This window comes from Trifolium pratense, linkage group LG5, assembly GCF_020283565.1.
Source record: "Trifolium pratense cultivar HEN17-A07 linkage group LG5, ARS_RC_1.1, whole genome shotgun sequence".
Taxonomy (NCBI): domain Eukaryota; kingdom Viridiplantae; phylum Streptophyta; class Magnoliopsida; order Fabales; family Fabaceae; genus Trifolium; species Trifolium pratense.
The window spans coordinates 16,383,974-16,456,062 of record NC_060063.1 but is presented as its reverse complement, the minus strand read 5'-3'; the positions used below and the strand labels follow the sequence as shown (position 1 = coordinate 16,456,062).

Genomic DNA, 72,089 nt, shown 5'->3' with positions numbered 1-72,089 from the left:
TGATTTGCCATTTATTTACCGGAGCCCAAGCTTTGGTGAGCTTCTCGCGAATTTCATGTAAGCGCAAAGGTTTATCTCCCTTGGCCATGATCAAACGGCCATGGAGATTGTTCTTGCATCTATCCAAACCCGCTTTGTAAGAATCCTCTGGTATTTTAATAGATAACCTCTTTCCTTTTAAGCACGGTTTAGGAAAGTTACCTACCGGAACGTCGCAAACATTCTGTAGAGCTTGAGCAAACGATTTCCGTTGAGGCGAAAGAGCGGGAGCGGGCAAAGTAGTGTCATTGGGTCGACCAGAGGACACATTGGCAGCAAGAATTGACCAAGGAAGATCCCTGGAACGATGATAGATGCTGGCAGCCATTAAAAGACAGTCAGGAGTCACACCCTGTTACAAGCGTGAAGAGAAATTGACCAATCTTTGCAAAGCTCAATCCAGGAGAACCTAGAGAGCCTTGACGCAATTGATTCTCTAACACAATTACAGAACAGAAAATCCCAATTGCACAATAGCAGAACCACAAAAGCCAACACAATACAGAACAGAAAATCCCAATTTCACAGTAGCAGAACCGCAAAAACCAGAAAACGAAGCTACCAGAACACCAACAGGAATCGTGGTCGGAGAACCTGTTACGGCGAACTCGATTCCTCTTGTTAAGACCTCGCGATACCTGTTACGGTGATACGGCAGGGCAACGCGATTCCTTGCTCGCGATAACGCTGTCTTTCAGCCGTTCAGAACACCAACTGGAACGATCGTGGAGGCTGGACGGAATAAAATCAGCGCGGCTTAGATGAGAAGCGGCGGCAGAGACCTCAAAAGAAAATCGTAATCATAATTGATGAAGTAGAGATTCTATCAAGCCACTACTAAGTTTGCAAGTTTTTCAGCAATTGTGCATTAAGGTGCAAAGATCATCATATCAAGTATGAAAACGAGAATTTCCAAAAATTTCACCAATCCTACAGCTATATTGCTCTAGTTCTAAAACATGTAACTACTCATAACAATTGCATGCATGCTAAATTTATTTTTTATTTTATTATTACTATTTTTTTTTAATTGACAATAAAATAAAATAAATAAATGTCCCCCCCACACTTAAAACAGACATTGTCCGCAATGTATAACAATAAGCATAAAGAAAAGGAAGGAACACACCCGAGGGCTAAGGTGTAGCTTTCATGTCTGGTGGTTTTGGAGGAGGTCGTTCCACACTACGAATACACGTAACAGGAAGAAGCAAGTGGCAAGTGGACTTGCCCTTTAGTAAAAAATCTGGTGGCTTAGGAGGAATAGCCAATGTATATGGTGGACCTGCAATAACAAAAGCACGGGAATCACAAAATCCACAGTTAACTGGTGAGTTGGATAAAATAGGTGGAAGAGATGCATAAATAGTGAAGAACAACTGCATGTTGCGTGGCTTAATCAGAGGTTCCATCAACAATTTTTCCGCTATGGGCAATGGTTGCTTGCGGCTAACATCCACACTTGTAGTGTCAAATTCAATTGTTATTGAATTCTTTTGAATTTCTGCATAAGTGGTTGTCGGCATCAAAATTTCTTCACTTACAATGGCTGCATTGATCTCACAACAAACATTATAAACATCACATTTAGAAGCAAAAATTTCAAAAGACTTATCGACTTCAAGCGAAGTATATAATTCATCTATAACAGATTCGAAGGAATTTTGTGGTGTGATCTCTTCCATGCATTCACTTGAATTTATGTTGCTTATTTTGTGTTCATCAACAGAAACAAGTATTGTTTCAATGGGCTCACCTGGAGTTTCATCAACACTTGTATCACATTGCATTACCTCTAAGAGTGCAGCAGGTTGTACATCATCATGCAACATCTTCTTCTCTTGAATTAGATGGGCATTGGAGACTATTTGCTCAACTTGGACTGCTAAACTTTGAAGAGAGGATTGCATCCATTCATCCATTTGCTTATTATGTTCAGCCATCTGCTTTATCAATTCTTCCAAACTAGGTTGTGGCTCAACCACCAATGAATCAATTTGCTGAAACTGTGGATATGACCAAATAGGCTGCTCAGCAAGATATGAATTTTGTTCTTGATAGTATTGTCCTTGAAAATTACCTACAAATTGCGTCTCACCACAAAAAGTATCTAAAAATGTAGGACAATCATCACTAATATGAAAATTCGAAGAACAAATAGTACGCATCACAGTTGGAATATAATTTTGATAGCAAGATTGTTGTTTTCTTGCATCCAAGCAATTTATGATATAAGCCAACTGGTCCGATGAATCTCCCATTTTTTATTGTTTTTTTTTTGTCTAAATAAAATGAAGAGAAAAATAAAAAACGAATCAAACAAATCTAAAAAAAAAATTTAAAATAACACCTAAAATCTCTAAAAATCAAACAAATCTAAATATAATTTTTTGGGATTTTTTTAAATGTATGGAAAATTCAAAAAAAATAAAACGTGGTCTAAACGAAGGAATTTCGCAATTTCAGCCTCAATTTTCGTATCAAAGATACGAAAGTTTTGTTCCTTGATTTTTTTCGGATTTGTGGACCAAATTTCGGATCAATCTGAGATATCAACCGAAAATTAATTATTTTTCAGCTTCACCGCAAAATTCAACGTCAGAACCTGAAACACAACAAAAACTCACAAAACAAAAAGTGTTAGTAACGTTAGTTAGTTCTAAATTTTACTAATCCTAATCAGAGGTCCCCGGCAACGGCGCCAATTTAATCACCGTCGTTTCGTGATCAAAATAATTTTAAAATAAAAAGTAGTACAAGGTAGTTAACCTTGGTCGTTTCCCAAAGACTCACAATCAGTTTAACAATATTAGACACAATTCAAAAGCTATAAAATCTGGGGTTTTTGTTTGCGGAAGCAATAACAGAGATTACGAATTTAATTAATATAAAAGCAATCAATCCATTGGTTTTAGGCAACTTTGTTTATCATCTATCACAGGTTCTTATATGAATATTCATACAGTTTATGCTTCGGCTGATTATAGAACTAATTTAACAAGCGAAAATCAGTTTTATAACGAATTCGTTGATTAAGCACCAGCGTGTTCGATTAACTATGGCGATGATCAAGCGTCACCAATAACACAGTTAAAATCATAACAATAATTCGGCAGCCCTATTTTGCAAGCGAAAATAGTGTAACAATTTTCTAAGCGTGAATTAATTTGAACAAGCGTGAATTAATTTGAATAGTCTCAATGGTATGAACATGAAACAAAATAATTAAGCATCAATTGCATCAACTCATACACAAAAGAGAGACACGAAAATTGATATATGATAAGCATAAACATAACGATTTGCTATTAAAACCGAACCTCAAGATTCGAGAACAAAGTTCCTTACACCAATGGATCAATAGAAGTTTAGTTCTCCATGGAAGATGACGGCTTAGGTTCTGACTTCGTGAAGGATGGATTCCCCTCTGACCTAGGTCAGGTTTTCGTTTTAATACAGCAAGCAAAATGGGCCATAAAACAATTGGGCCGAAAAACATAAAGTTGTGCTGAAATTAAATTCGTCTGGAACATAGATGCAATTATTTGACACACTTGCGCTCCGAACTGGGTTCTGGCCTTAACATGAAAGTTGTAGCTCTTTCTCTTGTCTTTCCAACGCATATTCGCACACATCAATCCGATACTCGTAGCTCAAGTTATGACCTGCATACTGAGAAGGATCAATATGTCATTAAATACGAAAATTGGTCAAATAAATTCATTAAGGCTCAATTGTGACCCAAAACTTAGAAACATAATAAAAACTCGATATTATTGTAGAAAGACTACTAATATGCTAAATTATAATACTAGAAAATATGTGCCAAAATGCACTGATCAACTAGGAAGAATGAAAAGATTTAGTTTACGCATCGCAGAGTTTAAGAGAAAGAAAGAAGACGAAAAACGCGAAGAAGATGAGAAAAATAAAGAAGACAACAAGAAACCACAAGAAGCGGAGATTATAGTCATCTCATCAGATTCTGAAGCTGAAGAGAATGAAGATGATGCTGACTATGTTGAGTTTTTGGCTAGCTATGTTCCAGAAGAGGAACAAGAAGAAGAAGAACAAGAGCAAAACCCGGATCCCATAGAAATTTCATCAGATGATGCTGAGGAGAAATCAGAGATTTCTTCTGAGTTTTATCCATCTGATTAGGATTAGGTTGTCTTTTTCTTTTTCTTTTTACCAATGTACTCAACATTGTTAGATCATTAATAAAAATTTTCGTTTAAAAGCATCTCGTGTTCTTATGTTCTTATTTATCAAAGAAAATTAGTAAAAAAATAACAAACCACATAACAAGAAAACAGAACAGCTTAAAATAAAATTGTTCAGAAGATAACAAGAAAACAAAAACATCTTAAAACAAGTGCAGAGAATCCTAGGGTTTCTTAAGGAAAGCTAAGAGTTGGTCAAATTTGTTATTCAGCGATCCCACATTGGAAACTAAACCATCCACTTTGGTTTCCAATGTTTGGTGAGCAGCTCTTTGCCTTTCCAAACCTTCCTGCTGTTCCCTCAGGGCTTCTTGAAAGATCTGCAACTGATCAACAACCACAGGAGCTTGATCTTCAACCAAAGGCACTTGATGTTCAACAACGGGTTCCTTGCCTTTATCAGAGGGTTCACCTTCCTCTTGATACTCAATCATCAGGACATCATCCTGGTTCAGTACATTCAGTACATCCTCTTCTGTGGCATCCTCTTGATGTAGCTCATTTGCCAACTGGGCAACTCTAGCAGCAGCTTCTTCTAGACGTTCCTTCTCAACCCTGTGAGCTTCAAGACTCTGAAAAAGCTTGGAATCAATCCAGCAAACCTTGAAAGCAGATAAATGCTGTTCAGCAGCAGCAAGGGCTTCAAGTTGGCACGCTCAGATGCTTCATGATTGAAAGACGTTAACCTCTTCAACTCAGCCCTAGCCAGACTGTCCTTCATGAAGCTTATAACATCCAGATCCCTCTTACCAACAACAGCCTTAATCTCTTCAGCAGCATCATCCAAAGCATTGCAAATCCTTGCCTTAATGCTTGACACTTCTAGGTCCACATCAGAAGGACAAACTAAGAACCTGTCCTTTATCTTAGATAATCTAAGTAAGTCATCATGAAACTGAGTGGATAGATTACTAAAAGGGTTAGATGATGAGGGTGAAGGATTGGGAATGGTAGAGAGATTAGGTGTTTCAGTAGCAGGGTTGTCAGTAATAACAACTTCTGCCTCTAAGGGCTTGGGAGCACAAGTGTGAATACGCTCAGGAGAAGCATGTTCAGCACTTGGGTTAGGATTGGGTTCAGGGGTTGTTTCAGATGATGAGATGTCAGAGGTTGATTCAGGATAAATGTGTTCAGGAGATGGTTCAGGAGATTTGTGTGGAGAGGGTTGTTTTGTGGGAGAGATTGGTTCAGTGATTGGAATATGTGATGTGGGTTCAGATGATGGAATGGTAGGTGTTTCTTTTTGCGATTGAGGTTGAGGTTGAGGTGATTTAGGTTTAGGGGGTGATGAAGATTTCTGGGTGAAGGTTTGATTATTCAGAGGGTCTGGACTAAGATGTTTCTCTAGTTCAGACAAAGGGTTATCAGAGGTTGGAATAATTGAAGGTTCAGGAAGAATAGTCCTAAGAGGTTTAGTATAACCTATCCCAATTTCAGTTTCATTAAAGACAAACTTAGAAGACTTACCTTTACTTTTAGGAACAGGAACAGGTCTTCTACGAAGTCTTTCAGCCAGTGTCTCTTCATCAGATTCAGTCTCATCTTCAGATTCAGATTCCTCAGATGAACTGTCAACTTCAACAACTATAGGCTCTTTGGGAGCTCCTTCAGCAGCCTTGGTTGCAGTTTCTTCATGCTTCTTCTTAGTTCTCTTTTCAGCATCAGCTTGCTCAACCTTAATCCTCTTCTGAGCCAAAAGATCTGGCTTAGGTTGATCAGCTTGAGCAACAGCCTTTCTCTTAGGTCTCCTTGTAGGATTATACAAATTTGCAGGAGCAGGAGGAACCATACTTCTATCAACAACGAATCCTTCTTTTCTGAGCTCTTCCAAATAGTCCTGAATGATGTGCTCAGCATCAGCTTCTGAAATAACTGGATATCCATCCACATACAGACGATCTTCAAGTTTAGCAGATAGCTCGTGTGGAGGTGCAACAGGCTTAGATGCAATAAGACGCATCTTAGTAAGAAAACTAGCATGTAGAATTTCAGGTGTGAACTTCTTCTCCACAAGTTCTGGGTGAAATTTCTTTAAGTTCTGAACAATATGACCTTGATGCAGAAGATCTGACAACAACCTAGGATAAACTATAGTAGTTTTCCTCTGAGATTTACTTGCAAAAACGGCTTCACAAATCCTTTCAAAGAAGTAATCTCCAAGATTTACCTTCTTTCCTGTCAGAAGGAAATACAGCAGATGACGATGAGTCCAGGAGATTGTATCAGTCCCACCAACTCTTGGACTGATAGTTGCTAAGATGATTTTGAAGAGAACTCTACACTCATCAGTCAATCCCTTTACTTTCCCTTTCAAGGAGAAGTCTGTGCAGATGAGATGCAGAAGATCATCTCTGTATCTTGTATCCTTTTCAAAAACATCTAACTCTATCCCAGAGTTAGGCAGACCAAGAAGAGCATTGAAATGAATGGGCGAGAGACTCATATTCATTCCACAGATGTTAGACCTAATCTGTACACCTGTATATTCCAGCAAACCCATTTCCTTCCTAGTTTTACCCTTCAGACTAGGATTCCTTTCTATTGCAGCAAGCTCTTCCTTCTTAGCTTCATGCTTATCAAACACCTTTGCTTTCATCCAGAATTTCTTGAACAAATCTGGGTAGATAGGACCGTTAAGCATGTCGAAGTACTTATCCCAACCTTGAGTGATAAAGTACGACTTAACGTTGAAACCATTAGCTTTTAAGCCGTCGAAATCCACTATCTTCTCTGACAGAAACGTGAGTTCAGATTCTGGGAATTCCATCTCGTTCCCAACAATCTGAAGGTTCTTGAATAAAAATGGTGGAATCTTAGTTGACGAAGAAGATGAAGGTCCAGCCATTGTTGGAGATTAGGGTAGGGTTTGGAAACTAACGAGAGAGAAAGAAAGTTTGTTGGAGGTTTAGAGAGAAAAATAAAGTGTAGGTTGTGAGAGTGAATAGTGAGCAAGTGTATTGTGTAAGTTTATTTAAATGAGTACAGGTAACACAAAAATAGCAAATTTGGGAAGTTACGCTAATTGACAGAAAGTTGAATACCAAAAATCATCATTAACCACCCACTACCTGACACACGTAGACCACGTGCAGAAATTTACTCGGTAACTGCTATTTTTAATGGACAACTGTTCAGCAGTGAATACTAAACGTTTCCCACTTAAATAGTTCAGAGCCTCTGAGATATTTAAAATTCTCTATCAGAGTTAGGTACTTCAGAGCTTGTGTTTCAGATGATCTGAATCATAAGTTCTGATATACATAACCTCTTACACTTTAAAAGCCCAAAAAAAATTTTCATTCAGAGATTGAAAACATGTTCAGATGTTTCTTTATAAAATCAAATCTTTCAACAGGTAAAGCTTTAGTAAATATATCAGCCCATTGATTTTCAGTATCAACAAACTTAATATCTATAATGCCTTTCTGAACATAATCTCTGATAAAATGGTGTTTAATTTCAATATGTTTTGCTCTAGAGTGTAGGATAGGATTTTTAGATAAATGAATGGCTGCAGTATTGTCACAATATAAAGGAATATTGTTACTGCTTACCTGATAATCTTCTAACTGATATTTTAACCAGAGTAGTTGTGTACAACACTTAGCTGCTGAAATGTATTCTGCTTCTGCTGTAGACAAAGCTATAGTAGTTTGTCTCTTACTAGCCCAGGAGATAAGGTTTTCACCAACAAATTGACAATTGCCACTTGTGGATTTTCTTTCAATTTTATCTCCAGCATAGTCAGCATCACAGAATCCATTTAGCACATAATCATTGGATTTCTTATAGAGAAGTCCAAGATTAGTTGTTCCTTTCAGATACCTAAAGATTCTCTTTACAGCAGTAAGATGAGACTCTCTAGGATCTGACTGGAATCTTGCACATAAGCATACACTGAATAAAATATCTGGTCTAGAGGCTGTCAGATAGAGTAAGGAACCAATCATACCTCGGTAGACCTTTTGATCTACTTTTCCTTCATCATCTGACTTGCTCATGTTGGTAGTTGAATGCATAGGAGTGTTCATTATCTTGCAGTCATCTAGATTGAACTTCTTCAGAAGTTCCTTGGTATATTTTGATTGATGAACATAAGTTCCTTCCTTCTTCTGATTGATTTGAATTCCAAGAAAGAATTTCAATTCTCCCATCATGCTCATTTCAAATTCATCCTGCATTATCTTAGAAAAATTCTTGCACAAAGAAGCATTAGTTGAACCAAAGATAATATCATCAACATAAATTTGAATGATTAAAATGTCTTCTTTGGTTGTTTTTCTAAAGAGTGTGCAGTCAACCTTCCCTTTCTCAAAACCCTTTTCAAGAAGAAAATTACTGAGTCTATCATACCAAGCTCTTGGAGCTTGTTTCAGACCATACAGTGATTTCTTCAACTTAAAAACATGTTCAGGGTTTGAGACATCTTCAAAACCAGGAGGTTGCTTAACATACACTTCTTCAGAAATAAAACCATTTAAGAAGGCACTTTTAACATCCATCTGATACAAGGTTATTCCATGATTAACAGCATAGGATAGAAGTAACCTGATTGCTTCAAGTCTAGCAACTGGTGCAAAGGTTTCAGTATAGTCAATCCCCTCTTGTTGACTATAACCCTGTGCAACCAATCTAGCCTTGTTTCTTACCACTTCACCTTGTTCATTCAGCTTGTTTCTGAATACCCATTTTGTTCCAATAATGTTCTTGTGTGAAGGTTTGGGCACTAGAGTCCATACATCATTCCTTTGAAATTGATTCAGCTCTTCTTGCATTGCTACAATCCAAGCATCATCCTTCAGAGCTTCATCAATCTTTGAAGGTTCCATCATTGAGATAAGACCAACTAAAGATTCCTCATTTCTCAGTTGAGATCTTGTCTTTCTTGGACTATCCTTGTTGCCTAAGATCAGTTCCTCTGGATGTGATGATTTGTATTTGAAGGTATTTCTTGGGGGCTCATCATCTTCAGACACATCAACATCAGGTTCAGCAGTTGCTTCAGCTCTTTGTTGTTCAGAGTCTGTAGGAACTGTTATGTTCAGAGGTTCTTCAGAGAATGGATGTTCTGAGTAGTTTGGAATATCTGAATATTGATCCTCTGATACCTGAAATCTAGACAAACCTTCCACAAGCTCTGACACTTGGTCAGGCTCTTTGTCATCAAATTTGACATGCATACTTTCTTCCACAGTGTGTGTTTCAGAAATATACAGTCTGTATGCTTTTGAGCGTTCAGAGTATCCTATAAAGATACCCTTATAACCTCTAGCATCAAATTTCTTTAGATGGACTTTGTTGTTTAAGATATAACATGTACATCCAAACTGATGAAAATAAGAAATGTCAGGTTTTCTTCCTTTGAACAATTCATAAGCAGTTTTGTTCAATTTAGATCTGATATAGATTCTATTTTGAACATAACATGCTGTGTTTACAGCTTCTGCCCATAAAAATTTTGCTACATTAGTTTCATGCATCATGGTTCTGGCCATTTCTTGCAGAGTTCTATTCTTCCTTTCTACAACCCCATTTTGTTGAGGAGTTCTAGGAGAAGAGAATTCATGCAGAATGCCATATTTTTCACAAAAGTTTTCAAAAGGTTCATTTTCAAATTCTCCACCATGATCACTTCTAACTTTTAAAATAGTGTAGCCTTTTTCATTTTGAATTTGTTTGCAGAAGATGCTAAACTCATCATAAGCTTCATCTTTTGTTCTTAAGAATTTTACCCAAGTCCATCTACTGTAATCATCAACAATTACTAATCCATACTTCTTTCCATTGATAGATGATGATAAATTTCGCAAGTGCACGAAAATCACGCAGTAATAAAATATCGATCCACAGGGATTGTGTGATCAAACTAGTCGAATCGTGTTCATAGACATTATACAGAAAATACACATAAATTGGGGGTATGTTGAGTAATGAATTGCTAGAAAATGTGCTTTGATAAATTGGAAAAGCGAGGTAGAATCATCGGAATCATCTAGTCTATAGCTAACCGCATGCAACCTACAATGTCACAAGATCTACTCAAGTGTTCACAACTAGATCGACAAATTAGTGAATCGCAATCTCTTGTCAAAATCCACTCTATTCGTTGTCGATACTCCCCCGATCTCTCGGGCGGAAGCTACCTACAACGAATGATGTTAACGCGCGTCAATCGTTCGCTACACTCTATGCCTCAATCTCTCGACCGGAGACACTCGAGTGCTCAATACAATTCAGTTCAGACATTAAATCAATACTCTCGCACGTGACTTAACTCAAAATCATTATAACACTAATGAAGGATTATAAAGCATTAGAAACAGACTTGAATTGAATGAACACTATAAAGAGAGTATGATCTTACACAATTGCAGGTTACATTCAATGAACTACATCCTAAATTATCCTAGATCCTACCTCCAAGGAGTTTAGCTCCTCATCGTTCTTCGTACGCTTCCTCGCTTCATCGCCATGGCTTGTGGATCCATGCTCTCGATGTGCTTGGAGCTCTCCGCTGGAGTGTTGAATCACGATCTTCAAGTTCCAAAACCAGAATGTAGTGAAAAGTTGCAGAATTTTCCAACCCGAAAACAGAATTATGCAGAAAATATATATACAGAAGGCAACCACGCCGCGCGCCAGATCTACCACGCCGCGCGTGGTTGCAAATCCATCAACTACGCCGCGCGTAGTAACAGAATCACGCGGCGCGTGATCAAGTCAGAGAGCAATCTTCATCTTCATCAAGACTTCACGCCGCGCGTGGTAAGGCATCACGCGGCGCGTGATCAGAGTCACAATCTTGGCTCTCTGTGAGCTCCATCACGCGGCGCGTGATGGGCTACGCCCCCAGCGTAGTAAAAATCATTCAAATCCTGCAGTTTTTCCTGTTTTCTTGCAAAACAAGTAATCAAGCTAATGGTTAGATTTCTCTTATATTTATTGCTAAAAACCTACTAAAATGCATCTAATGTTGCTAAAATAGGCATGGATTAGAGAGTGTGACGATTTGTCATCACAACCCCAAACTTAAACCTTTCCTTGTCCTCAAGGAAACAACTTTTACCTCAAGCTTTCGTGTCAAGACCTTGGCATTTTCCTTAAAATCACTCGAATCATACATACGTGAGACTCACCTGATGATCAATGATCCACCTGCAAACAATGCTCAATTGCACAACCGTTACCGCAAGACATTTTCAAGTAGTTCACACTTTACGACCAAAGCTCTATGATTTCATCACACTACTCACATGCACTCTTCAGTTTGGGTAATTCACTCAAATCAACACATCAATGCAAGTCAACAATAATTTTGCAAGTAGTCTAAGAATTCATTCGGTTCACTTTGTGCACACACATTAGAGGTCTTTTAGGGTTATAACGTGGCTTGGCTAGGGTGGATGGTGACATTTTGGGATAAGTAGTAGAAAAACTTGGAGTTAGATCCCCCTATGGTCAAAAATATCATAAACCAAAACCCCTTTGAAATATAGTGGACTAGAGAACTTTTTCAATCATCAAACAAAGTTTTGCAATTCTTTGAATTTCAAGGATATCACTTCTTTTTGTACTTCTTTTCTATTTTTCTTTCACATACATCTCTTTTTTTTTCATTTTTTTTTTCTTTGCAAATTTTTGAAATTTTCTCAACTTTATGAAATTTTCTCAATTGTTCAAATCAAAACTTTTTGTAAGTTCTCTAGTACCCTCACCCCAAACTTTATTTGTTGCTAATTCCAAAGAGCAACCCCAAACTTAGTAGTGAGCAATGCGCATCAACCACTAATTAGGTGCCTAACCTCCAAGAAAGTCATTCCTTTTTTCATCAAAAATTTCTTAAGGTTTTGCAAAAAATAACATTTTCTTTCAGCTCAAATTGGTTAAGCAAAGGATAATTATAAGTAAGGGTGGATAGAAAGGCTCAAAGGTACCAAGGAACATGCCTCGTGTGTGCTACAACAGTACCAATCAAATACAAAGACGACAAGCAAAATCGAGAGACAATACATGAGTGGATATCACACATAGAAGAAAAATGAGTGTTTGGCTCAATACCTCTCGGTTGGGTCGAATCAAAGAACCGGTCAAAAAGTGTGCGTTCCCTTCCTTTGCCTCTTGATCACATGAGTGCAACAAGCTATTGTACTGCAAGTTTCACATATCACACACGGAGAAAATCAAGTAATTGATACTCAAGTAACTAGAAAGAACATGCCAAAATATTGAAACAAACTCTAGAAATAAAAACCATTCCACAATCAAACAAGACAACGTTCAAATTCAAAGTTTAAAATAGTACAATCCAGCCAAATCCAAGCAACATCAAATTATTATTACAAAAAGTAGCATAAGAGTGAAAGGGAAGAAAGGACCGTAAACTCATGGGTTGCCTCCCATGAAGCGCTTCTTTCTCGTCATTAGCTTGACGCTTCATCATCACAAGTTAGGGAGGATACTTCAACTTTGATTCAACCCGGCTCCTCTTGTTCTCTTCATTCAAAGGAGCAATATTAATATCAAATAGTAATGATTTCACGCTTCCCGACTCACTCTTGAGACCTTCCCATTTGGCCTTCAAATTGGTTCTTTCCTTCTTACTAGACCGTGATGGAGATTTCTTAGATCTTTTCTTCACCGAAGCTTTCCATGTTGAAGTGGAAGACTTTTGAGGATTAACAACCGGATTGAGCTCTTCTTCTTTGGCCACCTTGTGCAAACAATAGATAGGAACCACACCATCCAAGTCCCATCCTAGGTCGTCATGCACTTTCTCCGCTTCTTTTAACAAGTCATTCTCTTCTAGTGGAGTGAGCAAATCACTTATGATCATGGGTTTCCTAGAGTCGCCACCCAAAAACACATATTTCCATTTAGGAGGAAGTTCTTTCAATTCCGGTGGCTTTTTTATCGCCTTTGGCTCTTTCTCCTCTTCTAGGGGGTTATCCAAGTTTTGAAGAAATATTTCAATCTCATGATCCCACTCTTCTTCTTTCTCATCTTTTACCACTTCCTCTAGCACTTCCACTTTGAAACATTCGGATACCACTCCACAAACTTCAAGGTCTTGGTTCTTGACCCTCTTCATCCTAGGATAAGGCATTCTAGCATATGGTGAAGGAACTTGACACTTGGGATCCTTCACAAGAGGTTTCTTGCCTTTCTTGGCACTAGACTCATTCTCCACTCTCTTTTCAACTTCACCCTCATAAGCTTTTTCTTCCTTATTTTTTTCTTCTTTCTTATTTTCTTTTCTATCTTCAACTACACCATTTTTACTCTCATCCTTCTTAGGATTCTCCACTACTTCCGGTGATGAAACTTCTATATTCCTCAAATTAATGGAATTACAACTTTCATTACGAGGATCCGTGGTGTTTCCACAAAAACCACTTTGAGTTTGTAGAGAAGAGACTTGCCTTACTAGTTGACCCATTTGGTTTTCGAGATGTTTGATGGAGGCTTCATGACGTTCGCTTGACACCTCTTGGTTTGCCTTCATCACCTCAAAATTGCTTTGAGTCATCTTCATGGCCAAGATAAGAGTATCTTCAAAAGATTCAAGGTGATCTTCAAAATGTTGATCTTGAGGAAATGCTTGATTCGGATTAGCTCCATAAGAACAATTCATGTGATTCTTCACTCCAAGATTGAAGGTGTTGACATGAGGATTATTTTGAAAGGTTGCTTGCACCATACATTGAGCTTCTAGTTGTTTGGTAATGATTTGTAGAAACACATTATTGAACTTGCAACTAGTTAAGAGTGCCTCTTGATTGTATGATTCAAACATGTCTTCCTTCCGCTTTACGATTTGCTCGTGCTGCTTTCTCAATTTCAGAATCGAATTCCAGCTTAATTGGACCTGTTCTCCACATGCACAAGGAAGCACACAAGTAGAACGTTCCGGTAGAAAAATAAAAAACAGAAAAATAAGGAAAACACAGAAAATATGAACACTATCGCCTTGTCGAATCAATCACAATCCCCGGCAACGGCGCCAAAAACTTGATGATAAATTTCGCAAGTGCACGAAAATCACGCAGTAATAAAATATCGATCCACAGGGATTGTGTGATCAAACTAGTCGAATCGTGTTCATAGACATTATACAGAAAATACACATAAATTGGGGGTATGTTGAGTAATGAATTGCTAGAAAATGTGCTTTGATAAATTGGAAAAGCGAGGTAGAATCATCGGAATCATCTAGTCTATAGCTAACCGCATGCAACCTACAATGTCACAAGATCTACTCAAGTGTTCACAACTAGATCGACAAATTAGTGAATCGCAATCTCTTGTCAAAATCCACTCTATTCGTTGTCGATACTCCCCCGATCTCTCGGGCGGAAGCTACCTACAACGAATGATGTTAACGCGCGTCAATCGTTCGCTACACTCTATGCCTCAATCTCTCGACCGGAGACACTCGAGTGCTCAATACAATTCAGTTCAGACATTAAATCAATACTCTCGCACGTGACTTAACTCAAAATCATTATAACACTAATGAAGGATTATAAAGCATTAGAAACAGACTTGAATTGAATGAACACTATAAAGAGAGTATGATCTTACACAATTGCAGGTTACATTCAATGAACTACATCCTAAATTATCCTAGATCCTACCTCCAAGGAGTTTAGCTCCTCATCGTTCTTCGTACGCTTCCTCGCTTCATCGCCATGGCTTGTGGATCCATGCTCTCGATGTGCTTGGAGCTCTCCGCTGGAGTGTTGAATCACGATCTTCAAGTTCCAAAACCAGAATGTAGTGAAAAGTTGCAGAATTTTCCAACCCGAAAACAGAATTATGCAGAAAATATATATACAGAAGGCAACCACGCCGCGCGCCAGATCTACCACGCCGCGCGTGGTTGCAAATCCATCAACTACGCCGCGCGTAGTAACAGAATCACGCGGCGCGTGATCAAGTCAGAGAGCAATCTTCATCTTCATCAAGACTTCACGCCGCGCGTGGTAAGGCATCACGCGGCGCGTGATCAGAGTCACAATCTTGGCTCTCTGTGAGCTCCATCACGCGGCGCGTGATGGGCTACGCCCCCAGCGTAGTAAAAATCATTCAAATCCTGCAGTTTTTCCTGTTTTCTTGCAAAACAAGTAATCAAGCTAATGGTTAGATTTCTCTTATATTTATTGCTAAAAACCTACTAAAATGCATCTAATGTTGCTAAAATAGGCATGTATTAGAGAGTGTGACGATTTGTCATCAATAGAGGCAGTGTGAACTGGCCCAAAAAGATCAATGTGAAGAAGTTCCAATGGTCTTGAGGTAGAAACAATGTTTTTAGGTTTAAAAGAAGATTTTGTAATTTTTCCTTTTTGACAAGAACCACAAAGTGTGTTTGAGTGATATTTGATTTTTGGTAAACCTCTGACAAGGTCAAGCTTGCTAAGCTTAGAGATCAATCTCCAGTTAGCATGGCCTAACCTCTTATGCCAGATCCATTTTTCTTCACTCAAAGTCAAAAGACACATCACTTTTTGTTCATTCAAATCAGAAAGATTAATTTTATAAACATTGTTCTTTCTAAGACCTTTGAATATAATGGAATTATCTGATTGTTTGGTTACAGTACATGATTCCTTATTAAAAATGACTACATAACCATTGTCGCAAAATTGACTTATGCTCAATAGATTATGCTTAAGTCCATCAACTAACCAAACATCATTAATAGATAGAGAAGAATTACCTACTGTACCTGTACCTATTATCTTTCCTTTTTGATTACCTCCAAAGCCAACAGATCCTCCTTCTTTCATAGTCAGCTTAGAAAATAGTTGTTTGTCACCAGTCATATGCCTTGAACATCCACTATCCAGATACCATGAATGATTCATGATACTTCTTTGAGTGGCAGGCTGTATGAGAAACAACTTTAATCATTGCGATAGAACTCTTCATCAAGGTTAATGATAAAGTCATCCCAGTATTCTTTCTCTTCATTTTTCAAGTTCTGATTGTTAACTTGAGAACTTGTCAACCATGTGTCTAGGACATAAGCCCTTCTTCCTTTGCATAGGACTTGTTTCCATACTTCAGGTAAGACATATCCTTTCCTAGTTGGTAAATCTGAATGATACATTATTTCAGCTTTTGGTACCCATCTTTTGGGTCCACGCTTGTTAGTCCACACATGCTTACTATGTTGTCTAGTGTTAGAGAAAGATCTTGGTTTGGAGTAATAACCTTTTTGAAATCTTTTCTTTGTTTGAAATCTGTTATTATTCCAAGATTTGGATTGTTTATGATTCCAGGGTTTGTATTTATCATCAATCCCATGTTCTGATTGATTATATCTACTGACTCTAGAATCATAAATAATCTGAGTCTTGTACTTCATCTGAGATTTGGAGTTTGAATTTTTTCTTTTAAAAACTTCTGATGTTTTAGATTGACTAGCTTCAGGTACTGAAGTTCCTTTGAATCCAGAATTTGAAGTCTCAGATGTTGAAGCTTTCAGAACTTCTGAACTAATGTTCTCAGGTTCTGAACAACTTCTATCTTCTGAACTTTTCTTTCCAGATCCTGAGGAACTAGGTTCCTCTGAGCTGTCAGCTTCTAAATCACTCAGATCATCATTGTCATTTTCAACAATACCAGAATTCTTTCCCTCTTCACTTGGTGGAACAACATAATAAACCCAAGATTTTCCAACCTTTTTGGCAAAGGTCTTCAGCTTTGAATATGTTCTACCATATTCATAGCCAAGTCCTTCTCCTCTATGTCTCAAAACATTATAAATTCTATTAGCAGCTTTGCTCTTCCCAAGGTTGAGATGCAAAACTGTTGAAGAGCTATTTCCTGCTCATCAATAGGTTTGTGACAAACAGCACAACCCTTTTCAAAGTCATTTACTCTATTCAGAGTTTCTTGATAAAGACCTTGAAAATGTTCTGTTTGTTCAGTCAGAGTGTTAAGCTTTTCTTGTAAAACTTTTTGTTTGCTTAACACTCTGAGATGTTTCTCAATGACCTTGTTAAGTGCAGTTATAAGTTGAGATTTAGAGCAGTCAGAAAATACCTCATCAGTTACTTCTGAATCTGATTCTGATTCATCGTCTGAGTCTGCATCTGAGTCAGTTGAAGCCATCAGGGCTAGATTTGCCTCTTCTTCTTCCTCAACTTCTTCCTCAGATGATAGCTCTTCAAAAGTAGCCATCAGACTCTTTTTCAATTTGCTCTTGAATTGTTGCTTCTTTGAGCTGTATCTTTTGCTTTTGTCTTTAGCAGACATTTCTGGACAATCAGCAATAAAGTGTCCTGGCTTCTTACAGTTGAAGCAGTTCTTCTGATCATCCTTTTTGCTGACAAAATTTCTGGAGCTGTTACCTCTGAAATTTCTTTTGTTAAATCTGTTCCATTGCTGAAACTTGGTGAATAAAGCAAACTCATCCTCATTCATCTCATCCTCTTGACCATCAGCAGAAGATTCTTCCTCAATATCAAGAAGCTGAGTCTTAAGAGCCTTAGAAGTAGTCCTAGTTGACTGTAAAGCCACTGACTTGGACTTCTTCTTAGTTTCTGAGTCAGCATCCAGAACCATCTCATGGCTTCTGAGATTGCTTATCAGAGCTTCAAGACTCAGAGTCTTGAGATTTTGAGCTTCCTCTATTGCAGTGACCTTGGGTCTCCAAGCAATAGGAAGACTTCTCAGAATCTTCTGAACATGGTCATAGGTGGAATAACTTCTCTTAAGAGCTTTAAGACCAGATACAAGGATTTGAAACCTTGTAAACATAGTCTCAATGTTTTCATCTTGTTGCATAGTGAATAGTTCATATTGCCTTATCAAAAGACTAGCTTTAGCCTCTTGAACCTTTTCATTACCATCATAGGTAGCACACATAGAATCAAAAATAGATTTAGCAGTAGACTTGTTCTCTATTCTGACATAATCTTCATGTCTAATCGCACCAACAACAATGTCCTTTACTCTATGATGCTTAGTGTAGGTTTTTAAGTTAGCTGGTGTGAGTAACTTTCTATGCTCAATGGACAACCTTCCATGTTCATTTAAGTTTTCAAAAGTTACTCCCAGCTCAACCAAATCCCACAACTCATGATCAATAGCAGTAATATTGCTATACAGTCTTTCCTTCCACCACTCAAATAATGATGCATCACCATTGAATATAGGGGCTTTTCTATTGCCACTATGTTCATGTGATTCATTACTTAAGTAGTCATAACCAAAGACATTTCTAGAACCACCACCAGCACCACTGGCCTCACCGACTTCACCGGTTGTTCTAGTGCTACTATCGTCTCCTCCAGACATAGTGTTCTCACAAGATCTTTACTGTCTCACTGTTAAGTGAAAGTAACAGACCAGAGCTCTAGATACCAATTGAAGGTGTGAAAACACAAGAAGGGGGGGGGGGGTTGAATTGTGTTTTAGCTAAGTTAAAACTTTTTCAAGTTCTTAACTCAACTAAGTTAGCAGCGGATAAATAACACAAATAATAACAAGATAGAGAGAGAGAGAGATCACACACAGGCAATTTATACTGGTTCCTCTCACAAAACGAGAGTAGTCCAGTCCCCTTGCACTTCCAAGGGATTTCACTATAATCACACAAGATTACACCTGCTCAAGCACACAAGCAAGAGACTTCTCAACAATGCTCAAGCACACAAGCTTAAGACTTCACACTTAAGCACACAAGCTTAAGTTTCCTCAAGAAATAGTAAAGTATATAAAAATATACAAATGCTCTTAGATGAACCTAACGAGAGCAAATACAAATAGTACAGAGTATTTGACTAAAGTGCAAAAACACTTGATAAGAGGTTCAGAGCTTGTATACACAGAATTCAGAGTTTGTTCAGCACACGTTCAATCCTTGATAATTGTATTTCTATTGCAGCTGATCCTTCTAGTATATATATCACCAGAAAAGAGTCGTTGCAAAAAGAACCGTTGGAGTTGATAATCTTTTGTCTTCAAGCAGTCTGTCTTGATGCAGTTTGTTTGTATCTAAAACTGAGTAAGAGTTTCAGACACTTTGACTACTGCAGAGTGGACTTTCCTTATTCAGCTAACAAAACTGAGAACCCACGTTCTCAAGAGAGTACAGACAAACTGAGGGTAGCTGAACTGATCAGGCTTGAAGGGTCCTTTTCTTCATTGGTAGACGAGTTGACTTGCAAAGGGAATCTTTACAGATTTCAAGAAGATCTTCAGACTTTGATGAAGCTTGTAGTCAGTCAAGAAGTTCTGAAGACTTCATCCTCTGAATGTTGTAACTTCTGAAGTCCAACATCTTCTGAGCGCTTGTGAACTTCTGAATTCACATCCTCTGAGCTTCACTCAGAGCTTATCTGATGCTTATATCTGCACACTTAAAATAAATTTTTAGTCCTTCCAATTGTTTATTAATACTTTGTTATCATCAAAACCTTTATAGATTTAGGGGCTAACATTTTTAAATCAATTTTGTTCCAACAGATAGTTCCTACAGACTCTGAACATCAAAGAAATGAAGCAGCTGCTGAACCTGCTGTTGATGAACCCCCTAGAAACACTTTCAAATACAAATCATCACATCCAGAGGAACTGATCTTAGGCAATAAGGATAGTCCAAGGAAGACAAGATCTCAACTGAGAAATGAGGAATCTTTAGTTGGTCTTATCTCAATGATGGAACCTTCAAAGGTTGATGAAGCTCTGAAAGATGATGCTTGGATAGTAGCAATGCAAGAAGAGCTAAATCAATTTCAAAGGAATGATGTATGGACTCTAGTGCCTAAACCTTCACACAAGAACATTATTGGAACAAAATGGGTATTCAGAAACAAGCTGAATGAACAAGGTGAAGTGGTAAGAAACAAGGCTAGATTGGTTGCACAAGGATATAGTCAGCAAGAGGGGATTGACTATACTGCAACCTTTGCACCAGTTGCTAGACTTGAGGCTATTAGGTTACTTCTATCTTATGCTGTTAATCATGGAATAACTTTGTATCAGATGGATGTTAAAAGTGCCTTCTTAAATGGTTTTATTTCTGAAGAAGTGTATGTTAAGCAACCTCCTGGTTTTGAAGATGTCTCAAACCCAGAACATGTTTTCAGATTGAAGAAATCACTGTATGGTCTGAAACAAGCTCCAAGAGCTTGGTATGATAGACTCAGTAATTTCCTTCTTGAAAAGGGTTTTGAGAAAGGGAAGGTTGACTGCACACTCTTTAGAAAAACAACCAAAGAAGATATTTTGATCATTCAAATTTATGTTGATGATATTATTTTTGGTTCAACTAATGCTTCCTTGTGCAAGAATTTCTCTAAGATAATGCAGGATGAATTTGAAATGAGCATGATGGGAGAACTGAAGTTCTTTCTTGGAATACAAATCAATCAGAAGAAGGAAGGAACTTATGTTCATCAATCAAAATATACCAAAGAACTTCTGAAGAAGTTCAACCTAGATGATTGCAAGATAATGAACACTCCTATGCATTCAACTACCATCATGAGCAAGACAGAAGATGAAGGAAAAGTAGATCAAAAGGTCTACAGAGGTATGATTGGTTCCTTACTCTATTTGACAACCTCTAGGCCAGATATTTTATTCAGTGTTTGCTTATGTGCAAGATTCCAGTCAGATCCTAGAGAATCTCATCTTACTGCTGTAAAGAGAATCTTTAGGTATCTGAAAGGAATAACTAATCTTGGACTTCTCTATAAGAAATCCAATGATTATGTGCTAAATGGATTCTGTGATGCTGACTATGCCGAAGATAAAATTGAAAGAAAATCCACAAGTGGCAATTGTCAATTTGTTGGTGAAAACCTTATCTCCTGGGCTAGTAAAAGACAAACTACTATAGCCTTGTCTACAGCAGAAGCAGAATACATTTCAGCAGCTAAGTGTTGCACACAACTACTCTGGTTAAAATATCAGCTAGAAGATTATAAGGTAAGCAGTCACAATATTCCTTTATATTGTGATAACACTGCAGCCATTCATTTATCTAAAAATCCTATCCTACACTCAAGAGCCAAACATATTGAAATTAAACACCATTTTATCAGAGATTATGTTCAGAGAGGCATTATAGATATTAAGTTTGTTGATACTGAAAATCAATGGGCTGACATATTTACTAAAGCACTACCTGTTGAAAGATTTGATTTTATAAAGAAACATCTGAACATGTTTTCAATCTCTGAATGAAAATTTTTTTGGCAATTAAAGTGTAAGAGGTTATGTATGTCAGAACTTATGATTCAGAACATCTGAAACACAAACTCTGAAATACTTAACTCTGATAGATTTTTTAAAAAACTCAGAGGCTCTGAACTATTTAAGTCGAAAACGTTTAGTATTCGCTGCTGAACAGTTGTCCATTAAAATAGCAGTTACCAAGTAAACTTCTGCACGTGGTCTACGTGTGTCAGGTAGTGGGTGGTTAATGATGACTTTTAGTATTCAAACTTTTGTCAATAAGCGTAACTTCCCAAATTTGCCATTTTTGTGTTAACTGTACGCATTTAAATAAACTTACACAATACACTTGCACACTTTTCACTTTCACAATCTACACTTTCTTTTCTCTCTAAACCTCCAACAAAAATCTTCTTTCTCTCTCTTTAGTTCCTACCCTTACCTAAACTCCATCATGGCTGGTTCTTCTTCTTCTTCAACAAAGATCCCTCCGTTCATGTTCAAACATCTTCAGATTGTTGGGAACGAGATGGAATTCCCAGAATCTCAACTAACGTTACTTCCTGAGAAGATGGTCGACTTTGATAGTCTGAAGGATAATGGGTTTGATGTGAAGCCGTATTTCTCTGCTCAGGGTTGGGATAAGTACTTCGACATGTTGAATGGTCCTATCTACCCAGATCTTTTGAAGAAATTCTGGATGAAAGCAAGAGTCTTTTCTAAGTATGAAGCTAAGCAAGAAGAACTTGCAGCAATTGAAAGAGATCCTAGTCTGAAAGGAAAAACTAGGAAGGAGATGGGTTTATTGGAGTTCACCGGTACCCAGATTAGGTCTAACATCTGTGGTATCAATCTCACTTTCTCTCCAATTCACTTTAATGCCTTGCTGGGTTTGAATAACTCTAGGTTAGTACTGGATGATTTTGAGAAGGATACAAGATTCAGAGAAGAACTTTTGCACAGGATGTGCATTGATATGAAGCTGAAGGGAAAGGTTAAAGGTCTGACAGAAGAATGTAGGGTTCTTTTCAAGATTATTTTATCAACTATCAGTCCAAGAGTTGGTGGTACTGATACTATCTCCTGGCCCCATCGCCATCTGATATACTTCCTTCTGACTGAGAGGAAAGTCAATCTGGGTAAATATTTCTTTGAGAGGATTTGTGAAGCCATCTTCTTGAGCAAGTCTCAGTGGAAAACAACCATTGTTTATCCTAGACTGCTTTCAGATCTTCTCTTCCAAGGTCACATCATTCAGAATCTGAAGAAGTTCTACCCAGAACTTGTGACTCAGAAGTTCTCTCCAGAAGTTCTGAATGCAAGCTTTCTGACAAAGATGCATCTCATCAACACCAAGCTGGTTCAACCTAAACAAGAGTTTAAAGTTAGTCTTGAAGACAGGCTGTATGTGAATGGTTATCCCATTATTTCTGAACTAGATGCTGAAGAAGTTATTCAAGATTATCTGAAGGTTCTTCAAGGTGAAGGTTATACTGTTGATAGGAGTATGGTTCCAAAGGCTCCAGTAAACATGTATAGACCTAAGAGGAAACTCAAGCGAAAAGCTGACACTCAGGATGAACAAATCAAACCAGATCTTCTTGCTCAGAAGAAAGTTAAGGTGGAGAAAACTCTTGATGAGCAAAGAACTAAGAAAAAGCATAAAGCTGCTGCTGGTAAATCTGCTGAAGCATCGTCCAAAATGCCAATTAATCTTGATGAGGAGGAGAGTGATTCAGATGAGACTCAATCTGATGACGAAACTGAATCTGATGAAGAAACTCTTGGTGCCAGGCTGCGTAAGAGACAAGTTCCTGATCCTAAAGGTAAGACTCCTAAGTATGTTTTTAATGAAGCTGAAATAGGAGTAGGTTACACTAAACCTCTTAATACTATTTTGCCTGAATCTGAACCCATTAACATTTCCTCTGACCATTCAGAAGAACATATTTCTTCTGAAAATCCTCTTTCTGAACTTGAAAAACATCTTAGCCCAGACCCTCTAAATAATCAACCTTTTACTCATGAAACCAACAAATCTTCATCACCTCCTAAATCAAAATCACCTCAACCCCAACCACAAAAAGAATCACCTGACATTCCATCATCTGAACCCCAACCAGATATTCCTACTACTGAACAAAACTCTCCCACAAAACAACCCTCTCCTAACAAATCTCCTGAACCAACCTCTGAACACAAATCTCCTAAATCAACTTCTGAACCTAATCCTAACCCAAGTGCTGAACATGTTTCTCCTGAACGTATTCACACTTGTGCTCCTAAACCTTCAGAAGCAGATGTTGTTATCATTGACAATCCTGCTAATGAATCACCAAAACACTCTCCCATTCCCAATATCTCACCTTCACCCTCTGACCTATTTGGTAACCTCTCCAATCAGCTTTATGATGATCTACTTAGGTTGTCAAATATTAAAGACAGGTTCTTGGTTTGTCCCTTTGATGTGGATATGGAGGTATCACTTCTCAAGGCCAAAATCTGCAATGTTGTGGATGCAGTTGGTGAGGAGATAAAGTCTGTTATTGGTAAACGAGATATGGACGTGGTTCATCTGATGAAGGAAAGTTTAGCACGAGCTGGTTTGAAACGGTTAACTATGTACAGTCATGAAGAGAATGAGCGTGCTAAGTTTGCTGTTGTGTCTGCTGCTGTGATGCGTCTGACTGCCTTTAAGGATTGCTGGGTTGATTCCAAACTTTTCAAGAGCCTTGAAGATCAGAGGATTGAAAATGAACGATTGGCTGAAGCTGCTGCAAGGATTGCCCAACAAGCTGATGAGCTGAACCAAGAGGATGCTCCGGATGCTGATGTTCTTATGATTGATTATCAAGAGGATGGTGAACCCTCCTCTGATAAAGGAAAAGCTCCTATGGATTCAGATCAGCTAAGGGTTCTTCAGGATGCATTGAGGCAACAACAAGAAGCTCTTGAGAGGCACCGATCAAATCATCAGATTCTAGAGTCCAAGGTGGATAAGCTTGACTCCAAAGTGGACTCCTTGAACGACAAATTTGACATCCTCTTAGCTTTTCTTCAAAAACCCTAGGAATCTATGCACCTTTATGTTATTAATGTTTTATTTATCTTTGGTATCTTCTGAACAATTTTCTTTGGATTTTAACTTAGTTATTTGGTTTGTTATTTTTTTTGGTGTGTGTGTCGTTTAACTTTATTTTTTAAAGATAAACAAGAAAATAAGAACACAAGCTGAATTTCAAAGAAAATCTTATTGATGATCTGAAAATGCTGAGTACATTGGTAAAAAGAAAAAGACGACCTAATCCTAATCAGATGGATAATACTCAGAAGAAATCTCAGATTTCTCCTCAGCATCATCTGATGAAATTTCTATAGGATCTGGGTTCTGCTCTTCTTCTTCTTCGTCTTGTTCTTCTTCTGGAACATAGCTAGCCAAGAATTCAGCATAGTCAGCGTCAACTTCATCTTCCTCAGCTTCAGAGTCTGATGAGATGATTATAATTTCAGCATCTTGTGGTTTCTTATTGTCTTCTTTATCTTTTTCATCTCTTTCGCGCTCTTCCTCCTTTCTTTTGCGAAACTCTGCGATACGAGCACTAAATCTTTTCATTCTTCTTAATTCTTCGTGATATACTTCTTTTTATATGAAGAATGTTTGTTAACAAAGTTCACCTTTTATAGACTTTTTCGCGCGTTGGTTTTCGTTTTTGAAATAAATTCACCTTTGTAACAACCAATTTCCTTCTTTGACTGTCTTGGTTATCTAAATTCTTTTACTTTTTGATAATGACAAAAGGGGGAGTAGTTACGCATTAATTGATAAGTTGATAAGTTTCAAAAAGCTGAAACCACTTTTTTTTGTTAAGTTATTAAAAGCTGAAACCATTTTTAGTTGTTTTACGTATTTCAAGGCGGAGATTAAGTATTTTAAAACTGGAAACAAAATTCATAAGTAAGGACAAGTTAAAAGTGCAATTTTAACTTAGCCTTATGAGACTCAGGGGGAGAGCTTGCAAACCTCTCACTCTGAAGAAAGATATGAAATTTGTTTTACTCTAAACTACTTAAATCTTATACTAAATTAAAATATCATGGATAAAACTTAAAGTTTAGGCTTTATGGAGTATCAATCTTAGGGGGAGCTTGCAAACCTCATAAACCTAAGAGAAACATGATAAGTTAATTTAATAACAATTGTCAATTAATACTTATGTTTGTCATCATCAAAAAGGGGGAGATTGTTGGAACAAAATTGATTTAAAAATGTTTGCCCCTAAATCTATTAAGGTTTTGATGATAACAAAGTATTAATAAACAATTGGAAGGACTAAAAATTTAATTTAAGTGTGCAGATATTAGCTTAAGATAAGCTCTGAATGAAGCTCAGAAGATATGTATTCAGAAGTTTATAAGCGCTCAGAAGATGTTGAACTTCAGAGGTTACAACCTTCAGATGATGAAGTCGTCAGAACTTCTTAAGGTCTTAGCTTCATCAAACTCTGAAGATCTTCTTGAAGTTTGTAAATGTTGGAACAAAATTGATTTAAAAATGTTTGCTGTAACGACCCAATTTTCATATTATTATTTTTATGTGTTAAAATATTTTATTTAACGTGGCGTTTTAATTAAGTTAATAACTTGAGTTATTTATCGAGTACTTTAGTTATTAAGCGAAAGAGAGAGTTAACGTGTTATTGGGCCAAGCCAATTGGGCTTGAGGCCCAATGGGCCTTGTGTGTGTGAGGGGGCGCCATATGGCCATGAAGGAAGGGAGAAACATTTCATTTTTCATGGTTCTTGTGTTCTTGAGAGGAGAAGAGGAGAGCTTGGGAGCTAGAGCAAGGGGAGAGCTAGGGATTCGAGATCTTCGTCGTGTTTTCTTCGAATCTAGGTAAGAGAGTAGATTTCATATTCGTGGGTGACTCGAGGAAGGGGAGAATGTCGATTTCTCCTCACCCGAACTTCCTCCACCTCATTTTCGTTTTAGCTTAGAACGGATTTTCTTGATGGAAATCGTTCCTAAGGTTCTTAATATGTTTAACATGCTTTTAACATGATTAATGAACGGATTTAATGATTAAAAAACGAGTTTATGAAAGATTAAACTCAAGAACTTTGTGTTCCTGAGTGTTTTGAGTAAAAGTGATAAATTCTTACTTTTTCGTAGTAAAAATGGTAGATCGGTGAAATGAACCGTCCTTTTGTGTTTAGATATGTTTGTTATGCTTGAATACAAACTCTTTTGGGATTTATAACATGAAAAATGGGATTTTTGGGCGTTTTTGTGTAGAAAACGCATGTTTTTCCGCCTCAGGCGCAATAATTTCCGCCTGAAACGGAAGAGCAGTGAGCAGCCAACCTTTCAGATGTTTCTGCGCCTCAAACGTAAACTTTTGCGCCTCAGGCGTAAACTTCCGCCTCAAACGTAAATATTTCCGCCCCAGGCGGAAATGCTGCAGATTTCACCAATTTTTCATCTGCTATCTTCCTTTGCATGTATTTTCAATCAGTGTCTTATTCTTACATGATTGTTGATGCTTGTTGATGCTTGTTGATGCTTGTTGATGCTTATAACGATTGTTAATCATGTATGAAGTATAAATGAAGTATATTAAGGTGTTAATCAACTTAATAAAGAAGGATATTAGAATTATGTTATTCTAATAAAGACGGATATTAAGGTATTGATTATCTTAATAAAGACGGACGTTGGATAGTGTTCCACGTTATTGTTGACGGGCTATATGCCAAAATTGTTGATGAATATATTCATGAGTTTTGAGTGCATGCATCATGAATATTTAGGGATATTGGCTTGTCCAATAAAGAAGGATATCGAACTATATTTGTTTGATAAAGACGGATATCGGAGGTGAAATACTCTGATAAAGACGATGGTACCACATGCATTAGAGGTGTCTAGAGGACATAACATGAATGTGAAGCATTAGATTGCATTAGGGATTATGTGTGCATTTTATAATAAATGATGTTTGACACATACTTGGTAAATGTTGATTGTTAATCCGTATATGAGGAGCAGAGTCCGTCATGACTATAAAATGAACAACGCAGGGTCCGTCATGACCATAATCTGAACAATGTATTTGTTGATGTTTTGGTATTGTCCGAGACGACGTGAAACTATATGTTTGGTGTATTTTGTGGATGACTGATTAGGTGATAAATGAAGTATATGCATGATATATGAATATGCATGAATGATGGTGATGTATATGTATAATGTATGATTATGCATGTTTTTATGAAGAAGTGTTTAAGTACAATTTACTTACACTTGTATATTTTGAGTATGTTATCTAACTCTCTTTTATGTGTTATGTGCTGGACCGTTGGGGGTCCAGATTTTACAGGATTTTGTGGTATTCAATGTTGAGTCGTCGGTGAAGCTCCGCTCTGATTGTGACACGGGAACAGGGGTTTTATATTGTATATAGAGTCTCCTTATCTAGGTTGTTTTGTATAATCAATAAATATATTATTTGATTTAAGATTTGTATAAACAAGTATTTTTACTAATGAACTAAATTAGTATTATTTTGATTGAAGAATGTAATACTCGAACCACAACTTTTATAATATCGAACATTACTTTCCGTTGCGTATTTTGAAAAAGATTTTACTAAAGGTAGAAATATTTAAATAATGGGTTTGGGTGTTACATTTGCCCCTAAATCTATTAAGGTTTTGATGATAACAAAGTATTAATAAACAATTGGAAGGACTAAAAATTTAATTTAAGTGTGCAGGACTTAGATTCAATTAAGCTCTGATTAAAGATCAGAAGATAAGGACTTCAGAAGTTTGTAAGCGATCAGAAGATTGTGAGACTCAGAAGTTGTACTCTTCAGACGATGAAGTCTTCAGAACTTCTTAAGGTCTTAGCTTCATCAAACTCTGATGATCTTCTTGAAGTTTGTAAAGATTCTCTTTTGCAAGTCAACTCTTCTACCAATGAAGAAAAGGACCTTTCAAGCCTGATCAGAACAGCTAATCTCCTTCTGTCTGTCCTCTTTTGAGAACGTGGGTCATCAGTGGTGTTAGCTGAATAAGGAAAGTCTTCTCTGCAGTAGTCAAAGTACCTGAAACTCTTTCTCAGTTTTAGATACAACCAAACTGCATCAAGACAGGCTGCTTGAAGACAAAAGGTTATCTACTTCAACGGTCTTCTTTGCAACGACTCTTTTCTTGTCATATATATACTAAAGGAATCAGTTGTAATTATTATCAAGGATTATTAACACGCACGAACAAACTCTGAATTCCTCATACAAAGCTCTGAACCTCTGAACTGTGTTGTTGCACTTTTAGTTCAAATAGTTAGTATTTGTTCTTCTAGGTTCTGATTAAGAGCTGTTGTATACATTCTATTATTCATTTCATTTGTACTTGAGAAGTCTCTTGCTTGTTGATCACGGTCGTTTCGTGGTCAAATAATAATTTTAAATAAAAAGTAGTACAAGGCAGTTAACCTTGGTCGTCTCCTAAGACTCACAATCGGCTTATCTATATTAGAAACAATTCAAAAACTGTAAATTATGGGGGGTTTGGTTTGTAACAGAACGTAAGAAAAATATGAAATTTAATTGATTTAAAACGATCAATTCATTGGCTTTAGGTAACTCGTTCTTGATTCTATCATAGGGTTCACAAAGAATAAATTCGTTATATGCTTATGTTCTGGTTGATTCATAAAACCGAATTAAACAAGCTGATCACGGTCGTTTCGTGGTCAAATAATAATTTAAATAAAAAGTAGTACAAGGCAGTTAACCTTGGTCGTTTCGCAAGGACTCACGATCGGTTTAACAATATTAGAATGAATTTAAAGGTTGCAATTTGGGGTTTTTTTGTTTGTGGAAGCAATAACAGAGATTACGAATTTAATTAATATAAAAGCAATCAATCCATTGGTTTTAGGCAACTTTGTTTATCATCTATCATAGGTTCTTATATGAATATTCATACAGTTTATGCTTCGGCTGATTATAGAACTAATTTAACAAGCGAAAATCAGTTTTATAACGAATTCGTTGATTAAGCACCAGCGTGTTCGACTAACTATGGCGATGATCAAGCGTCACCAATAACACAGTTAAAAATCATAACAATAATTCGGCAGCCCTATTTTGCAAGCGAAAATAATATAACAATTTCCTATTCAGATTAATTTGAACAAGCGTGAATTAATTTGAATAGTCTCAATGTTATGAACGTGAAACAAAATAATTAAGCATCAATTGCATCAACTCATACACAAAAGAGAGACAAGAAAATTGATATATGATAAGCATAAACATAACGATTTGCTATTAAAACCGAACCTCAAGATTCAAGAACAAAGTTCCTTACACCAATGGATCAATAGAAGTTTAGTTCTCCATGGAAGATGACGGCTGCTCTAGGGTTTGAATATTTCGTGAACAGTGAATCATAACCCTAGCTGCCTTTTTTCGGTTTAAATAATACATGGAACGGGCCTCAAAACAATTGGGCCGAAAAATATAAAGTTGTGCTGAATTAAATTCGTCTGGAACATAAACGCAATTATTTGACACACTTGCTCTCCGAACTGGGTTTTGGCCTCAACATGAAAGTCGTACCTCTTGATCTCAGCTTTCCAACGCATCTTCCCGCGCCTCAATCCGATATTTGTAACTCCAGTTATGACCTGCGGACCGGAAGGGTGTCAAAGTGCTATTTATTCATAAATTAAGTGCGAAAATAAAATAGAGTTAGAAATAAACTTAAATATAAAAACACCTTAAAATAGTGAAAATAGTAAATTAAACCATAGGAATACACTAGTACAATAGTAGAAGAATGTGCATTAAAATGCACTGATCAAATTCCCCCACACTTGAACTTTTGCACTCCGAGCAAAACTCAAATGAAAAATTTAAAAACAAATCACAAGCAGTCAACATATTCCAGGTTTCAAGCTTCAAACCTTGGGTCAAAATTCAAAGATTGGCACAATTCTTATCTATCAACTTTCAATAATAATCTTGCGTGTGTGTGTACTGTCTCCCACTGTCAACCAAAGTAATGTCAAGATCCCTCTCTGAAACTACCATTCTAGATGCTAAGTTGTCATTCTTTTCCTATAATTTTGGATTTAACCAGAATTTCAGACTAGGGGGGGCTATTTCTTTTCAAGAGATCAAAAGCTTTTCAACATCAACTCAGGGGCAACTACCTTCAAGCTTTATTATAGTTTATTATTATTTATTGTTTTTAAGCTTTAGGTACTACTCCACCTTTTCACCTGACGGGATCTTACTTGTAATAAGTCCAACCTGTTACTCAGAGTAGAGCATCCTACACAGCAATTGTTCCTCCAGTTTCGGGCACAGGAACTTGTTCCTCCAGTTTCGGGCACAGGAACTTATTATATTCATTAGTTTTAGCTCTTAAACAGTTTCCCTTTTTCTCAATTAATAGCAATGATCGGTCTATCTGTTACTCTAGCCTTTCCCCCACACTTAGTTCTAATCATACCTCCATTATATTCAAATTAGAGAACTTAGTCTAAAGAATAAATATTTCAGAGATTTATCTAGACATTACTAAGTTTGACAGTGTTCAAGCAGTTGTGCATTAAGTTGCAAAGACTATCATGTCAAGTATCAAAACAAAAAACTCCAAAAATTTCACCGACCCTACAGCTATCTGCCCTAGCCTTAGAACATGTGACTACTCATGATGATTTATTTTATTATCATTATTATTTTTATTTTTTTTAAAACACAAAAATGTAAATGTAAATGTAAAATGTCCCTCCCCCACACTTAAACCAGACAGTGTCCGCAATGTAATCTAAACATAAAGTGAGAGTAAAGGAAGGAACACACCCGAGGGGCTAAGGTGTAGCGGCTGGTGCTGGTGCTTCTATGTCTGGTGGTTTTGGTGGAAGCCCTTCCACACTTTTATGGAGCAGCTTCAACCGCTGTCCTTTTGCTTTGAAAACCTTGCCAGTACCTGTACTTTTAATTTCTATAGCACCAGAAGGAAAAACATTAGTCACGACAAAGGGGCCAATCCACTTGGATCGAAACTTACCAACCATATCTTTCAGGCGAGACTTAAACAGCAAGACTTTTTGGCCAACAAAAAATTTCTTTTTGGAAATCATCTTATCATGGAAGTGCGTAGTCTTTTCTTTATCATGGGAGTGTTTGGTTGGGGCAGCCGGAATGTCAAGAACTTTAACCGTACAGACCGCCTCATTGACAACAACTTCACCTGTATGAATGTTATTATCCTGCAAATCAGATTCAATCTTAGCACAAACAGAGCAAAGGTTAGTGTTAGTAACTAAATCCATATAAAAAACAGAATGTTCTTCCACGGGATGTTTCATGGCATCAAAAATGTTAAACTTAGCGACAATGTCGCCAAACTCCATGGACATAGTTCCATCATAAACATCAACTTTTGTTCTTGCCGTTCTCATGAATGGTCGGCCTAGAATGATGGGTGCCCTGCTGGAATTAGTTTCGCCCTCCATGTCTAGAATGTAGAAATCTGCAGGAAGAATCAAGTCATTAACTTGCACCAGGACATCTTCTACCTTCCCAGCAGGGCGGGCATTGCTCCTATTTGCTAATTGCACGATTAAACCTGCAGGCTGCAAAGGACCAAGATCAAGGTTATTATAAATAGAAGTAGGCATAACATTAATACCTGCTCCCAGATCAAGCATACAATTTTCAAACTTGCGATCCCCAATGGAACAGGGAATAGCAAAAACTCCTGGATCATCACACTTTTCTGGCATGGTCTGACTGATAACTGAGACATTAGCTGAGGAACCAGTTTTGGGCTGAATGAAAGCAGAAACATTTCGTCCCAAACTGATTCTCTCATTTTCCTTCAACTTCCTCTTGTGTGTGCACAAGTCTTTCAGGAATTTTGCATATTTAGGAATCTGTTTAATTGCATCAAGGAGAGGAATGTTAACCGCACATTTTCTGAATACATCTAAAATCTCCTTGTCTTCCTCAACTGTTTTCTTGATATTTTTCTGCACCCTTTGAGGAAAAGGAATTGGTGGCACATATACTCTTTCTTTTTCGGGTTCGGTCTCAATTGTAACAGAAGGAGGTTCAGGAGCAGATGATGATGCAACGGTTTTCTTCTTCTTTTTCTCTGGAGCTGGTTCTGACACTCTTCCGGATCTCAAAGTAATTGCACTCACATTCACATTCGGATTCGGCACTGTTTGTGCAGGAAGGTTACCCGAGCCTTGAGCTTGTAGTTGGCCTATTGCATTGGCCATTTGTCCCATCTGCGTTGTCAGGTTCTGAATGCTAGCATCTGTTCGTTGTGCCAGTTGCTTGACAAGGTCTTCCAGTGAAGAAGTGGCTGGTGGGGCAGCAGGGGCTGCAGCTTGTGACTGATTCCCATATTGGAGGTTTTGATGATTCCTCCAACTAGGGTGATATTTGTTGGTGGAGTGGTCAGGATTGTTGTACCTGTTTTGATTGTAAAGGGCTGCTGCTGCATATGCTTGAGGAAGCTCAGTTATTGTTTCATCTTGTAGAATGGGGCATGTATCAGTCTGGTGCTCAGAAGAAGTACAAATACCACACACTTTTGCTGGTTGAGCTTTTGTAACTGCCAACTTTTTCACCAAGGAAGTAAGTTCATCAATTCTAGCATCAAACTTGGTTTCGAGCGCCTTGATGGAGGAAGAGGAAGACTGAATCTCATTCACACTTGCAGAATTATTTCTAGTTGTAAACTGTTGCGAGTTGAGTGACATGTTTTCGATCAAGGCCTTTGCAGCAGCTGGAGTTTTATCAATAAGTGCTCCACCACTTGCAGCATCCAAAATGTTTCGATCCATTGGTAGCAACCCTTCATAGAAATATTGGATGAGTAATTGCTCGGTGATCTGGTGTTGGGGACAACTGGAAACTAGATGTTTGAATCTTTCCCAGTACTCTGCCAATGATTCGTTTCCTTGCCTAATGCCGCATATTTCTTTTCTGATTGATGCTGCTCTAGAAGCGGGAAAGTATCTCTCTAGAAAGACCTTCTTCAGATCATTCCAAGTTGAAACAGAATTTGGCTCAAGGTAGTAGAGCCAGTCTTTAGCAGCACCTTGTAACGAGAATGGAAAGGCTCTCAACTTGATGTGGTCTTCCGTGATACCTTCAGGCCTCAATGGTGTAGAACAAACTACCTGAAATTCCTTCAAATGCTTATGCGGATCCTCACCTGCAAGACCATGAAACTTGGGCAACAAATGTATCAAACCAGATTTCAATTCAAAAGGAATATCAACGTCAGTATATTGAATGCATAGACCATTGTAATTGACATCAGGAGCAGCAAGCTGCCTTAGTGTTCTTTGTTCAGCCATGTTATCAAAAGCAAGTTTAGAATCAAATAAAGTATGCAAAGAGAAACTATGTAAGAATCAGAATCAGACTCGTTAATGAAACAAATAGAAAGAAGAGATATGGTTAAAATAGATTCAAAAAAATATAAAAACACGAAATTTAGTCTAATTAAGTAAAATAAGAATTTTGGAAATTAGTTTGGAATTTTCTGAAACTATAAAAACAGAAATAAATTAAAATAAAATAGTAAAACACGGAATTTGGACTTTTTACGTTGCCGTCACCTATTTTGTCCCAAAATAGGGGATTTTAAACTCTAATTTTTTTCTGATGAACAGGTACAGGAAAAACTCGATTTAGAAAAGATTTTTCAGAAAACTGTTTTTTTACGAAAACTGATTATTAGGGCACGTAAAATCCAGAAAACACGAGAAAGCAAAGGCTAGAACGCAACCACACAGAAACTGAGTCTAATATTAGCTAAAATCAATTGAGAGTCCCCGGCAACGGCGCCAATTTGATCACGGTCGTTTCGTGGTCAAATAATAATTTAAATAAAAAGTAGTACAAGGCAGTTAACCTTGGTCGTTTCGCAAGGACTCACGATCGGTTTAACAATATTAGAATGAATTTAAAGGTTGCAATTTGGGGTTTTTTTGTTTGTGGAAGCAATAACAGAGATTACGAATTTAATTAATATAAAAGCAATCAATCCATTGGTTTTAGGCAACTTTGTTTATCATCTATCATAGGTTCTTATATGAATATTCATACAGTTTATGCTTCGGCTGATTATAGAACTAATTTAACAAGCGAAAATCAGTTTTATAACGAATTCGTTGATTAAGCACCAGCGTGTTCGACTAACTATGGCGATGATCAAGCGTCACCAATAACACAGTTAAAAATCATAACAATAATTCGGCAGCCCTATTTTGCAAGCGAAAATAATATAACAATTTCCTATTCAGATTAATTTGAACAAGCGTGAATTAATTTGAATAGTCTCAATGTTATGAACGTGAAACAAAATAATTAAGCATCAATTGCATCAACTCATACACAAAAGAGAGACAAGAAAATTGATATATGATAAGCATAAACATAACGATTTGCTATTAAAACCGAACCTCAAGATTCAAGAACAAAGTTCCTTACACCAATGGATCAATAGAAGTTTAGTTCTCCATGGAAGATGACGGCTGCTCTAGGGTTTGAATATTTCGTGAACAGTGAATCATAACCCTAGCTGCCTTTTTTCGGTTTAAATAATACATGGAACGGGCCTCAAAACAATTGGGCCGAAAAATATAAAGTTGTGCTGAATTAAATTCGTCTGGAACATAAACGCAATTATTTGACACACTTGCTCTCCGAACTGGGTTTTGGCCTCAACATGAAAGTCGTACCTCTTGATCTCAGCTTTCCAACGCATCTTCCCGCGCCTCAATCCGATATTTGTAACTCCAGTTATGACCTGCGGACCGGAAGGGTGTCAAAGTGCTATTTATTCATAAATTAAGTGCGAAAATAAAATAGAGTTAGAAATAAACTTAAATATAAAAACACCTTAAAATAGTGAAAATAGTAAATTAAACCATAGGAATACACTAGTACAATAGTAGAAGAATGTGCATTAAAATGCACTGATCACAAGCGTTACCAATTTTATACGAATTCCATTCAAGCAAGCGTCAAATGCGTTCAACTAATCATAGGCAATAGTAAACAAGCGTTACTAATGACAGAATAATATCCTAACTGAATTCGATCAACACTTTTTGCTAAGCGCTCAAAGTTTATATCAATTCCTATTCAATGTAATCTATGCAAGCGATAAACTAATTGAATAACACGGTGCGAATCGAATTAAAGTGATTAAGCATCATTATAATTCAACTTCAAACTGAAAGAAGGAACATGAATTTGACATAACAGAACATACATATAAAACGAATATTGCTATTAAAACAGACCTCAAGAATTTAAAACGAGTCCCTTGCACCAACGAATTGAAAGAAAGATTTAGTTCTCCATGTAAGTGGTGGCTGCTCTAGGGTTTTCTAATTTCCGTGAACAGTGAATGACTCCGCCCTAGCTGCCTTATTTTTGGTTTAAATAATACATGGAACGGGCCTTAAAACAATTGGGCCGAAAAATATAAAGTTGTGCTGAATTAAATTCGTCTGGAACATAAACGCAGTTATTTGACACACTTTCGCTCCGAACTGGGTTTTGTCCTCAACATGAAAGTCGTAGCTCTTGATCTCAGCTTTCCAACGCATCTTCCCGCGCCTCAATCCGATATTTGTAACTCCAGTTATGACCTGCGGACCGGAAGGGTGTCAAAGTGCTATTTATTCATAAATTAAGTCCGAAAATAAAATAGAGTTAGAAATAAACTTAAATATAAAAACACCTTAAAATAGTGAAAATAGTAAATTAAACCATAGGAATACACTAGTACAATAGTAGAAGAATGTGCATTAAAATGCACTGATCAAATTCCCCCACACTTGGACTTTTGCACTCCGAGCAAAACTCAAATGAAAAATTTAAAAACAAATCACAAGCAGTCAACATATTCCAGGTTTCAAGCTTCAAACCTTGGGTCAAAATTCAAAGATTGGCACAATTCTTGTCTATCAACTTTCAATAACAATCTTGCGTGTGTGTGTGTACTGTCTCCCACTGTCAACCAAAGTAATGTCAAGATCCCTCTCTGAAACTACCATTCTAGATGCTAAGCTGTCATTCTTTTCCTATAATTTTGGACTTAACTAGAATTTCAGACTAGGGGGGGCTATTTCTTTTCAAGAGATCCAAAGCTTTTCAACATCAACTCAGGGGCAACTACCTTCAAGCTTTATTATAGTTTATTATTATTTATTGTTTTTAAGCTTTAGGTACTACTCCACCTTTTCACCTGACGGGATCTTACTTGTAATAAGTCCAACCTGTTACTCAGAGTAGAGCATCCTACACAGCACTCGTTCCTCCAGTTTCGGGCACAGGAACTTGTTCCTCCAGTTTCGGGCACAGGAACTTATTATATTCATTAGTTTTAGCTCTTAAACAGTTTCCCTTTTTCTCAATTAATAGCAATGATCGGTCTATCTGTTACTCTAGCCTTTCCCCCACACTTAGTTCTAATCATACCTCCATTATATTCAAATTAGAGAACTTAGTCTAAAGAATAAATATTTCAGAGGTTTATCTAGACATTACTAAGTTTGACAGTGTTCAAGCAGTTGTGCATTAAGTTGCAAAGACTATCATGTCAAGTATCAAAACAAAAAAAACTCCAAAAATTTCACTGACCCTACAGCTATCTGCCCTAGCCTTAGAACATGTGACTACTCATGATAATTTATTTTATTATTATTATTTTTTTTTATTTTTATTTTTATTTTTTTAACACAAAAATGTAAAATGTCCCTCCCCCACACTTAAACCAGACAGTGTCCGCAATGTAATAATAACACAAAGTGAGAGTAAAGGAAGGAACACACCCGAGGGGCTACGGTGTAGCTGCTGGGTAGAACGGCTTCTCCAAGGAGAGCTCTTCAACATGTCCCTCTTCTTCAGGCACCGAGCTTTCATGGAACAGCTTCAGTCGCTGTCCGTTTACTTTAAACACCTTGTTAGTACCTGCACTTTTGATTTCTACTGCACCATGAGGGAAAACATTAGTAACAACAAAAGGGCCAATCCACCGGGATCGAAGTTTCCCAGCCATTACTTTTAGGCGGGAGTTAAACAATAAAACCCGTTGGCCCACAGAAAATTCCTTCCTAGAAATCATTTTATCATGAAAGTGTTTTGTTTTCTCCTTATAAATTTTAGAGCTTTCGTAGGCTTCTAGCCTAAGCTCTTCAAGCTGCTGTAATTGAAGTTTTCTTTCCATACCTGCTTTTTGCATTTCCATATTACAGCTCTTCACCGCCCAATAAGCACGGTGTTCGATTTCTACAGGAAGGTGACATGCCTTACCAAACACAAGTCGATAGGGGGACATCCCAATTGGAGTCTTGAAAGCTGTTCTCTGAGCCCAAAGTGCGTCTTCTAGACGGCGGCTCCAGTCCTTCCTATTTGGCTGCACCATTTTCTCTAGAATTTGCTTAATCTCCCTGTTCGAGATTTCAGCTTGCCCATTAGTTTGGGGATGATATGCGGTAGAAACTCTGTGCACAACTCCATACTTCCGGAGCAAAGCTTCCATGGTGCGGTTATAGAAATGCGTGCCTTGGTCGCTTATGATAGCTCGGGGTATTCCAAACCTGCAAAAAATATTGGACCTGACAAAATCTGCAACAACTCGAGAATCATTAGTCCTAGTGGGGATGGCCTCCACCCACTTTGAAACATAATCAACAGCAAGTAAAATGTAGAGAAAACCAAATGATACAGGAAAAGGGCCCATAAAGTCAATGCCCCATACGTCAAATACCTCACAGAAAAGCATAGGTTGCTGAGGCATTTCACTCTTTCGAGTGATAGCTGTGCCTGCTATTTGGCACTCCTTACAAGTGCGGTAAGTCTCATAAGCATCCTTGAAAATTGTGGGCCAATAGAAACCTGCGTCTAGGACTTTTCTAGCAGTTCGTTGAGGGCCAAAGTGTCCCCCTACCGGAGAAGCATGAGAAAGATGCAAAATAGATTCAATCTCACAGTCGGGAACACACCTCCTAATCACCTGATCACTACCAAATTTCCAAAGATATGGATCATCCCAAACATAATATTTTGCATCACTCTTGAGTTTGTGAATTTGTGTCCTAGATGCACCTGCAGGAAAAACACCAGCAACAAGATAATTAACAATATCAGCAAACCAAGGAGTCACCCCATGTAAAAGTAACAGCTGTTCATCAGGAAATTCATCCTGAATGGGGAAGATATCTCCATCACGTTCAATCCTGCTCAAGTGGTCAGCCACTAAATTCTCGGCTCCACTTTTATCCTTAATTTCCACATTGAATTCTTGAAGCAACAACATCCACCGAATCAACCTCGGTTTTGCTTCAGGCTTCTTTAACAAGTACTTTAAAGCTGCATGGTCAGTAAAAACAATAACCTTGGAACCTAGCAAATATGATCTGAATTTATCAAGTGCAAAAACAATAGCTAAAAGTTCCTTTTCAGTGGTGGTGTAATTAGCTTGTGCGGAATCTAAAGTCCTAGAAGCATAATAAATAACATGGGCGGCTTTTTCCACCCTTTGTGCAAGAACTGCTCCCACTGCATAGTTAGATGCATCACACATGATTTCAAAAGGAATGTTCCAGTCAGGGGGCTGAATGATGGGAGCAGAAGTCAGTGCTCTCTTCAAGAAATCAAACGCCTTTTTGCATGCATCATTAAACTCGAAAGTCACATCATTTTTAAGCAGGTTTGACAACGGGAGGGCAATCTTGCTGAAATCCTTTATGAAACGCCTGTAAAAACCTGCATGACCAAGAAAAGAACGAATCTCGCGAATGCAAGATGGGTAAGGTAGTGTAGAGATCACATCAATTTTTGCAGGGTCAACTGAAATTCCTTTTTCTGAAATTATGTGACCCAATACAATTCCCTGCTGAACCATAAAGTGACATTTTTCGAAATTCAAGACAAGGTTAGTTTCAATGCATCTTGACAAAACCAAGTTCAAACTAGTCAAACATGCATCAAAAGAAGCACCATAAACAGTGAAATCATCCATAAACACTTCCATACAGTTTTCAATAAAATCAGAAAAAATACTAATCATGCATCGTTGGAATGTGCCAGGTGCATTGCAGAGACCAAAAGGCATCCTCCTATAAGCAAATGTGCCGAAGGGGCACGTAAAAGTGGTCTTTTCTTGATCTTCAGGTGCAATATGAATCTGAAAGTAACCTGAAAAACCATCAAGAAAGCAATAATGTGATTTACCTGCCAACCGTTCAAGCATCTGATCAATGAATGGCAAGGGAAAGTGATCTTTCCTAGTTGCCTGGTTCAACCTCCTGTAATCGATACAAACTCTCCAGCTGTTCTGGACTCTAGTGGGTACAAGTTCATTTTTTTCATTTTTCACCACAGTGAGTCCAGATTTCTTAGGCACAACCTGTACCGGACTTACCCAATTACTGTCAGAGATCGGATAAATAATACCTGCTTGTAACAATTTAGTTACCTCCTTTTTCACAACATCAAGAATCAAAGGGTTGAGTCTCCTTTGGGGTTGTCTCACCACCTTAGCTCCCTCCTCAAGGTGAATACGATGCATGCACATTGTGGGGCTAATGCCTGGTATGTCAGCTAAGGTCCATCCGATTGCCTTCTTATGCTGCCTCAAAACCTCCAAAAGCTTTTCCTCCTGTTCACAATCAAGGTTAGAAGAAATAATCACGGGTAGTTTTTCATTTTCCTCTAAGTAAGCATATTTCAAATTTTTAGGAAGTGGTTTAAGCTCCAAGGATGGTGGTTGTTCTATGGATGGTTTTGTTGGAACAGCCGGGATGTCAAGAGTTTCAACTGCGTAAACAACCTCATTGACAACTTCACCTTCGCCCTGCAAATTAAACTCGGCACAAGCAACACAAAGGTCAGTATCAGTACAAACATCACATGAGTAATCATCAGCTGAACACAAATCAGAATGAAATTCATCAACAATTTCAGAAAGTAGTTCTAATTGAAAAACAGAGTGCTCTTCCAGAGGGTATTTCATAGCATCGAAAATATTAAATTTCGCCACAATGTCACCAAATTCCATGGACATGGTCCCATCATCAACGTCGATTTTTGTCTTTGCCGTCTTCATGAATGGTCTGCCCAAGATGATCGGCGATCTGCTTGACTCTGTTTCTCCAGCCATGTCAAGGATGTAAAAATCTGCAGGGAAAATCAAGTCATTAACTTGAACTAGCACATCCTCCACCACTCCAACAGGGCGAGCATTGCTCCTGTTTGCCAGCTGAATCGTAAGACCTGTATGCTGCAAAGGACCAAGATCAAGATTGTTAAAAACAGAAGTAGGCATGACATTGATAGAAGCTCCTAAATCTAACATGCAATTTTCGAATTTTCTATCCCCAATGGTACATGGAATAGAAAAAGTTCCTGGATCCTTGCATTTCTGTGGCATGGCCTGATTGAGGGTTGAAACATTAGCTTTCTCAGGCACAGGTTCGAGTGCAGCATTAGACTCAATGAGGGCTGAAACATTTCGGCCCAGATTAACTCTCTCATTTCCCTTTACTTTCCTCTTGTTTGTGCACAAATCCTTCAAGAATTTCGCATATTTCGGAATCTGCTTGATCACATCAAGGAGAGGAATATTGACTGCTACTTTGCTGAATACATCAAGAATCTCCTTGTCTTCCTCCGCCTTGTTCTTTTTATTTTTCTGCACCCTTTGAGGAAAAGGGATTGGTGGTACATATGATTTTTCAGTCTCAGCAGTCTCAGCGGTCGCAGAAGGTTCAGGAACAGATGATGGTGCACTGGTTTTTTTTCTTTTCTCTGGAGCTGGAGCTGGTTCGGTCACTCTTCCGGATCGCAAAGTAATTGCACTCACATTCCCATTTGGGTTCGGAACTGATTGTGCAGGGAGGTTACCGGAGCCTTGAGCTTGTAGTTGGCCTATTGCATTGGCCATTTGTCCCATCTGCGTTGTCAGGTTCTGAATGCTAGCATCTGTTCGTTGTGCCAGTTGCTTGACAAGGTCTTCCAGTGAGGAAGTGGCTGGTGGGGCAGCAGGGGCTGCAGCTTGTGACTGATTCCCATATCGGAGGTTTGGATGATTCCTCCAACTAGGGTGATATTTGTTGGTGGAGAGGTCAGGATTGTTGTACCTGTTTTGATTATAAAGGGCTGCTGCTGCTGCATATGCTTGAGGAAGCTCAGTTATTGTTTCATCTTGTAGAATGGGGCATGTATCAGTCGGGTGCTCAGAAGAAGTACAAATGCCACATACTTTTGCTGGCTGAGCTTTGCTAACTGCCAACTTTTTCACCAAGGTAGTGAGCTCATCAATTCTAGCATCAAACTTGGTTTCGAGCGCCTTAATGGAGGAAGACTGAATCTCATTCACACTTGCAGAATTATTTCTGGTTGTAAATTGTTGTGAGTTGAGTGACATGTTCTCGATCAAGGCCTTTGCAGCAGCTGGAGTTTTGTCAACAAGTGCTCCACCACTTGCAGCATCCAAAATGTTTCGATCCATTGGTAGCAACCCTTCATAGAAATATTGGATGAGTAATTGCTCGGTGATCTGGTGTTGGGGACAACTTGAAACTAGATGCTTGAATCTTTCCCAGTACTCTGCCAATGATTCGTTTCCTTGCCTAATGCCGCATATTTCTTTTCTGATTGATGCTGCTCTAGAAGCGGGAAAGTATCTCTCTAGAAAGACCTTCTTCAGATCATTCCAAGTTGAAACAGAATTTGGCTCAAGGTAGTAAAGCCAGTCTTTAGCAGCACCTTGTAACGAGAATGGAAAGGCTCTCAACTTGACGTGGTCTTCCGTGATACCTTCGGGCCTCAATGGTGTGGAGCACACAACCTGAAATTCCTTTAGATGCTTGTGCGGGTCCTCACCTGCAAGACCATTAAACCTTGGCAACAAGTGTATTAAACCAGATTTTAGTTCAAAAGGTACGTCAACTTCAGCATATTCAATACACAAACCATTGTAATTAACATCAGGAGCAGCAAGCTGCCTCAATGTTTGTTCAGCAGCCATGTTTTGATGTTCAAGTTCAGAATCAGAATTAAATAAAGTATGGAAATAGTCAGACTCAGAATCAGAGATAGTGTTAGAATCAATGTTACCGGAGTGCACGCTATTAGCTCGGTTGAGACTTTTGCGTGCGTGGAGTGTTCTTTCTATCTCAGGGTCAGGAAGCTCTAATTGGGACTGTCCAGCAGACCTGGTCATGCAAGAGGTGATAAACAACAATTACGGTAATTCCAACTATGTCCCTACAACGAAAATAGGTGAGTAAAATAGAAAACAGGTCAAACTGAATGAGAAAAAATCTAAAAATAGCACGAAAATTCTAATTAAATAAAATAAAGATGACACAAATTTTTTTGGATTTTTTCGAAAATACGAAATCAGTAAAAAATTAAAATAAAATAGAAAAACAAGGAATTTGGGGCTGAGAGGGTGGTGTCCCATATTTTGTGCCAAAATATGGGATTTTGAACCCTGATTTTTTTCTGAGGGAATGGGATGGTCAAAAAGCAGAACAGACGCAAAATCAGCCCTAATTCGTCTATTAATTTTTTATACGGCAGACGCGCAATAACAAAAGAAACAAGCAATTCTAGCAATTCTAATACTGAATAACACAATTATGAGTCCCCGGCAACGGCGCCAATTTGATCACGGTCGTTTCGTGGTCAAATAATAATTTTAAATAAAAAGTAGTACAAGGCAGTTAACCTTGGTCGTCTCCTAAGACTCACAATCGGCTTATCTATATTAGAAACAATTCAAAAACTGTAAATTATGGGGGGTTTGGTTTGTAACAGAACGTAAGAAAAATATGAAATTTAATTGATTTAAAACGATCAATTCATTGGCTTTAGGTAACTCGTTCTTGATTCTATCATAGGGTTCACAAAGAATAAATTCGTTATATGCTTATGTTCTGGTTGATTCATAAAACCGAATTAAACAAGCGTTACCAATTTTATACGAATTCCATTCAAGCAAGCGTCAAATGCGTTCAACTAATCATAGGCAATAGTAAACAAGCGTTACTAATGACAGAATAATATCCTAACTGAATTCGATCAACACTTTTTGCTAAGCGCTCAAAGTTTATATCAATTCCTATTCAATGTAATCTATGCAAGCGATAAACTAATTGAATAACACGGTGCGAATCGAATTAAAGTGATTAAGCATCATTATAATTCAACTTCAAACTGAAAGAAGGAACATGAATTTGACATAACAGAACATACATATAAAACGAATATTGCTATTAAAACAGACCTCAAGAATTTAAAACGAGTTCCTTGCACCAACGAATTGAAAGAAAGATTTAGTTCTCCATGTAAGTGGTGGCTGCTCTAGGGTTTTCTAATTTCCGTGAACAGTGAATGACTCCGCCCTAGCTGCCTTATTTTCGGTTTAAATAATACATGGAACGGGCCTTAAAACAATTGGGCCGAAAAATATAAAGTTGTGCTGAATTAAATTCGTCTGGAACATAAACGCAGTTATTTGACACACTTTCGCTCCGAACTGGGTTTTGTCCTCAACATGAAAGTCGTAGCTCTTGATCTCAGCTTTCCAACGCATCTTCCCGCGCCTCAATCCGATATTTGTAACTCCAGTTATGACCTGCGGACCGGAAGGGTGTCAAAGTGCTATTTATTCATAAATTAAGTCCGAAAATAAAATAGAGTTAGAAATAAACTTAAATATAAAAACACCTTAAAATAGTGAAAATAGTAAATTAAACCATAGGAATACACTAGTACAATAGTAGAAGAATGTGCATTAAAATGCACTGATCACTTGTGTGCTTGAGCATTGTGGTGAAGTCTCTTGCTTGTGTGCTTGAGCAGTTGTAATCTTGTGTGATTATAGTGAAATCCCTTGGAAGTGCAAGGGGACTGGACTACTCTCGTTTTGTGAGAGGAACCAGTATAAATTGCTTGTGTGATCTCTCTCTCTCTCTTAACTTGTTTTATTGAGTTATTTATCCGCTGCTGTTGAGGTTAAGTTAAGAACTTGAAAAAGTTTTAAACTTGACTAAAACACAATTCAACCCCCCCTTCTTGTGTTTTCACACCTTCAATTGGTATCTAGAGCTCTGGTCTGTTACTTTCACTTAACAGTGAGACAGTAAAGATCTTGTGAGAACACTATGTCTGGAAGAGACGATAGTAGCACTAGAACAACTGGTGAAGTTGGTGATGCCAGTGGTGCTGGTGGTGGTCCTAGAAATGCTTTTGGTTTTGACTACTTAAGTAATGAATCACATGAACATAGTGGCAATAGGAAAGCCCCTATATTCAATGGTGATGCATCATTATTTGAGTGGTGGAAGGAAAGACTGTATAGCAATATTACTGCTATTGATCATGAGTTGTGGGATTTGGTTGAGCTGGGAGTAACTTTTGAAAACTTAAATGAACATGGAAGATTGTCCATTGAGCATAGAAAGTTACTCACACCAGCTAACTTAAAAACCTACACTAAGCATCATAGAGTAAAGGACATTGTTGTTGGTGCTATTAGACATGAAGATTATGTCAGAATAGAAAACAAGTCTACTGCTAAATCTATCTTTGACTCTATGTGTGCTACCTATGATGGTAATGAAAAGGTTCAAGAGGCTAAGGCTAGTCTCTTGATAAGGCAATATGAACTATTCACTATGCAACAAGATGAAAACATTGAGACTATGTTTACAAGGTTTCAAATCCTTGTATCTGGTCTTAAAGCTCTTAAGAGAAGTTATTCCACCTATGACCATGTTCAGAAGATTCTGAGAAGTCTCCCTATTGCTTGGAGACCTAAGGTCACTGCAATAGAGGAAGCTCAAAATCTCAAGACTCTGAGTCTTGAGGCTCTGATAAGCAATCTCAGAAGCCATGAGATGGTTCTGAATGCTGATTCAGAAGCTAAGAAGAAGTCCAAGTCTGTGGCTTTACAGTCAACTAGGACTCCTTCTAAAGCTCTTAAGACTCAGCTTCTTGACTTTGAAGAGGAATCTTCTGCAGATGGTCAAGAGGAGGAAATGGGTGAAGATGAGTTTGCTTTATTCACCAAGTTTCAGCAATGGAACAGATTTAACAAAAGAAACTTCAGAGGTAACAGCTCCAGAAATTTTGTCAGCAAAAAGGATGATCAGAAGAACTGCTTCAACTGTAAGAAGCCAGGACACTTTATTGCTGACTGTCCAGAAATGTCTGCTAAAGACAAAAGCAAAAGATACAGCTCAAAGAAGCAACAATTTAAGAGCAAATTGAAAAAGAGTCTGATGGCTACTTTTGAAGAGCTATCATCTGAGGAAGAAGTTGAGGAAGAAGAAGAGGCAAATCTAGCCCTGATGGCTTCAACTGACTCAGATGCAGACTCAGAGGATGAATCAGAATCAGATTCAGAAGTAACAGATGAGGTATTTTCTGACTGTTCTAAATCTCAACTTATAACTGCACTTAACAAGGTCATTGAGAAACATCTCAGAGTGTTAAGTAAACAAAAAGTTTTACAAGAAAAGCTTAACACTCTGACTGAGCAAGCAGAACATTTTCAAGGTCTATATCAAGAAACTCTGAATAGAGTAAATGACTTTGAAAAGGGTTGTGCTGTCTGTCACAAACCTATTGATGAGCAGGAAATAGCTCTTCAACAGTTTGTGCATCTCAACCTTGGAAAGAGCAAAGCTGCTAATAGAATTTATAATGTTTTGAGACATAGAGGAGAAGGACTTGGCTATGAATATGGTAGAACATATTCAAAGCTGAAGACCTTTGCCAAAAAGGTTGGAAAATCTTGGGTTTATTATGTTGTTCCACCAAGTGAAGAGGGAAAGAATCCTGGTATTGTTGAAAATGACAATGATGATCTGAGTGATTTAGAAGCTGACAGCTCAGAGGAACCAAGTTCCTCAGGATCTGGAAAGAAAAGTTCAGAAGATAGAAGTTGTTCAGAACCTGAGAACATTAGTTCAGAAGTTCTGAAAGCTTCAAAATCTGAGACTTCAAATTCTGGATCCAAAGGAACTTCAGTACCTGAAGCCAGTCAATCTAAAAGATCAGAAGTTTTTAAAAGAAAAAATTCAAACTCCAAATCTCAGATGAAGTACAGGACTCAGATTATTTATGATTCTAGAGTCAGTAGATATAATCAATCAGAACATGGGATTGGTAATAAATACAAACCCTGGAATCATAAACAATCCAAATCCTGGAATAATAACAGTTCTCAAACAAAGAAAAAATTTCAAAAAGGTTATTATTCCAAACCAAAATCTTTCTCTAACACTAAACAACATAGTAAGCATTTGTGGACTAACAAGCGTGGACCCAGAAGATGGGTACCAAAAGCTGAAATAATGTATCATTCAGATTTACCAACTAGGGAAGGATATGTCCTACCTAGAGTATGGAAACAAGTCCTATGCAAAGGAAGAAGGGCTTATGTCCTAGACAAATGGCTGACAAGTTCTCAAGTTAACAATCAGAACTTGAAAAATGAAGAGGAAGAATACTGGGATGACTTTATCATTAACTGTGATGAAGAGTTCTACCGCAATGATTAAAGTTGTTTCTCATACAGCCTGCCACTCAAAGAAGTATCATGAATCACTCATGGTATCTGGATAGTGGATGTTCAAGGCATATGACTGGTGACAAACAACTATTCTCTAAGCTGACTATGAAAGAAGGAGGATCTGTTGGCTTTGGAGGTAATCAAAAAGGAAAGATAATAGGTACAGGTACAGTAGGTAATTCTTCCCTATCTATTAATGATGTTATACTAAATTAAAATATCATGGATAAAACTTAAAGCTTAGGCTTTAAGGAGTATCAATCTTAGGGGGAGCTTGCAAACCTCATAAACCTAAGAGAAACATGATAAGTTAATTTAACAACAATTGTCAATTAATACTTATGTTTGTCATCATCAAAAAGGGGGAGATTGTTGGAACAAAATTGATTTAAAAATGTTTGCCCCTAAATCTATTAAGGTTTTGATGATAACAAAGTATTAATAAACAATTGGAAGGACTAAAAATTTAATTTAAGTGTGCAGGACTTAGATTCAATTAAGCTCTGATTAAAGATCAGAAGATAAGGACTTCAGAAGTTTGTAAGCGATCAGAAGATTGTGAGACTCAGAAGTTGTACTCTTCAGACGATGAAGTCTTCAGAACTTCTTAAGGTCTTAGCTTCATCAAACTCTGATGATCTTCTTGAAGTTTGTAAAGATTCTCTTTTGCAAGTCAACTCTTCTACCAATGAAGAAAATGACCTTTCAAGCCTGATCAGAACAGCTAATCTCCTTCTGTCTGTCCTCTTTTGAGAACGTGGGTCATCAGTGGTGTTAGCTGAATAAGGAAAGTCTTCTCTCCAGTAGTCAAAGTACCTGAAACTCTTTCTCAGTTTTAGATACAACCAAACTGCATCAAGACAGGCTGCTTGAAGACAAAAGGTTATCTACTTCAACGGTCTTCTTTGCAACGACTCTTTTCTTGTCATATATATACTAAAGGAATCAGTTGTAATTATTATCAAGGATTATTAACACGCACGAACAAACTCTGAATTCCTCATACAAAGCTCTGAACCTCTGAACTGTGTTGGTGCACTTTTAGTTCAAATAGTTAGTATTTGTTCTTCTAGGTTCTGATTAAGAGCTGTTGTATACATTCTATTATTCATTTCATTTGTACTTGAGAAGTCTCTTGCTTGTGTGCTTGAGCATTGTGGTGAAGTCTCTTGCTTGTGTGCTTGAGCAGTTGTAATCTTGTGTGATTATAGTGAAATCCCTTGGAAGTGCAAGGGGACTGGACTACTCTCGTTTTGTGAGAGGAACCAGTATAAATTGCTTGTGTGATCTCTCTCTCTCTCTTAACTTGTTTTATTGAGTTATTTATCCGCTGCTGTTGAGGTTAAGTTAAGAACTTGAAAAAGTTTTAAACTTGACTAAAACACAATTCAACCCCCCCTTCTTGTGTTTTCACACCTTCAGTAAAGATTCTCTTTTGCAAGTCAACTCTTCTACCAATGAAGAAAAGGACTTTTCAAGCTTGATCAGAACAACTACTCTCATTTTGTCTGTCCACTCTTGAGAACGTGGGACATCAGACTTGTTAGCTGAATAAGGAAAGTCTTCTCTGCACATGGTCAAAGTGTCTGAAACTCTTACTCAGTTTTAGAAACAACCAAACTGCATCAAGACAAGCTGCGTGAAGACAAAAGGTTATCTACTTCAACGGTCATCTTTATGCAACGACTCTTTTTCTGGTTATATATATACTAGAAGGATCAGTTGTATAAAATAAATTAATTATCAAGGATTTAACACGCGCTCGAACAAACTCTGAATTTTGTATACAAGCTCTGAACCTCTGAACTAGTGTTTTTGCACTCTTAAGTCCAAATACTCTGTATTCATTGTATTTGCTCTTTAAGGTTCTCTTAAGAGCAGTTGTATATTTTCAACTACTTTATTATCTCTGGTACTTGAGAAAACTTAAGCTTGTGTGCTTAAGTGAGAAGTCTTAAGCTTGTGTGCTTGAGCATTGTTGTGAAGTCTCTTGCTTGTGTGCTTGAGCATTTGTAATCTTGTGTGATTATAGTGAAATCCCTTGGAAGTGCAAGGGGACTGGACTACTCTCGTTTTGTGAGAGGAACCAGTATAAATTGCTTGTGTGCTTTCTCTCTCTCTTATCTTGTTATTATTTGTGTTACTTATCCGCTGCTCACTTAGTTAAGTTAAGAACTTGGGAAAAGTTTTAACTTCGCTAAAACACAATTCAACCCCCCCTTCTTGTCTTTTCACACCTTCAGCGAACACCCCGAAGGGACAAGTAAACGCGGTTTTCTCTTGATCTTCCGGGTCGACGGTGATCTGATTGTAACCTGAGTAACCATCAAGGAAACAGTAAAACTCCTGCCCAGCTAACCGTTCCAACATCTGATCCATGAATGGCAAGGGAAAGTGATCCTTCCTAGTAGCGGTGTTGAGCCGGCGATAGTCAATGCACATACGCCATCCCGTAACAGTCCGAGATGGAATAAACTCATTCTTATCGTTTTTCACCATAGTCATTCCCCCCTTTTTCGGCACCACATGGACCGGAGATACCCAAGCACTATCGAAAATGGGGTATATCATGCCGGCCTCCAAGAGTTTCAGCACCTCTTTCTTCACAACTTCCTTCATGGTAGGACTGAGCCTTCGTTGAGGTTGCACAACTAGTTTAAACTCAGCTTCCAACTTGATTTTATGCATGCAAAAAGTGGGACTTATACCTTTTAGATCGGAGATAGTCCAGCCCATTGCGGCTTTGTTGGACTTCAAGACCCTCAACAGTTTTTCCTCTTCCAATTGAGTAAGTTTGCTGCTAATGATGGCTGGAAACGAAGCATCATCACTTAAGAACACATAATTTAGATGTGAAGGGAGTTGCTTCAGTTCGGGAGCTTTCCTTTCCTCTTCCATTTGATCCTTAGCATTCACTTTCAGGAGGTTTTCAAACTTAGGACTTTCATCTATCCGATTAGCATTCAAATTGCTAAGACATAACTCAATTTCTCGCTCCCATTCATCTTCCAAATTATCCATGGAGTTAACTAACACTTTTTCAAGAGGGGAAGAGGAGTTTTGAACCTTAAAAATATCTTCAATGACCTCGTCAACCAATTCAATTCTGAAACATTGAGTGTCATCGTCGTGTTGTTTCATAGCTTCAAACACATTAAAGAGGATTTGTTCGCCGTCGGTTCGGAGCATTAGTTCTCCCAACTCCACATCGATAAGGGCGCGTCCGGTAGCTAAAAATGGTCTACCTAACAGCAGAGGTTCCCAATTCTTATCTTCTTCCATGTGTAAGACAACAAAGTCAGCTGGGAACACAAATCCGCCGACTCGAACCAGAACATCATGTAGAATACCTTCCGGATACACGATGGATCTATCCGCCAAAGAGAGACTCATCTTTGTCGGCTTTGCTACGGCTCCCGGTATCTTCTTCATCATAGATAATGGCATCAAATTTACACTTGCACCCAAGTCACACAAAGCTTTTCCAATCGTAAGATCCCCAATGGAACAAGGGATTGTAAAGCTCCCCGGATCTTTCTTTTTCTGAGGTAGCTTCCGTTGGATGAGGGCGCTGCACTCTTCCGTCATACTTACCATTTCATCATCTAGCGGTTTTCTTTTCTTTGTAAGCAGCTCCTTCAAAAACTTTGCATAACTTGGCATTTGTTCCAATGCCTCAACCAATGGTATAGCCATCTCAAGCTTGTTCAACACCTTCATAAACTTCTTGAACTCCTTCTCTCGCTCAAGATTCTTAACTTTCTTTCTCCTAGGATAAGGCATCCTAGCATATGGCGATTCATCAACACCCTTACCTTTCTCAACCTTCTTGCTCTCTTTTTCTTTTATCTCCCTCTGTTTTTCAACTTCTTCTTCATCATCCTCACTAATCTCCACTTCCTTAGACATATTTTCATTTTCGACTTCTCCCTCATGTCTCTCTTTTTCAACTACAAACTCTTGCTTATTTTCAACCTCTCCCTCAATGACTTTCTTTTTCAAAGGCTTCTCCACAACTGGCCTTTCCGGTACCTCTCTACTCCTCAAAGTGATTCCATTGCAAGTTTCATTTTTCGGATTATCATGAGTGTTTCCACCGAAACCTCCTTGGTTTTGCAACATTGAAAACTGTCTTGAGAGTTGACCCATTTGCACCTCAAGATTCTTGATAGATGCTTCATGGTTCTTGTTTGAGGTCGCTTGGCTTGACTTCATTGCTTCGAAGTTGCTTTGGGTCATGAGCATGAATTGATTAAGAGTCTCTTCCATCCTTGATGGAGGCCTTTGCTGCTGTTGAGCTGAACCTTGACTTTGCATATTGCTTCCCCATCCGGAACCGTTATTGTTGTTGTTGTACGGTTACCGGAAGTTAGCTAAGTACCTAGCTTCCTCTGAGCCTTCCGGGAAACAACCGCCATTGGGATGGTCCTGCAAACAGAAATCACAACGCACATTATCAATTTTACCTATTGACGAAGTTGGAACTTGTGGATTAGATAACAGCTTCATCATTGCTTCCATTTGGCTAGTCATTAGCTTTTGTTGAGCTAATAGGGCTGTTTGTGTGTCCAGCTCCAAAACTCCTCCTTTCTTTTTGGCTCCTCTATCATTGGTAGCTCTATACTCGTTTTGAGCCATGCTTTCCACCAACTCTCTTGCTTCAGCCTCGTCCCGATTTTTCAGCGAACCACCGGTTGATGCGTCAAGTATCATGCGCGTTTGCGCCCTCAAGCCTTGGGTGAACATTTGCATCTGATTGTGGCCGTCGAAACCATGATTCGGGCACCTTTTAAGACAAACTTTGAACCTCTCCCAAGCATCGTAGAGCGTCTCCCCATCCGCTTGCTCGAAGTTGCTAATTTCAGCCCTCCTTCCCAAAAACTTATGGATAGGGAAGTAGCGGTCTAAGAACTTCCGCTCAAGTTGTCTCCATGTCTCAATAGTTCCGGCGGGTATTGTATCCAACCAATCCTTAGCACGGCCGGTGAGAGAGTGCTTGAACAACCTAAGTCTCTTATCCGATTCACTTACCCTCGGTGGGTCGGTATAATCGCAAGCCTCATAGAAATGTGACAAATGTAGGTTGGGACATTGGGATTCCGATCCGGAGTAGGGGTTCTCTTTGAGTGCGGATAAGACCGTATTCTTTATGTCAAAAGAAACCGGGTTTGCCGGTTGAAAACCCTGATTTGCTAGGGCGTCATTCTCTCTCCGCCCATAATCACCAAGAGTACGTCTTTGTGGTTGAGGAACCGGTGGAACGTGGACCGGTGGATCCTGCTCTTCTTCCATGGTAGCTGAACTCTGTCCTCCGCATGCACAAGGAAACACACAAGTAGAACGCTCCGGTAGAAAAATATAAAACAGAAAAAATAAGGAAAACACAGAAAATATGAACACTATTTGCCTTGTCGAATCAATCACAATCCCCGGCAACGGCGCCAAAAACTTGATGGATAATTTTCGCAAGTGAACGAATTACCACGTAGTAATAAAAATATCGATCCACAGGGATTGTGTGATTAAACTAGTCTAATAGTGTTCATAAACATTATGCAAGAAATACACATAAATTGGGGGTATGTTGAGTGATGAATTGTTAGAAAACGTGCTTTGAGATAAATGGAAAAGCGAGGTAGAATCATCGGATTTACTCAAGTGTTAGTTAACTCCATGGATAATTTGGAAGATGAATGGGAGCGAGAAATTGAGTTATGTCTTAGCAATTTGAATGCTAATCGGATAGATGAAAGTCCTAAGTTTGAAAACCTCCTGAAAAGCGAGGTATAACTAAATCACATGCAATCTACCTTATCATACGAATTTACTCAAGTGTTCACAACTGGATCAACAAATTAGTGAATCGCAATCTCTTGTCAAAATCCACTCTATTCGTTGTCGATACTCCCCCGATCTCTCGGGCGGAAGCTACCTACAACGAATGATGTGAAAGCGCGTCGATCGTTCGCTCCACTCTATGTTTCAATCTCTCGACCGGAAACACTCGAGTGCTCAATGCAATTCAGTTCAGACATTAAATCAATATTCTCATACGTGACTTAACTCAAAATCATTACAACACTAATGAAGGATCATAAAGCATTAAGAGACGAATTGCATTAAGTAAACACTGTTAACAGAGTAAATCCTTACAATTAAGCAGATTACATGAGATTCATCTACATCCTAAGCTATCCTAGATCCTACCTCCACAAGGAGTTTAGCTCCTCATGTTGCTTCGATCGCGTCCTAGCTTCAACTTCACGGCTTGAGAATCCATGCTATTGAGGAGCTTGAAGCTATCCTATGAAGGTCTGGATCCAACTCTGAAAGCTTCAAAACCAGAAAAGTAGATGAATGTAGCAGATTTTCCAACAACTTTAACAGAAAATGCAGAATCCTTATATAATAATCGCAACCACGCCGCGCGCCAGATCTATCACGCCGCGCGTGGTTGCAATTTCTTCAACGACGCCGCGCGTGTAACGGTATCACGCGGCGCGTGATCAAATCTGAGGTCTCTGATCTTCAACTCTGCCATCTTCACGCCGCGCGTGATAGCTCCACGCCCCCGGCGTAGTTGTCCTTCTTCTCTTCACGCCGCGCGTGGTCAGTGCTACGCCGCGCGTGACCAAGTCAGAGAGCAATCCAATTCTGATCAAAGCTTCACGCCGCGCGTGGTCAGGCATCTCGCCGCGCGTGATCATGGTGAAAAACTTGGCTCCCTGTGATCTCCATCACGCAGCGCGTGATGGGTTACGCCCCCAGCGTAGTGAAAATCAGCAATTTCCTGCAATTTTTCCTGCTTTCTTGCAAAACAAGTAATCATGCTTATGAATAGATTTCTCTTACATTTATTGCTTAAAACCTACTAAAATGCATTTAATGTTGCTAAAATAGGCATGGATTAGAGAGTGTGACGATCCGTCATCAGTATCATTTACTTACACTTGTATATTTTTTAGTATGTTATCTAACTCTCTTTTATGTGTTATGTGCTGGACCTTTGAGGGTCCAAATTCACAAGTTTTGTGTTTATCGATGTTGAGTCGTCGGTGAAGCTCCGCTCTGATTGTGACACGGGAAAAAGGGGTTTTATATGTATATAGAGTCTCCTTATCTAGGTTGTTTTATATAGTTAATAAATACATTATTTGATTTAAGATTTGTATAAACAAGTATTTTTACTAAAAATATTTGTTTATACAAATCTTAAATCAAATGATGTATTTATTGACTATACAAAACAACCTAGATAAGGAGACTCTATATACAAATAAAACCCCTTTTTCCCGTGTCACAATCAGAGCGGAGCTTCACCGACGACCCGACATCGATAAACACATAACCTGTGAAATCTGGTCCCAAACCAGTCAAATACACAAAACGGAGAGTTAGAAAACATAAACATCAACATACTAGTGTGAGAAATATACTCACACTTCATCATTATTATCATGCATATTATAACTCACAAATATACATTCTCAATCTTAGTTCAATTATAAGATTATTAGGCATCAACACATAGAAGTATCATTTAGAGTTAATAAAACATCTAACACTTCAATCAATTATAGATTACAATATAATTATAATCAACACATCATCTAGCAAGTATAGACAATTCATCACAAGTTCCATATATGTGTCACACACCAATTATCACGTAATGTACACATAATCTTAATGCAATCTAATGCCACAACTCATGTTATGTCACCCTATACATATCTAATGCTTGTGGTACCATCTTCTTTATTAGAGTATCTCACCTCTAATATCCTTCTTTATCAGATAAATATAATCTGATATCCTTCTTTATTGGAATATCCAATATCCCTAATATAATTCATGAATGCATGTATGTTTTCATGAATACTCTCACACAATCATTTTAATTAGCATTAAGCTCTTCCTTTACTAATGTGGAACACTATCCAACATTACTTCTTTATTAAGATAACACTATACTTTAATATAATTCTTTATTAGAATAACATAATTCTAATAGTCTTCTTTATTAGGATTACAATACAATTCCTAATATTCTTCTTTATTAAGTTGATTTACACCTTAATATTCTTCTTTGATATTTAAACAAACATCATCAACAACAATTGCATAAGAACAAATTAAATCATACTATCAACATACATCGTTTATTACATACAATGTATTCACTTACATTGTATTCACATTAAACATATATGCATAGTAAAAAAAAAAAGACATACTTCTTATAAGAAAAAAAGGACATATATGCAAAAAAAATTACAATTAATAAATGTAAATTAAATTATTAGGTGATTACTAATTATGTTGCTATATTTTCCTTACAAGTTTGATGCTGATTTTATAAATTGTGATCATGTATTTAATATGCATCTTTCATCTCTTATAAAAGGAGTTTGGTTATTCAACTTCAATTCATTCAATCAAATATATATTAACAGAAAATCAATTTTTACTCACAAAAAGAGAGTTATGGCAAATAGTGAGATGAAAAATATTGTTATGATTACAGTCATGACTATGACAGTGATTATATTTGGTTTGACAAATGCCGGTGATGCTCCTCCACCAACAAAAAATCCCATTGGGGAAATCATCTGCATTGGCAAGTGTGCTTTCACCTGTAAAGATCAATTAAGTAATTTTTCAGCTTATCTAGCTTGTGTTGTAGGTTGTGGATTAACGTGCCAAAACACATTCTCTGAAGTTGCATATGACTGTACAACAAGTTGTGCTTATTCCAAGTCCAATAATGCTAATATTGGTATGATCATATACTTTACCTCTATTATTAATTATTATATATATATATATATATATATATATATATATATATATATATATTTGTATGAGTTTAATTGTTATGCACCGTCGGTGTAAAGTTATTTAACAAGTGCATCCAATAATGTGTTGTCACGTCATTTAATGAATGTGACACGTCATGCGTTTTATATATATCACATGATGTGTCAATACATTATTGGATGTATGTGTAAAATAATTTTACACCGATGGTGTATATAAATTAAATTCTATTTGTATCAAGCTAATCTTATAAATTAGTAATATTGATTTAATTTACGATCTTTCTCACATGATTTTTACTTTTTTTTTCCAGATGCTCGTAATATTAACGCAATTGTGAATTCTTGCATGGAAACCTGCAAGAACAACTAATATATTTTCTTCATTTATATATTGTAATAATGTATCTCAGGAGTGTATCACATTCTTATCTTATTTATAAAACAAATGTCCTAATAATTTAGAATAAATCATATTTTCAGTGATTTCAATTTATATATAGCTTGGTTGTTGGTTGTTTGTAGAGCTGTCAAAATGGGCTAGCCCGAATGGGCCGGCCCGCCAAGCCCGATTTTTTCCCGGGCTCGGGCTTTGAAAATCCTAGCCCGAATTATTTCCGGGTTTTTTAGCCCGGCCCGACAAAGTCCGATTAAAATATGGGCTAGCCCGAATGGGCCGCGGGCGGCCTGCAAGGCCGAAAAAATTAAAATTAAAATAATAAAATAAAATATAAATATAAATAGTTTGTTTTGGATGATTTGAAATTAGTTTGTAATATAAATTATAAAACACCGTCCGCTACTTAAGTAGTAGATGAGTAAAAATTGGGCACCCAAGAAACTCGTAGGTAGCAGATGAGTAAAAATAGGACGCGCGAGAAACTCGAACGTAGTGGATGAATAAAAATAGAGCGCGCGAGAAACTCGTACGTAACGGATGAGTAAAAATAGGGCGTGCGAGAAAGTCGTAGGTAGCGGATGAGTAAAAATATGACGCACGAGAAAATCGTAAGTAGCGGATGCGTAAAAATAGGGCGCGAGAAACTCGTAGGTAGTGGAAGAGTAAAAATAGGGCTCGCGAGAAACTCGTACGTAGTGGATGAATAAAAATAGGGCTCGCGAGAAACTCGTACGTAGCGGATGAGTAAAAATAGGGCGTGCGAGAAACTCGTAGGTAGCGGATGTGTAAAAATATGACGCGCGAAAAACTCGTAGGTAGTGGATGAGTAAAAGTAGGGCGCGCGAGAAACTCGTAGATAGGGGATGAGTAAAAATACGCCGCGCGAGAATTATTATTATATATATATATAGCGGATGAGTAAAAAATAGGAGGCGCGAGAATTATTAATGGTATTTACTTGGTTGAGTTTGAGCACTAGAAGTAAAAAAAAAATAAAAAATAAAAACAGGGCCGGCCCGAAAGCCCGACTACCCGTACCGGGCCGGGCTCGGGCACTAATTTTGGTAGCCCGTTTTTCATCCGGGCTTTTTAGCCCGGCCCGACGAAGCCCGAAGTCCGACCGGGCCGGCCCGAAATTGTCCGGGCCGCCCGTTTTGACAGCTCTAGTTGTTTGGATTAGTGAACTCATAAGGTACTATTGAAAGTTTCATATGACTTTAACATTAGTTATATTTTGTCTAAACCTAATAATGTTAATATTGGTATGATGAAACTTAACCTCTTCAATTATATATTAATAAAGGAGTTAGGAGGGGTGGGATGAGTAGTTCAACTTAGGGGTGATCGTATCCGAACAAATCCAAAAGTAAAACCGCAAACCGAACCAATCCAAACCAAAACCGCAAAAAACCACATTTAGTTTTAACCGCACGGATCATTTTTCTTCTAAATCGTACAGTTTGGTTTGGTTTGCGATTTTCATTTCAGAAAACCGAACCAAACCAAACCGCAATACTTAACTTAACTCTATCAACTATTAGCAATCAACCCAAATTGAGTCCATAAAATAGTAGGCTGTCAAAATATATCATTTCACGCACCCAGAACTATACTATTGGTATTAAAAATAAGTTATTATGTATATCAATTTCTGTATATGCATATTTTATCATTTCACGCACCCAGAACTATACTATTGGTATTAAAAATAAGTTATTATGTATATCAATTTCTGTATATGCATATTCTATCATGTAAACAATAAAATAAATTAAAATTTCATATGTTTATTTTGTAACAAGTTGGAAATATTGTCATATTTTTTATATCGTGATAAACCGCACAAACCGAACCAACCTAACCGCATTGGTTTGGTTTGGTTTGGATGACTTTTTAAAAACCAATTGAACCAAACCGAACGGCATGCATTTTTATCTCGCGGTTCGGATGACTTTTATGCTCAAAACCGAACCAAACTGCACCGCGAGCACCCCTTCAACTGGTTAAGCTAGTTGGCTAAAGGTTTTGGAGTTGGAGGTTCAGAGTTCAAATCCTAGCAGGGGGAAAAAATTAACATAACATTATAATACTAACTACTAACAATTTGGTTATCATAAAAAAATAATAAAGGAGTTAGGATTCGTTAACACTATGTGTCAAATTAAACTTTAATGCCAAATCTAAGATGTCCATTGTTTTTATGGTACATGCTAAAATGTCCATTTTATTTGATCTAAAGGTCGATAATTATTCATTAAAAAAATCACTTGAACTTCCCTTATTCTTGCTGCAACTAATATATTTGCTATATTAAAAAAATCTGAAATTCTTTCTATGTTAACATCATATCATATTTTAAAAAAGAACTTTATTGCTATCGTAAATTGCCACACTTTTTATTTTCTATGTCCAGCATCATATCATATTTTATAAAAGAACTTTATTGCTATTGTAAATTGCCACACTTTTAATTATAATTAATCATAAGTAAAAATGTTTTGGCTTTAACAAATTGTTAGTTGATTCAGTGGTGATTTCAATTTATATATAGCTTGGTTGTTGGTTGTTTGGATTAGTGAACTCAAAAGGTACCGTTGCGGTTTTCATTTCAGAAAACCTGATAGAGACTTGAATGTGAAAGTGGGCTTTGACTTTGGCCCAAAACTAAGGTGTGATGAGGTAGCATGAGTGCATGGAGAGTATGAGGACTTACTCCACTATATAAGGAGTGTTGATCGTGACGGGACAACGTGACTGCATGTATACAGTCGTGTCGTGTAGTTTTAAAAGATATCGAACCCAAAGGACCAATAATCTACCTACCGTATTCTAGTGTTGCTTTGTAAATCTAAGGCTTATGATTAAAAGGGTTTTGATTAATTGAATAATTAAAATAAGAGAAATAAAAATATTTTTTTAAGATTTTTTATATGTAAATAAAATATTGCTAGGACGTGCTATTAGTTGCTTCAAAGGGTTCAATGCTTAATTCGCGCTAGACAAACTGTTAAATTTTCGAAACTATATTGATTTAAAAATACCAATCTCAGCTCTCGCAAATCTTGACTAGTATTATAAATTATAAAGGTGGTGCTTAACTCTCGTCCTCACACCCGCTAATAAAATACTCTTTGAAAAACAATATAATTTAATTAACTCTAATCCCAACTCTCGTTGCGAATTAGATTTAATGTTCAGTTTTTACTATCTAGTAGAAATCTCACGCTCTCGCTCTATTGATTTTTACTTTAATTAATTCTCACTCTCGTGACGAATTATAGTCAACGTTTAATTAAAAACTGCTTAAGAAAATAAAACAGTTGCCAGTTTTCAAGAATTATATTTGATTTAAAAACACTAATCTCAGCTCTCGCAAATCTTGACTAGCGTTATACTTAGATAAAATAAATGCTCAGCTCTCACACTCTCACTTACCTATATAAGTACCTTTGAAAATCAATATAAAACTCATTAATCCTAAATAGCTCTCGCGGACTTTAGAACTAACGGTCAGTTTTAACTATCCGACCCTAAACCTCAACTCTCGTCAATGTTGGTTTATTGCCTTTAAAACAATCCTCACTCTCGTGACGAATTATTTGAAAACGTATTTATTTAAAACTGGTGGTTGAAAACTATTAAGCACGAATTAACTACCGAACCCCTATTAGCTACTAACTACACATCCTAGCAACGCTAAATTTAGCTAGACATAACTAAAACTAAAGACATAAAAATAAAATAAGCAAATAAATAAAAATACATAATAAAAATAAAAACAGAAATTAAAAGCATAAAATAAAGGCAATAAAATAAAGACAAGAAATAAATAAGACCATAAAATAAAATAAGAACCTGAAATAACAAAAGGAATCTCGAGTACGGACTCCGACAGCGTAACGGTAGGAAATAAAAAAACTTATTTTATTCTCAACGGAGAATAAAATAATACTAAACTCTCAACTTTAGAGAAGAAAACCTTGTGGTACTAAGCCTAGTTCTCAATTTTCCAAGTCAAGTGTTATATTTTTGAGTGAAGAGAACTAGCCTATTTATACTAAAATACAAGGAGGGGAAACATAAATCTGGCCGATGTGGGACTTAGAAATATTAGCGCGCGGCCGTTGGATCAAATGGAGGGCCATGATGAAAAGGAAGTGGCGAGGGCCACTAGGGAGCAAGTGGCGGGCGCCATCTTGGCCTGGTTGGCGGACGCCAATGTGTTTTCCTTGTGGGCTTGGCTTGGCTCGTGGCTTGGGCTGCACTTGTGTGGCTTGGCTGCACTTGTGTGGCCCATTTTTGTCCATTCTTGCTCCTTTTCGGTCCGTTTTCGCTCCTTTCTTCAACTCGTACACTTTTTATCTGTTTATTTAAAATATGAGAAATAAGTAACTATTTATATAATAAAACTTCGGAATCGAAATAAAAACATATAAAATATAATAGTAAATTAACTAAATAAATAGCATATTTTTAGGTGTATCAAACTCCCCTAAACTTGAACCATTGCTTGTCCTCAAGCAATTTAGCTTGCATATAGAAAACATTTGAAATGCGAAGCAACTCACACACACAGACTTAGAGAAAAATAACATCACAAGTACTCATACGTGGTCAGAAATTCAAATCGGCTAAGATTAATTAGTTAGGTTCTTTACACAATCAAGAAGGGTATTTCAACGACACACAAAGTTCTCCCTCTTATACATATCGAATTTGGATCATGCCGTTGTACTAAAATCTAAATCTTCTCCTTTGTTTCATCCTTTTTCATTCTAGACAGTCACATTAAGACCCTTTATCTATGTCACACACATGGTAAGAAAGCCGGTTAGCGTCTTTGTTCATCTTTTTCAACTCGCAATTAGCTTGATGATGCAATTTTTTTTTTTTGTATGGGCAATAAATATTTTTTTTTTTTCAAGGTTTAACCGTATTACCACAGTATGACCTTATATTATTTTTTTTCTTTCAAGGTTTAACCGTATTACCACAGTATGACCTTAAGAATTTGCTTAGATGATTCGCTTATATTCATCGACAAACCTACTTAATGTGTGACTTTATAGATGGTGTCCGACTGGATAGATAAACTACTAAAGGATTCCACAAATTTAAATCAGGAGATTTTGGCACAATGGTTATTCAAATTGATATCTATACTAGGGAGACTTCTGGGTGTTGGAAAAATACCGATTTTGTTGTAAAATTCCCTAATTTCCTTAACTTAGCCTCACCTCTTTTCTTAACCTATATACTTTCTAAGTGAGCTATTATCCTAAGTCTTTGGAAAAAAAATTTAATTTGGCTCAAGAAAAGGAAAAATTTAGAAAAACCAAAGAATATACTATAAATTCAATTTTTTTATTATGCGAAAGGAAATAAAAATTCAAATAACTAAAAATTAAAAGTAAATAGAGATAGTAGAATACTCCCCTAAACTTAAATCCAACAGTGTCCTCACTGTTGCGACTCAAGAGCAGAATTGGAGCGTAAAACCTGTGGTAAATCATGGGGGAGGCTGTTGATAATTTTGGAAATTGTTGAACTGAAGCCTCAAACCGCCTAGCTCTTGTATGACATTGTCGAGCTGTTGTTGACGGTGCTCTTCTGATCTCTCCCATCTATGATAATAGCCCTGCATCTCGTGTTGGTTTTGAAGGATTTGGTTTTGCTGGGCTTGCATGAATGTCATTTGTTCCATCATCTCCTCTTGTTGTTGGTGCATGGCATAAAATAATCCATCGCGCTCTTGATTTAATGCATTTTGGGCTCGTATCTCATGGAGTACATCATCGATAGTGCTTTGCCTTGATGAGGAGGAACTACCTGCAAAAGTGTTAGAAAAAATGTGTAGTGTGTGCAGGTGGAACAATGCTTGCGCCCCCACCAGCAGCAACATTTTGAGAAATGTGCGTGGGGGCTTTATTAGTCACAGGATCATCAGAGATAGTCATAAAAAAAAATCAAAAATAAAAGAAAGCAATAATTAAACAAGAATTAAAGAAAACTCATGGGTTGCCTCCCATGCAGCGCTTTGTTTAACGTCGGTAGCTCGACTATCTAGATTCTAAGTTTTGGGTTGTATTTCATGTAATTCTAACTTAGAATAATAATCTGAGCTACTTGGGCAGAAATAGTGCTTAAGACGCTGTCCATTAACAATAAAAATTTCATTAGATTTGTTCTTTATTTCGACAGCGCCGTTTTGGAAAACTTTAGTTGTAACACCCAAACCCCTTAACGCGTATTTATTGAATATAAATAAATAAAACATTTAAGAAAATTCAGGCGTCACATGTTATAATACAAAACCACGGCATAATTAAATCAATCATGCTAGCACAGCGGAAATTAAAAACGGTATTTATCATAATGTATATCATACAATGATCATAATTGTTCACACAATATCCCTAGGCTCTAGGCCATATCAACAAAGGATATTATGTTTACAACTCAAAAGATAGGATTAGCAAAGTTAAATATGCCATCACGGGCTCAGATACAAATCAAGCGAATATCCCATCACGGTATTACACCTAATCAGAGCAACTCTATACAACCCGTCAAAAGAGATATACAAATATATCTAAAGGAGTAGTCTAAGCTAAACTCCTCACCAAAAAGCGCACTACACGAGCACGAGCAACCTCTAACTTTGATCGGGATCCTCAACCTGAGAATCTGAACCCCCAACGGTCCAGCACATAACACAAAGCATGAGAGTTAGATCACATAATCAAAATATAAGTGTAAGCAAAAGGTACTTAAACACTCCTTCAACAACAACAAGCATATTCATAATTTATAAGCATGCATCACCATTAACTACTCAATTACAAGTTCTAAACATGTATAATCAAGTACCAAATAATCAATCTACAATTCATTACACTTAGCCAAATTATATGTCACATATCACTTATCAAGTAATGCACACACATATAACCTAATGCAACTCTAATGCTTCAACTTCATGAATGTCAATCCTAGACATTACTAATGCATGTGGTACCATCTTCTTTATTAGAGTATCTCACCTCTAATATCCTTCTTTATCGGATAAATATAATCCGATATACTTCTTTATTGGAATATCCAATATCCTATTTAATTCATGAATGCATGTATATGTGTTCATGAATTCACTCACAAATAATTAGCATAAGCTCTTCATTTATTATGTGGAACACTATCCAACATACTTCATCATTAAGATTTAACAAAACCTTAATATTCTTCATTTATACTTCATACATGATTAACAATCATTATAAGCATCAACAAGCATCAACAATCATCAACAATCATGTAAGAATAAGACACTGGTTCGAAACTACATGCAAAGGAAGATCGCAGATGAAAAACTGGTGCAAACTGCAGTATTTCCGCCTGGGGCGGAAATATTTACGCCTGGGGCGGAAGTTTACGCCTGAGGCGGAAATGTTTACGCCTGGGGCGGAAAAACATCTGAAAGGCTGGCTGCTCACTGTTCTGCCGTTTCAGGCGGAAATTATTGCGTTTTAGGCGGAAAAATATGCGTTTTCTACACAAAAACGCCCAAAAATCCCATTTTTCATGTTATAAATCCCAAAAGAGTTTGTATTCAAGCAAAACAAACATATCTAAACACAAAAGGACGGTTCATTTCTCAGATCTACGCCATAAACATCGAAAAAGTAAAGATTGACACTTTTTCATCAAAACTCTCAAGAACACAAAGTTCTTGAGTTTAATCCATTAGAAAACTCGTTTTAACCATTATTTCCGTTCATTAATCATGTTACAAGCATGTTAAACATATTAAGAACCTTAGGAACGATTTCCATCAAGAAAATCTATTCCAATCTAAAACGAAAATGGGGTGGAGGAAGTTCGGGTAAGGAGAAATCGACATTCTCCCCTTCCTCGAATCACCCACGACTATGGAACCTACTCTCATACCTGGATTCGAAGAAAACTCGAAGATTTGATCTTGATTCTCCTCACTTTCCTTGCCCTAGCTTTTGAGCTCTCTTCTCTCTCCAACTTGTCAAGAACATGAACAAATGAAATGTTCTCTCTTGACTTGGCCATATGGCCGCCCCACTCATGTTCACAAGGCCCATTGGGCCTCAAGCCCAATTGGCTTGGCCCAATAACACGATAACTCTCTCACTATCGCTTAATAACTAAAGTACTCGATAAATAACTCTAGTTATTAACTTAATTAAATTTCTACGTTAATAAAATACTTTAACACATAAAAATTATTAATTTGAAAATTGGGTCGTTACAACTCTACCCTCCTTAAAGAATTTTCGCCCTCGAAAATTACCTGGAAATAACTCTGGATACGAACTCATCATCTTGCTCTCCAATTCCCAAGTCGCATTCTCACCAGCGGGTCCTCCCCATACCACCTTCACCGAGAAGATATCCTTGTTTCTCAACCTCTTCACTTCTCTACCTTCGATCCTCAAAGGTACAACCTCGACCGTTAAGTCATCCCTCACTTGAACATCATCCGATTCAATCACATGTGACGGGTCTCTAACATACTTCCTCAATTGTGACACGTGAAACACATCGTGCAAATTCGCCAATGATGGCGGCAAAGCAATCCTATACGCCACTTTCCCCACTCTTTTCAAAATCTGATAAGGACCAATAAACTTCGACGTCAACTTCCTCGACTTCAAAGCACGTCCAATTCCGGTAGTCGATGTAACTCTTAAGAAAACATGATCACCTTCTTGAAATTCAATGTCCTTCCTCCTCTTGTCATGATAACTCTTTTGACGACTCTGAGACGCCTTCATCTTCTCTCTAATCATTCTAATCTTTTCCGTAGTCTCTTGCACAATCTCCGGACCAAGAATCATACTCTCTCCGGATTCAAACCAACAAAGCGGTGTTCTACACCTCCTTCCATACAAAGCCTCAAAAGGTGCCATTCCAATACTCGAATGAAAACTATTGTTGTACGTGAACTCGATCAACGGCAAACACGAATCCCAACTTACTCCTTGCTCCAAAACACAAGCTCTCAACAAATCTTCCAAAGATTGTATCGTCCTTTCCGATTGGCCATCCGTTTGAGGATGATAAGCCGAACTCAACCTCAACTTAGTCCCTAAAGCCTCTTGCAAACTTTCCCAAAATCTCGAAGTAAACCTCGGATCTCGATCCGAAACAATACTCGACGGAATACCATGCAACTTCACAATTTGCTCCACATAAATCTCGGCCAACTTAGGCACCAAGGTACCTTTCTTAATAGCAATAAAATGCGCACACTTCGTCAAACGATCTACCACTACCCAAATCACTTCATAACCTTTCGTAGTCTTGGGTAAACCTCCCACAAAATCCATCGCAATACTATCCCATTTCCATTCCGGGATAAACAAAGGTTGCAACAAACCAGACGGTTTCTGATGCTCAATCTTCGACTTCTGACACACTAGGCAAGCATAAACAAACTCAGAAATTTGCCTCTTCATTCCTGGCCACCAAAATAACTTCTTCAAATCTTGATACATCTTGTTTACTCCAGGGTGAATACTCATTCCACTCCTATGACCTTCTTCCAAAATCATCTTCTTCATCTCGGGCACATCGGGCACGCACACTCTTCCATGAAATCTCACAACTCCATTCTCGTCAACTTTGAAATTAGCTTCTTTTCCTTCCTCAACTACTATTGCCAACTTCTCCATTAACTTCTTATCCGTCTTTTGACATTCTTTGATATTCTCCAGAAAAGGATTCGTCAACTTCAACATTCCCAATTTAACACTCTTAGGAGTCACTTCACATACTAGACTCAAGTCTCGGAATTCTTCAATCAACTCTAACTCTTTCACCATTAGTGATGACATGTGCAACGATTTCCTACTCAACGCATCGGCCACCACATTAGCTTTTCCGGGGTGATAACTCAAATCAAAGTCATAGTCCTTCAAAAATTCGAGCCATCTTCTTTGTCTCATATTCAACTCCTTCTGATCGAATAGATACTTCAAACTCTTGTGATCACTAAAGACTTCAAACTTCGATCCATACAAATAATGCCTCCATACTTTCAATGAAAACACAACTGCGGCTAATTCAAGATCGTGGGTCGGATAGTTCCTCTCATGAACCTTCAATTGTCTCGATGCATACGCTACCACTTGACCTTTTTGCATAAGCACACCTCCTAGTCCCATCTTCGAAGCATCACAATACACGATGAAAGATTCCTTAGCATCCGGTAAAATCAACACAGGCGCGGTAGTCAACCTCTTCTTAAGCTCTTGAAAACTTTCTTCACACTTCACATCCCAAACAAACGCTTGATCCTTCCGAGTCAACTGCGTCAAAGGCAAAGCCAACTTCGAAAATCCTTCAATGAACCTTCTATAATAACCGGCCAATCCAAGAAAACTTCTTATCTCAGAAACAGATTCCGGCGTTCCCCATTGCAATACGGCATCAACTTTCGCTGGGTCAACCGCTATTCCTCCACTTGAAATCACATGACCAAGAAAACTTACTTCTTTCAACCAAAAGTCACACTTTGACAATTTGGCATACAACTTCTTCTCTTTCAAAATTTGCAAAGCAATCCGCAAATGCTCCTTATGTTCCTCTTCGGACTTTGAGTAAACTAAAATATCATCGATGAATACCACTACAAACTTATCCAAGAATGAATGAAAAATCCTATTCATGTACTCCATAAAAACACCAGGTGCATTGGTCACACCAAAAGGCATCACCGAATATTCATAATGACCATACCTCGTCCTAAAAGCAGTCTTTGGTATATCCTCCGTTTTCACTCTAATCTGATGGTATCCGGATCTCAAATCAATCTTACTAAAAACGCAAGCTCCAACCAATTGATCCATTAAATCATCTATCCTCGAAAGTGGATACTTGTTCTTGATCGTCACTTTGTTCAACTGTCGGTAGTCAATACACAACCTCATACTCCCTTCTTTCTTCTTAACCAACAACACAGGTGCACCCCACGGCGATACACTAGGTCGAATAAACTTCTTCTCAAGTAGTTCTTCTAGTTGCTTCTTCAACTCATTCAATTCTGACGCTGACATTCGATACGGCGCCATAGATATCGGACTAGTACCAGGTACCAAATCGATCGTAAACTCTACTTCTCTCTTCGGCGGTACATCTGACACGTCTTCCGGAAATACATCGGGAAATTCACAAACAACCGGTAACTCTTCCACCTTAACTTCACCTTCCATCTTCAAGGATGCAAACAACGCATACACCTCTACAGGTTCCTTCAACGACTCTACTACTTCCTTCTTACTCATCAAATGCAAACTCTCCTCCGGTTTAGGAAATACAACGGTCTTCTCACAACAATTGATATGGACTCGATTAAATATCAACCAGTTCATACCAAAGATAACATCTATTCCACTAAGTTGGATACACACTAGGTCCATTCCAAAGTGTCTACCAAACACGGTTATGGGACAGTCACGACATACGAGACGGGTAGTTACAGAACCATTAGCAGGAGTTTCTATTTCCATACGACCAGACATTTCAGACACAGGTATACTAAGACGCTTCATGCAATCAACGGATATAAAAGAATGTGTTGCTCCCGTATCAATAATCGCAATTAAAGGAGTGTTATAGATGAAACACGTACCTCTAATGAGATTATCTCCCTGATCCGCATCATCTTCACTCAAGGCAAACACCTTTCCCATAGTCTTCTTCGGCTTCTTGCACATAGGACTCTTGTGACCCTCTTCGCCACAATTGAAACAAGTCACTTTCACTTGACAAACATCCGACTTATGTCCTAGCCTCCCACAGTTAAAACACTTGTCCACCTTCTTTGGGCACTCATAAGACTTATGACCCAACTCACCACACTTGTAGCATTGTCCACCACCTCTCTTCTTTCCACCACTAGACTCAACAACCTTCTTCCCCTTGTCACCATAGGGCTTCCCACGGTCTTGACCTCTTCCTCTTTTGTCACTCATGGCCTTGTAGTAATTAGTCTTGGCCTTTCCATCATCATCACAAATACGGCACTTATCCACCAAAGTTGCAAAGTCTCGGATTTGAGAAAATCCGATAAGATGCTTGATGTCTGGGCGCAACCCACTTTCAAACTTGACACACTTAGCCTCCTCAGCGTCCACGGTGTTGTAGTGTGGACTAAACGCACAAAGTTCTTCAAACTTCACGGAATACTCCGCCACAGACATGTTCCCTTGCTTGAGCTCCATGAACTCCACCACTTTCTTGTTCCTAATATCAGCCGGAAAGTACTTCCTTAAGACCCTTGAACATCTCCCAAGTGATTACCACACCACCAATTCCCATCCTCAGCTTAGCATTCTTCCACCACTTGTTAGCTTCTTCACGAAGTACATAAGTACCCAAGGTCAACTTACTCTCCTCGGTACACCTCATAGCCTCAAAGACAATCTCAACTTCCTCTACCCACTTGACAGCAGCATCTGGGGCATAGCCTCCAGTGAAAAGTGTCGGATTATGCCTCATGAATCTCTCTAACCTCATCTCATCTTCCCTCCCGGGTTGATGATCTCTAGCCACGATGTTGGTCAAAGTAGCTATCGCATCTGCCATCTGATTGTTAGCCCTTCCAGCCATGATCCTGAACAACCAATCAATTCCAAGAACAGACTTAGAAAGGTAATATCAATAGTGTTATCTCTACACAAGTTGAATATATGGGCAACTAATCCTAATTGGTTCCACATGAACCGACCTTGCTCTGATACCACTATTGTAACACCCAAACCCCTTAACGCGTATTTATTGAATATAAATAAATAAAACATTTAAGAAAATTCAGGCGTCACATGTTATAATACAAAACCACGGCATAATTAAATCAATCATGCTAGCACAGCGGAAATTAAAAACGGTATTTATCATAATGTATATCATACAATGATCATAATTGTTCACACAATATCCCTAGGCTCTAGGCCATATCAACAAAGGATATTATGTTTACAACTCAAAAGATAGGATTAGCAAAGTTAAATATGCCATCACGGGCTCAGATACAAATCAAGCGAATATCCCATCACGGTATTACACCTAATCAGAGCAACTCTATACAACCCGTCAAAAGAGATATACAAATATATCTAAAGGAGTAGTCTAAGCTAAACTCCTCACCAAAAAGCGCACTACACGAGCACGAGCAACCTCTAACTTTGATCGGGATCCTCAACCTGAGAATCTGAACCCCCAACGGTCCAGCACATAACACAAAGCATGAGAGTTAGATCACATAATCAAAATATAAGTGTAAGCAAAAGGTACTTAAACACTCCTTCAACAACAACAAGCATATTCATAATTTATAAGCATGCATCACCATTAACTACTCAATTACAAGTTCTAAACATGTATAATCAAGTACCAAATAATCAATCTACAATTCATTACACTTAGCCAAATTATATGTCACATATCACTTATCAAGTAATGCACACACATATAACCTAATGCAACTCTAATGCTTCAACTTCATGAATGTCAATCCTAGACATTACTAATGCATGTGGTACCATCTTCTTTATTAGAGTATCTCACGTCTAATATCCTTCTTTATCGGATAAATATAATCCGAAATACTTCTTTATTGGAATATCCAATATCCTATTTAATTCATGAATGCATGTATATGTGTTCATGAATTCACTCACAAATAATTAGCATAAGCTCTTCATTTATTATGTGGAACACTATCCAACATACTTCATCATTAAGATTTAACAAAACCTTAATATTCTTCATTTATACTTCATACATGATTAACAATCATTATAAGCATCAACAAGCATCAACAATCATCAACAATCATCAACAATCATGTAAGAATAAGACACTGGTTCGAAACTACATGCAAAGGAAGATCGCAGATGAAAAACTGGTGCAAACTGCAGTATTTCCGCCTGGGGCGGAAATATTTACGCCTGGGGCGGAAGTTTACGCCTGAGGCGGAAATGTTTACGCCTGGGGCGGAAAAACATCTGAAAGGCTGGCTGCTCACTGTTCTGCCGTTTCAGGCGGAAATTATTGCGTTTTAGGCGGAAAAATATGCGTTTTCTACACAAAAACGCCCAAAAATCCCATTTTTCATGTTATAAATCCCAAAAGAGTTTGTATTCAAGCAAAACAAACATATCTAAACACAAAAGGACGGTTCATTTCTCAGATCTACGCCATAAACATCGAAAAAGTAAAGATTGACACTTTTTCATCAAAACTCTCAAGAACACAAAGTTCTTGAGTTTAATCCATTAGAAAACTCGTTTTAACCATTATTTCCGTTCATTAATCATGTTACAAGCATGTTAAACATATTAAGAACCTTAGGAACGATTTCCATCAAGAAAATCTATTCCAATCTAAAACGAAAATGGGGTGGAGGAAGTTCGGGTAAGGAGAAATCGACATTCTCCCCTTCCTCGAATCACCCACGACTATGGAACCTACTCTCATACCTGGATTCGAAGAAAACTCGAAGATTTGATCTTGATTCTCCTCACTTTCCTTGCCCTAGCTTTTGAGCTCTCTTCTCTCTCCAACTTGTCAAGAACATGAACAAATGAAATGTTCTCTCTTGACTTGGCCATATGGCCGCCCCACTCATGTTCACAAGGCCCATTGGGCCTCAAGCCCAATTGGCTTGGCCCAATAACACGATAACTCTCTCACTATCGCTTAATAACTAAAGTACTCGATAAATAACTCTAGTTATTAACTTAATTAAATTTCTACGTTAATAAAATACTTTAACACATAAAAATTATTAATTTGAAAATTGGGTCGTTACATTAGTTATTTCATAAGGTCCGGACCAACGGGAACGGAGTTTTCCGGGGAAAAGTTTTAACCTAGAGTTAAAAAGAAGCACTAATTCTCCTACGTTAAATTCTTTTTTAAGTATGCGCTTGTCATGCCATTTCCTAGTTCTATCTTTATAAATTTTAGCATTCTCATAAGCGCTTATTCTGAGTTCTTCAAGTTCGTGAAGATCAAGGATTCTTTTCTTCCCCGCTGCCGTGTAATCCATATTTAGTGCCTTAATAGCCCAAAAGGCTTTATGTTCAAGTTCTATAGGCAGGTGACATGATTTTCCATAAACTAGATTAAATGGTGTAGTTCCTATAGGGGTTTTATATGCTGTCCTATAGGCCCACAGAGCCTCGGGGAGTTTATATGACCAATCTTTCCTAGTAGCAACAGTTTTTTCTAAATTTTTTTTAATTTCTCTATTTGATACTTCTACTTGCCCACTAGTTTGTGGGTGATAAGGGGTTGCTATTCGGTGTTTTATCCCATATTTAATTAATAATTTTTCAAAGATTTTAGATATGAAATGGGAGCCACCATCGCTAATAACGAGATGGGGCGTACCGAACCTAGGGAAGATTATATTTTTAAACATCTTAATAACTACTTGGGTGTCATTTGTAGGAGAGGCTAAAGCCTCGATCCATTTTGAAACATAGTCGACAGCGACAAGTATATATTTATTTCCACCAGAAGATGGGAAGGGTCCCATGAAATCTATTCCCCATACATCGAAAATCTCTACCTCTAAAATTCCCTTTTGTGGCATCTCATCGCGTCTAGATATGTTGCCGGTGCGTTGGCAGCGGTCGCAATTTTTAACAGCGATATGGACGTCTTTCCATAGGGTAGGCCAAAAGAAACCAGATTGTAAAATTTTGGCACACGTCTTTGAAGTGCTAGCAT

The 72,089-nt window shown here is 37.7% G+C and overlaps 3 protein-coding genes across 3 annotated transcripts; 1 reads left to right on the top strand and 2 right to left on the bottom strand.

Moving 5' to 3' along the window:
* Positions 1-22,155: 22,155 nt before the first annotated feature.
* LOC123886122 lies at positions 22,156-24,525 on the top strand. The gene is made up of 2 exons (XM_045935461.1): positions 22,156-23,281; positions 23,750-24,525. The coding sequence occupies exons 1-2, from the start codon at positions 22,156-22,158 to the stop codon at positions 24,523-24,525; spliced, it is 1,902 nt and encodes a 633-aa protein (XP_045791417.1).
* Positions 24,526-31,421: 6,896 nt separating this feature from the next.
* Positions 31,422-33,849, bottom strand: LOC123886121. Its single transcript, XM_045935460.1, has 4 exons — positions 33,459-33,849; positions 32,545-33,341; positions 31,546-32,409; positions 31,422-31,475 (listed from the first exon to the last, which is right to left on the bottom strand). Exons 1-4 carry the CDS (start codon positions 33,847-33,849, stop codon positions 31,422-31,424), a joined length of 2,106 nt encoding a protein of 701 aa, XP_045791416.1.
* Positions 33,850-67,324: 33,475 nt separating this feature from the next.
* Positions 67,325-68,849, bottom strand: LOC123886120 (the record flags this gene model as incomplete). Its single annotated transcript, XM_045935459.1, has 2 exons — positions 68,772-68,849; positions 67,325-68,524 (listed from the first exon to the last, which is right to left on the bottom strand). Coding segments are annotated over exons 1-2 (1,278 nt in total), but the record flags the coding sequence as incomplete, so codon positions are not given.
* Between the last annotated feature and the right edge of the window lie 3,240 nt (positions 68,850-72,089).

Bases quoted from the DNA above. Each gene is read 5' to 3' on its own strand.
- LOC123886122 (XM_045935461.1), top strand. From the start codon at position 22,156: ATGAAAGCAAGAGTCTTTTCTAAGTATGAAGCTAAGCAAGAAGAACTT. The intron at 23,282-23,749 runs GTAAGACTCCTA...CTAAACCTTCAG, and splicing joins ACAAGTTCCTGATCCTAAAG to AAGCAGATGTTGTTATCATT.
- LOC123886121 (XM_045935460.1), bottom strand. From the start codon at position 33,849: ATGGCTGAACAAAGAACACTAAGGCAGCTTGCTGCTCCTGATGTCAAT. The intron at 32,410-32,544 runs GTATATGTGCCA...GCAATTAAACAG, and splicing joins CCGAACCCGAAAAAGAAAGA to ATTCCTAAATATGCAAAATT. The intron at 31,476-31,545 runs GTTGGTAAGTTT...CTGGTGCTATAG, and splicing joins AGTCTCGCCTGAAAGATATG to AAATTAAAAGTACAGGTACT.